The sequence below is a fragment of the Photinus pyralis genome, unplaced genomic scaffold, assembly GCF_008802855.1.
Source record: "Photinus pyralis isolate 1611_PpyrPB1 unplaced genomic scaffold, Ppyr1.3 Ppyr1.4_LG10, whole genome shotgun sequence".
Taxonomy (NCBI): domain Eukaryota; kingdom Metazoa; phylum Arthropoda; class Insecta; order Coleoptera; family Lampyridae; genus Photinus; species Photinus pyralis.
The window spans coordinates 3289986-3351832 of record NW_022170250.1 but is presented as its reverse complement, the minus strand read 5'-3'; the positions used below and the strand labels follow the sequence as shown (position 1 = coordinate 3351832).

Here is a 61847-nt window from a genome sequence, read left to right as displayed (position 1 = left end):
ATACAGAATTCTCGCTGTGTTACGACGACTAGGAGAGGGGTTGCAACTTCCACCCCACCATCCACTAGCGCCCTATTGGCCGCGTCGCCAGACGCCTCTACCGGAAATCGTTTATAAGCAGCGCACCGACAGGGGAACTTCACTTGTGCCTGGGCAAGCCTACCTTACCCTATACAAGCGACTGAGGCTGGTCGCTTGGGCTCAAGTTCCGTCTCCGCACGCCATCACTTCCCGGCTTGACCGTAGTCAAGTCCGGCGCCATCCCACGTGCCAGAAGCGATCTTATATATGTACATATAGCCTCTGTATTATTTGTAAATATTGTGTAATATACGTTTTCAACCTCCGTTTGCCACTTACGTTACCCCGCCTGGTAACAATTGGCGCCCATACGTGTACGTTACCCCGCCTGGTAACAATTGGCGCCCATACGTGTGAGTCAACCAGCAGCATCGCGCTCTGAGGATCTACGCCCACGCTCCCGCGACAGCCGACGCGCAACACCATGAATACGAGGAGCAGGAACACCCCGACGTCCAACTCCGGCGCCGACGAAGGTATCGACACTCAAACAACGGAGATGACCCCGGCAATCAACCCCGGTCTGGACCCGGCAACCCCGTCCAGTGGCGCCCAACACTCTCAACACACCCTCGACATGCTAAAGGCGCTGACCGACGCCCTCCAGAACGCGCAGATAACCGCATCACCGGACCTACCGACCTTCAGCGGCGACCACCTGGAGGACCCAACAGTCTTCTTCAGCACGCTCGAGCAGACAATCCAAACCACCGACCCGGCGGAAAAGTTAAAAACAGCAGCAGCACAACTAAAAGGGGAGGCTGCGAAATGGTGGAACAGTTACGAGGCATTTTCACCGACATACAACGACCTAAAGAACTACACCCGCGAAAAATACGACAGCAGCAAGATTCGCGGGAAGATGCAATCAGAATTCTTCGGCCGAGAACAAGGAGCAGAGTCGCCGCAGCAATTCCTCCAGAGGAAGGCACAGCTAGCAAAACGGCTGAAGATCCCGATCGGCGAGCACCTCGAGCTACTGAGAGACCTGCTGCACCCACGCATTAGAGTAGCCTTTTTAACCACAACACCCACTTCACTCCTCGACTTGGTGCGTCACGCCGAGGAAATCGAAAACTGCAACAACGCGCTACCTCGAAACAACCAACCCAGACCATCGCCACCAACCCCCGCCGACAGACCTCCCAACACACCAAAGTGCCACCACTGCCCGGAATATCACTTCCACCGAGACTGCCCAGTACTGACCCGCCGCCGAGACCAGGGAAACGGGGCAGCGGTCGGGAACAATGCCCGGCCGTCCACCTAATCCAGACTGCGACCCGACCCAACCTACCAACGCTGGCAGTCAAGGTACGCGGAAAAAGCGTAAGAGCTCTCCTCGACTCCGGATCATCCCATAACTTCATCCAGAAGGAGCTCGCGTGGAAAATCCACCATAGCAACCACCAAACAGCCGGCCTAGCGAACCCCCGCCATCAGCTGGAAGTCATCGGCACATCCAGAGTCGAGTACACGCTCAACGACAAGCAAGAATCGGACGACTTCCTGGTGACACCAAACCTTGTCGTGCCCATGATCTTGGGACAGAAGTGGCTCCAAGAACATCGAGCGGTGCTGGATTACGAGAGAGCGTGCATCCACTGGGGAACCCATACAAGGCAGACAACACACTGGGACCAAGCTCCGAACCGCGGCCCAACAACGAGCGACTCCATAAACTTCGCCGGAGTCAAGCACGGGTTCCAACCACCACTCGATCGACGCCTGGCCACACTGCTGGAAACTTTCGGTAGCACACTTGCCGATCCTGCAACGCCCACAACAACAGCATCCACCACACATCGCATCCGAGTCACCAAAACAACGCCCTTCCGACTTCCGCCATATCGACATTCGCCAAACAAAAAGAAGGTCATCGCGGATGAAGTGGAAGCTATGTTAGCAGCGCAGGTGATCGAGCCCAGCACGTCCGAATATTGCTCGCCCATCGTCATAATTCAGAAAAAAGACGGCCGCCCGAGATTCTGCATCGACTACCGTCGTCTAAACGCCATCACAAAAGACGAGAGCACCAACCTGCCAGTCATACAGGAGACCCTCCGAGACCTGGGGACGGCCAAAGTTTTTTCCAGCCTGGATCTCAAATCAGGCTACTGGCAGGTGCCGCTAGAGACGGAATCCCGACATCTCACCGCGTTTTCAACCCCTGATGGAGCGAGTTATCAATTCAAAGTAATGCCGTTCGGGCTCAAGAATGCCCCTGCTACGTTCCAGAAGCTAATGACCCAGGACGTTCTCGCCGGGTATTTACGGAAATTCGTCATGGTATACCTGGATGACATAATAATCTACTCAGACTCCTGGGACGAGCACCTCAAACATCTACACCTCGTGCTGGAACGACTGCAACGCCACAAACTCCGCTTGTCCCTCGAAAAGTGTCGCTTCGGGGTGCAAACGATCCAATACCTGGGCCACAACATCACGGCGAACGGGAACCGCCCGTGCCAGGAACACATCGAAGCAATCCGGACCGCAGACCGGCCCACCTCGAGGAAGAAGCTAAGAAGTTTTCTAGGATTGACCAAATGGCTACGAGAGTACGTGCCCCGGTGTGCCGAATTACAAGCACCGTTGGATAACTTACTAACAAAGAACACCCTACCATATCAACGAACAGGAGTGCTTGGCAGTAGTATGGGCCATTAAACGATACCGGCCATATCTGGAAGATAGACGTTTTACGTTGAAGACAGACAGCCGCGCTCTCCTGTGGCTGGATCGCACAAAAGACGAAAAAAGCAAGCTAACTCGTTGGGCATTACGGCTCCAAGAATTTACATTTGATGTGGTCCACTGTCCGGGGGAAAGAAAACGAGCTTCCAGACCACCTGTCCCGCCACCCATCAGCAGAAGAAGCCGAAGAAGCCACGGCAGAAGACGTAAACCGCATGCTGCCACCCACGACCACACACGAGTCCAAACAAACCAACAGCACCCCGGTAATCGCGGCAGTGGAAGTGGCCAATTTGGCGGACCATGTGAAGGAGTGCCAAAAGACAAACGGAAACGCCATCGTTCTGGTACGCACCTGGCACAGGATACAGCAGGAAGGACCAGCGACACCAGCACAAGCAAGGTTCAACCGGGATTACACGGTGGACAACGGTTACCTCTACCGCAAAGCCCCCCAAGGGAACCTACTCGTAGTCCCCTGCAGCCTTCAACCAGCGGTACTAGAAGCGTACCACAACGCAGCCACAGCTGGACACCCAGGAGCCGAAGAAACGGAACGGGCCATAATGACACATTACCATTGGGCGAAACTGGGAGACACGGTGCGGAATTATGTACGAGCATGTTGGATTTGCGCGGCAGTCAAAAGAGGCCCGGTCCAGGACGCCACCGTACGCCCGCGCAAACCCACACGACCCTGGGAAGCGGTTTCCGTAGACTTGATGGGCCCCTACGACGCCACACCTACAGGCTACCGCCAGATAGTCGTGATCACGGACCTCTTCAGCATGTGGGTGGAGGCATTTCCAGTAAAGGAAGCAGTCGCTCCAACAGTGGTCAGAATCCTGGAACACGAGGTATTCGCACGCTATGGTTTCCCGAGAGCGATCATCTCAGACAACGGACCGCAATTCACATCAGTGACATGGGACGCGGCACTTCGGAAGTGGGGAGCAATTCACTGGACGACGCCCATATGGCATCCGCAGGCGAACCCCGTCGAACGCCGGAACCAAGAAATCAAAATGGGCCTCCGCACTCATCTGGTGGGACAAAGCCCCAGCGCCTGGGCGGCCGTACTACCCATTGTCATGTTCACGTTACGTACGAGGAGAAACGCCGCTACTGGACTCACGCCGAGCCACGCGCTGCTAGGCTACGACCTACCCAGGCCAGGAGAGTGGAAAGCCAGGGATCGACCACCTCCACCGACAGGAGAAGCCCGAGAGGAGGTCGTACAGACGGTGCACAGGAACCAGGCACGATCCCGCAGCCGGTACGCGAACTACGGGCCAGCCCGCACCCAGTACCAAGTAGGCGACGGAGTGATGGAAAGATCCAGGGACCAACACTCCGGGAACTTTCACATGAAGTACACAGGTCCCTACACCATCGAAGCGCTGGCGGGCACAAACGCGTACTGGATAAGGCGAGGAAACGAACTGGTAAAGGTGCACGTACACGATCTACGCCCCGCACCCAACCAACCCACCCCGGCACCAGTACCGGAACTTCCGCCAAGAATCATTTCACCGACGCCACCACGGAACCAACGACAACCCCGTCACCGCCGTTTGCTACAGCGCCTGCACCCCGCCGTCGCAACCCCTTTACAGGGGGGGGATACTGTTACGACGACTAGGAGAGGGGTTGCAACTTCCACCCCACCATCCACTAGCGCCCTATTGGCCGCGTCGCCAGACGCCTCTACCGGAAATCGTTTATAAGCAGCGCACCGACAGGGGAACTTCACTTGTGCCTGGGCAAACCTACCTTACCCTACACAAGCGACTGAGGCTGGTCGCTTGGGCTCAAGTACCGTCTCCGCACGCCATCACTTCCCGGCTTGACCGTAGTCAAGTCCGGCGCCATCCCACGTGCCAGAAGCGATTTTATATATGTACATATAGCCTCTGTATTATTTGTAAATATTGTGTAATATACGTTTTCAACCTCCGTTTGCCACTTACGTTACCCCGCCCGGTAACAGCTGATATTACCACACTCGATAAAATTGATCTAACCTGAAAATCCTTAAAAAGGTCGAGAAGGTCGGTTAGAGCCGTTGAGGTCCTTCAAGATTCTTTACAAACTTGTACAGTATTTAATAGATCCTTCCGTAGATCTTCTAAGCAAAGATAAAAACATCACGCCAGGGTTCGGAAACTCTTTAAAAAGCTTTGGCAGTCATGAAATTCCTCAGAAAGCGTTGATTTAGGCTAAACTACTTTTAAGAAACCAGGAGTTTTAAATGGTCTAATAGAGTCTAAAGAAAGAGCTCGAATTGGCCTTTGGATTCGAAGCACTTCTAGGAGCTGTTCGAGTAGTTACCAAGGAATCGATGAGGTAGACCGTCAACACGTTGGCCGCTTTAGGCTTAGAAAAATGTGGTTTTGAATTTACAAATTTACCAGTATAGGAAATTTTATACGTGTACCGCTTCATAGCAAAAATGAATAGAACTAAAATGCAATAGAATGAAGCGCTTTCAGATAAGAAACGAGTTGCGATCACGTATAACTCTAATTTAAAGTGGCGTATTTACGTGAGTGAACATTTTGGTTCAGTTGCCTCATTGGATCAGCCGTTTAAATAAATTTTACCACAAAAGCGTTGTGGTCCGAAGTACAAAACGTTCATTGCGTTTATACTTGGAGTGGTTTTGTGCACCTATTTTGTTTATAGGGGGCGGCAATAAGATTCTGAATTAAACGGAAACCTGTTAAAAGTACAAAGGGACAATTGACATTACCATACTGCGGAACATTGGTGAATTATTCCAGTGAGTAAACAGAATTTCAACTGTTCAATTAAGAGGAACTTGAAGGCCAGTTTGTTTCTGATTCGAGTCGTCAACCATCTTTCAAAGTTCACTTTCAACGAGTAATGCCGATCCCAACCCAAAAAGTCACCAGGAAAGTTACTAAAAAAGTAGTAATGCCGATCCTAACGCAAAAAGTCACCAGAAAAGTTACTAAAAAAGTAGTAATGCCGATTCTAACGCAAAAAGTCACCAGAAAAGCTACTAAAAAAGTAGTAATGCCGAATCTAACGCAAAAAGTCACCATAAAAGTTACTAAAATAGTAGTAATGCCGATCTTAACGCAAAAAGTCACCAGAAAAGTTATAGTAGTAATGCCGATCTTAACGCAAAAAGTCACCAGAAAAGTTACTAAAAAAGTAGTGATGCCGATCCTAACGCAAAAAGTCACCAGAGAAGTTTCTAAAAAAGTAGTAAAGCCAATCCTAACGCAAAAAGTCACCAGAAAAGTTACTAAAAAAGTAGTAATGCCGATCCTAACTCAAAAAGTCACCAGAAAAGTTACTAAAAAAGTATTACCTAATGCCGATCCTAACGCAAAAAGTCACCAGTAAAAAAGTAGTAATGCCGATCCTAACGAAAAAAGTCACCAGCAAAGTTACTAAAAAAGTAGTAATGCCGATCCTAACGCAAAAAGTCACCAGAAATGTTACTAAAAAAGTAGTAATGCCGCTCCTAACGCAAAAAGTAACCAGAAAAGTTTCTGAAAAAGTAGTAAGGCAGATCCTAACACAAAAAGTCACCAGAAAAGTTACTAAAAAAGTAGTACCTAATGCCGATCCTAATGCAAAAAGTCACCAGAAAAGTTACTAAAAAAGTAGTAATGCCCATCCTAACGCAAACAGTCATCAGAAAAGTTACTAAAAAAGTAGTAAGGCAGATCCTAACGCAAAAAGTCACCATAAAAGTTACTAAAAAAGAAGTAATGCCGATCCTAACGCAAAAAGTCACCAGAAAAGTTTCTAAAAAAAGTAGTAAAGACGATCCTAACGCAAAAGTTACCATAAAAGTTACTAAAAAAGAAGTAATGTCGATCCTAACGCAAAAAGTCACCAGAAAAGTTACTAAAAAAGAAGTAATGCCGATCCTAACGCAAAAAGTCACCAGAAAAATTTCTAAAAAAAGTAGTAAAGACGATCCTAACGCAAAAAGTCACCAGAAAAGTTCCAAAAAAGTAGTAATGTCGAATCTAACGCAAAAAGTCACCATAAAAGTTACTAAAATAGTAGTAATGCCCATCCTAACTCATAAAGTCACCAAAAAAGTTACTAAAAAGGTAGTAATGTCGATCCAAACTCAAAAAATCACCAGAAAAGTTACTAAAAAAGTAGTAAGGCAGATCCTAACGCAAAAAATCACCAGAAAAGTTACTAAAAAAGTAGTAGGGCAGATCTTAACGCAAAAAGTCACAGAAAAGTTTCTAAAAAAGTAGTACTGACGATCCTAATGCAACAAGTCACCAGAAAAGTTACTAACAAATTAGTAAAAAGTTACTAAAAAAGTATTAAGGCAGATTTTAACGCAAAAAGTCACAGAAAAGTTTCTAAAAAAGTAGTAATGACGATCCTAACGCAAAAAGTCACCAGAAAAGTTACTAAAAATGTAGTAAGGCAGATCCTAACGTAAAAAGTTACCAAAAAAATTACTAAAAAAGTAGTAATGTCGATCCAAACACAAAAAGTCACCAGAAAAGTTACTAAAAAGTAGTAAGGCAGATCCTAACGCAAAAAGTCAGCAAAAAAGGTACTAAAAAAGTAGTAATGCCGAATCTAACGCAAAAAGTCACCAGAAAAGTTACTAAAAAAGTAGTAAGGCAGATCATAATGCAAAAGTCGCCAGAAAAGTTACTAAAAAAGTAGTAATGTTGATCCTAACGCAAAAGTCACCATAAAAGTTACTAAAAAAGTAGTAATGTTGATCCTAACGCAAAAAGTCACCAGAAAAGTTACTAAAAAAGTAGTAAGGCAGATCATAATGCAAAAGTCGCCAGAAAAGTTACTAAAAAAGTAGTAATGTTGATCCTAACGCAAAAGTCACCATAAAAGTTACTAAAAAAGTAGTAATGTTGATCCTAACGCAAAAAGTCACCAGAAAAGTTACTAAAAAAGTAGTAAGGCAGATCATAATGCAAAAGTCGCCAGAAAAGTTACTAAAAAAGTAGTAATGTTGATCCTAACGCAAAAGTCACCATAAAAGTTACTAAAAAAGTAGTAATGTTGATCCTAACGCAAAAAGTCACCAGAAAAGTTACTAAAAAAGTAGTAAGGCAGATCATAATGCAAAAGTCGCCAGAAAAGTTACTAAAAAAGTAGTAATGTCGATCCTAACGCAAAAAGTCACCAGAAATGTTACTAAAAAAGCAGTAATGCCGCTCCTAACGCAAAAAGTCACCAGAAAAATTTCTAAAAAAAGTAGTAAAGACGATCCTAACGCAAAAAGTCACCAGAAAAGTTACTAAAATAGTAGTAATGCTCATCCTAACTCATAAAGTCACCAAAAAAGTTACTAAAAAGGTAGTAATGTCGATCCAAACTCAAAAAGTCACCAGAAAAGTTACTAAAAAAGTAGTAAGGCAGATCCTAACGCAAAAAATGACCAGAAAAGTTACTAACAAAAGTAGTAAGGCAGATCTTAACGCAAAAGTCACAGAAAAGTTTCTAAAAAAGTAGTACTGACGATCCTAACGCAACAAGTCACCAGAAAAGTTACTAAAAAAGTAGTAATGCCGATCCTAACGCAAAAAGTCACCAGCAAAGTTACTGTAACTTTTCTGGTGACTTTTTGCGTTAGGATATCGACTCTATATATGGTACTACTTGAATAGATGGAGAGGATTCACAGTGAATTTCTTCTTTTGTTATGGGATTGTTTTTCCAACACTGCAACTACATGTTCAAATCACCTGATCATCACGAGAAATTGATACGCCTATCAGTAGATACATTGGTAGTAATTTTGTTTTCTCCAACATACAATCGGAAATCTACACAAAAAAGTTTATTTTTAACTTTCACCTCGACAAGTAAAAGATAACATCACCCTCCCGACGTCATAGATACGCGATTTTTTCCACTGCGACTCAGTTATTAAGCAGCAACTGGCGTAGCCTGCACTCTTAAAATGTGGATTTTCGTAGTAGCTCTTGTGACGCTTCTAATTCTCGGCTATCTGTATTCCACCAGGAAATTTGACTACTGGAAGAAGAGGAATGTGCCCCATTTTCGACCGGTCCCGTTTTTCGGCACCATCTACCCGGTGCTGATGCACAAGAGGTCAATTTCGCAATACCTCTGCGACGTTTACAACATGACGGATTTCTCTTGCGGCGGCTTCTTCCTCTTCGACAAGCCGGCGCTGGTGGCCAAAGATCCGGACTTAGTCAAGAGCGTTTTGATGAACGACTTCTCGCACTTTGGGGATAGGAACACGGCCGAAAATAAAGAGAACGATTTACTAAGTGCGGTTTCGTTATTTATGCTGAAAAATTCCGAGTGGGAGGAGGCGAGATCGCGTTTCACCTCGACCCTGTCTATGGGGAAGGTGAAGGCCATGTTCCCCTTGGTGGTAGACGCCGCCGACCGCTTCGTTGAGCACGTCAGGAACGTGGAGCTTTCACGGGAAGTGACGGAGTGCCGCGAATTGTCAATTAAGTATTCACTGGAAGCGCTCTCGGCTTACGCCGTTGGAATCCAAGCGAACTCCTTTCAGAACTCCGATTTTTACCAGGCAGCTCGCAACTTACAAAACGCCACCTTCAGCCGCATAGTGCACTCGATTTGTTACTTTTTCGCGCACATGTTCGTAAAGCCATTCAGGATGAAGTTTTTGGAACCCGAATCAGTCAAATTCGTCACCGAAGTTTTTAAGAAGAATGTGAAACTGAGGAGGGAGGTGGAACACACTCGCGTAGGCCTACTGGAGGCACTCATTAAAATGGAAGGGGAATTCAAGAACTACAACATCGGTATTACAGGTTTCTGTCTGCAGTTCTAACAAACCACCATTTCAGATATTCAGGGCTTAGCCATCAGTCTCGAGTACATAACGGCCGGATTCATGTCTAACGCGACAACCCTCTCCTTTAGCCTGTACGATCTGTGCGTCAATCCCAAGCATCAAATCCGCCTCAGAGGAGAGATTCGCTCCGTGATCGCCAAACATGGCGGCTTAACCTACGCGGCTTTGCGCGAGATGGAGTATCTCGACATGTGCCTGAAAGGTAAGAGTCGTCAACGAGCACGGCTAACCCCTTGCAGAGTCTCTCCGTAGACAACCGATTTTGGGCTTCCTCGACCGCCTCTGCACGAAAACCTACCAAATTCCGAACACGGACATTATCATCGACAAGGGGATTCCAGTCTATATTTCCCTTTACGGCTTGCACAACGATCCCAGGTTCTTTCCCAATCCGGAAAAGTACGATCCGGGGCGTTTCGCCCCAGAAAACAGAGACCAATTGGAACGTTTCGCGTATCTGCCGTTTGGCGAAGGAAGGCGCAACTGTGTCGGTGGGTATCCGTGATTTTAGGTCTGTCGAAGGTAAACGTTGTACGGTTTCTAGGTGTCAATTTGGCTAACATGATTGTCAAAATGGGAATAGTGAAGTTGCTGTTGAACTTTGAAATTGTACCGTCGAAAAGTACACCTGACGAGATTACCTTGGAACCCAGTGGCTTTATAACGATCCCTAAGCGGGAAGAGATCAACGTGCGCTTTGTTAAGCTTGCAGAATGAACATCAGGTGATAGTGATTACGCGGGCATCCGTACCCATTAATCTTGCGATTACGCTAATGTAAATAAACAGTTGTTATTTGTAGATTAATATAACTTTTAATTGTTCTTATTTTGAAATTAAATTATTAGTACCAATGATCCGACTTCAATTTCAAGTTTAAAATGGCAGTTACAGTACCCCTTTCTCCTTCGTGACCAGTTATTCTGGAAATACCGAAAACTGAGAACATGATAAATGTACAAAAAAATAGACCTTTTAATCTCCCTCCCGTCCAAGGTACAGAAGATCAAAAGAACGCAGGACACCAAAAGTGGACACTGACTTCAAAGTGCTAAATACACTAAAGATACCGAGGTACTGAAAGTCTCGAAAACTTTGGAGACATCCAAGGTACATAAAACCAAAAACACGAGGTACACTAAAGTACACACTAAAGACACTAAAGACACTAAAGACACTAAAGACACTAAAGACACCAAAGACACCAAAGACACCAAAGACACCAAAGACACCAAAGACACCAAAGACACTAAAGACACTAAAGACACTAAAGACACTAAAGACACTAAAGACACCAAAGACACTAAAGACACTAAAGACACTAAAGACACTAAAGACACTAAAGACACTAAAGACACTAAAGACACTAAAGACACTAAAGACACTAAAGACACTAAAGACACTAAAGACACTAAAGGCACCAAAGACACCAAAGACGCAAAAGACACGAGACACCAAAGAGACCAAGGACAACAAGGACAGCAAGGGCAACAAGGACACCAAAGAGACCAAGGACAGCAAGGGCCACAAGGACAGCAAGAACACCAAGGAAACCAAGGACACCAAGAAAGGCAAGGACAGCAAGGACACCAAGGACAGCAAGGAAACCAAGGACACCAAAGACGGCAAGGACACCAAGGACAGCAAGAGAACCAAGGACACCAAAAACACCAAGGATACCAAGGACAGCAAGGACACCAAGAACATCAAAGACACCAAACACATCAAAGACACGAAAGACACCAAAGACACCAAGACGACGCTGGGGACTCTGAGGATACTGAGGACTGAAGATAATTTCACTCTGAGGACTATGAGGATACTGAGGAAACTGAGGACGCTTAGTACACTGAGGACACTAAGGACTCAAGATTAAGATAATTTCACTCTGAAGACTCTGAGGATACTGAGGACACTTAGGACACAAGATCAAGATAATTTCAAGATAAATTCAAAAAAATTGTAAATGAATTTTAAGACAACTTCATATTAAGTCTAGCAGTGATTTTTATTTATAATTGTTTACAAAGATCAATAATTCTATCAGCTTCTCTAAAGCCGGTAAAAACGGCCCCGCTCACATTGCCGTAGGACACGTCGCTGGTTGCCTCTCCAGCAAATAGCAACCTCGGTTTGCCCAATTCCGATAGTTCCGCTTCCCCTAAGGTTTCCCTGGTCACGCCTTCTCTCACACTTTCAATTGTCTCAACGGCAACACTGGAACCGAAGTGGGGGTTGTTGAAGAAACCAGACCTACAAGCAGAAAAGATCATGATCGGCCTGCCGAACATCGAACTCGCCTTTCACTTTTAGTAGGTCTATCAGCAAAATCTCCACAGAATCGTTGGGTTACGAAGTGTACTCCGTCTAACAATACCTCCTCCTCGATTTGTTCGATCTCCGGTATCAATTCACCCGCGAAGAGCGCGTGCAAAACTTTGGAGTTTTCTGAGTTTATCTGGAATCCCACCAAACTGGTAATCCAGCAGTGACCGTTCTGGAAATCTACCTTAGTAATTGCGTTTGCTGACAGCAACTAACCTTTTGAGGTCCCCTGTTAAAGCCAACGCATTTCAAATCGTCTTCGCCCCACGCAAGAAAAAAGTCATTGTCATCCCACCACTTCTTGGGAAAATGGAGTGGGATCTTCAACACCCCCTCAGCCTTTAACAACTCGATCGCCTTTCTCTTTCTATCAGAGAGTTGTGGCGAAAAGAGCGTGCAATGTTGTCGCTTTAAAGCGCCTAGGGGCGCGGTTACAATTACGTAGTCGGCGACGAAGACGGATCCATTGGAGCAGATCAGCCTGATCTCCTCCTCGCCCTTCCACGAAATGTGCTCGACTTTGGAGTTTAAACGGATTTTGTCCTCGACGTTCAGGCTGTGTTTGCGATTGGGGTAGGATCTCATCAAAACATCTAAAAGTACTCGAAAGCCTCCACGTTTCCAAACCATGCCGAAGGTGGTTGGGGGTGCGGCCAGCCTCTCTCCGCCGCTTCCCAAAGAAAACAAGCCAGTAGTCATTGCGAGGGTTTTTTTCATAAAATCCATGCAGTCTAACGCGAGCAGTCGATCGGGCTCGTCGGAGAAGTGGTCAACGACACAGCTTTGGTAGCTACGACCTGGGTGAAGAATAGATTCTGAGCAGTGTGGGTACTTACTGTTGATGAAAGTGCTGGTGCCACGTGACATCTTTCGGTTTGTCTAGGTCGTGTAAGGCCGAAAGTCTACCGAACAGCGTCCCCACGAACTGCGTTGAAGCTCGTCCGAATTTCGAGTGGAAAAGGGCAGTACCCGTCCTCTTTGCCTCCAATAAACCGAAATCCTTGACGATCTGGTGCGCAAGCGAGTTCGAGGGACAACGCGCCGCTCCCAAATCGATCGCGTCGCCCTCGGGGCGGATCGTGTGGATTCTACCGCCGATCCTATCCTCCGCTTCTAAGACCGTCACGTTACCGATGCCTTTTGCGACGAGACGCGAGGCTGCCGCAATTCCAGCCGCTCCCGCTCCGACGATAATGACACGAGGGTAATGCTGCATAGCACTGGGACTGGAGCGGTTCGTATAAACAGAATGCTTACCGGACGCCTTATCTGACCTTTTCTGCGGTGATAATGCTATATTTAGACTGTGGGAGATAAAGCAGTGATTGTGAATGTTTGTGGATCGAGGACTGTGAAACCCTGAAAAGTTTAAAACTATGAAGATTTCGAAAGCCCGAAAGACTTTAAGGAGCTCGAGGGCGCGGTCATTTCCCAAGACGTAGGGACCAAAGGTCCCGAACACGACGAACACCGCTGAACATTTTGGGGATGAAAGTAGCGACGGGGGTATTTCATACCGTCCCCACCCCAAAAATTCTATGACATGTGTAAGAAAATGAACTACTCCCTACCCTACCCTACCCCAGACCTATCATTCCTACCTGACCTGTTCATCCCTTAGATATTTAATTCTCAACTCTTTCACTGTGAAGAGTCCTTAGAGCTGAAAATTTTGGTGGGGAACGTAGCACCGGGAGGCCGGGTAGTTCAATTTTTCCCTGAGGGTATTACATGTCCCCTGCAGATCCCCCGGTCCTAGCTATCCATCTCTCAAGCCCTTGGAGCTGAACATTTTAGGGATGAACGTAGCGCCGGGGAGCCCGGGGGTATTTCTAACCGTCAACGCCCCAGAAAATTCTATGACAGGTGTAAGAAATGAACATTAACTTATCTTTGGGGGGGGGGGGGTATTCTACTCCCTACCCCCAGACCCATCGTTCCTACCTGTTCATCCCTAAGATATTTAATTTACTCAACTCTTACACTGTGAAAGAGTCCTTAGAGCTGAAAATTTTGGTGAAGAACGTAGCACCGGGAGGCCGGAGAGTTCAATTTTTCCGTGAGGGGTATTATATGCCCCCTCCAGATCCCCCCGGTCCTAGCTATCCATCTCTCAAACCTTTCACTATAATTGTGAAAAAGCCCTTGGAGCTGAACATTTTGGGGAAGAACGTAGCGCCGGGGAGCCTGGGGGTATTCCATACCGTCCCCACCCCAGAAATTCTATGGCAGGTGTAAGAAAATGAATATTAACCTATCATTCTTTAGTGGGGGGTATTCAATGCCTTCCCAGGTTCCTAACTATTCATCTCCAAGATACGTAATTCTCTCATCTCTTATACTATAGGGGACTCTGGGGGTATGGAATACACCTCAGTTCCCCAGAGATTCTATTACATCTGGTGTAAGAAAATTAACATTAACCTTTCATTTCTTCCTGGGGAGTATTCCATTAATTAGCCAGACCTCCTCCAATCTAGCAGGTGTCTAAGATCCTTGATACGGTAAAATTAGACTAAAGTTGTCGTTCGAGATACATGCCGCTAAGTATCTCTATCACTCCCATTGGCGTACGCAGGGAGGGGCAAGGGGGGGCAGCTACCCCCCCCCCCTGACCTGGCCACAGGTTACGTTTTATGTTTCTGTAAGAATTGTCTTTGTTGGCTTTTAATTCAAAACCTTTTCCTTTGAGATTTAAGCAATGAAAGAGGAAGTTATCGTTCACTAATCGCGCGTTAACACAAACCACTGTGCAGTGGTCACCAGTTCCATCTACCGATTTTTCGGTAGATCTACCGATTTGCCTAAAATTCTTCCGATATACCGAAATGGCCTTTATAATATCTACCATCTATTTTCGCCCCGTGTTTTTTTGCATATTTAATACAAAATTGACTGATATAAAAGCGGTAATAACTAATATTTTGAGATATAATAATTTTGAAGACGTTTTTAGTAAATATTACCTTCCAAAAATAAAAATGTATACCTATTATGTGTTTCATTAAACATTTTATTTCCGCCAATTTTATTTTTTGCCCCTCCCTAGACCAAAAGTTGCGTACGCCCATGATCACTCCGGCATGTACCTCTGCAAGGGCGAAAAGGTTAATTACACTCAAAAAAAGGCTGATTCGTACACAAAGAATTGAAGTCGCTAATCAATCCAAATGTGCTCAAGACAAACAAATGAAAATTGATAGCTGGCCAATCTTCAACAAATCAAAATAGGAAGCACTTTTATATACATTGAAAGCAAATTACACAAATTCAAGAATCACTTTACCCTGCATTACAAATTGTAACTGTTTTATATACTCTATATCTGTAACTACTGACAAGTGTAAAGGTTATGCCTACTAACACAATAAAGATTATTATTACTATTATTGATTATTATTATTAAATAGCTGAAGGCAACATAATCTACAATGACAACTAAGTACATTACCTTTCTGTTATACGGAGCACCACCCTACTGATCACCCAAAGCAAAGTGAACTCACAGACAAAAAAATTTATCCACCATTTCCTCCCTATACAGGCTACTATTGTTATAATTGCTGACATCGAAAAATGAATACATTGTTGAATAATAAACCTATTGTTTTTCATGGGAATACTATTGAATTGTGTCTCGATATCTGGCAACGGTAGTTTGAACGGTGTCTCAATATATGGTAACGGAACGACTTGTTTGAAATTTGAAATCAGACATCTCAGTCTCTTCATCAGTCTATTCTTCAGTCTCTTTTTCAGTCCCTTCTTCAGTCTCTTCTTCAATCTCATCTTCAGTCCCTTCTTCAGTCTCTTCTTCAGTCTCTTCTTCAATCTCATCTTCAGTCTCTTCTTCAGTCTCTTCTTCAATCTCTTCTTCAGTCTCTTCTTCGGCCTCTTTTTCAGTCTCTTCTTCAATCTCATTTTCAGTTCTTTTTCAGTGTTTTCTTCCGTCTCTTGTTCAGTCTCCTCTTCAGCCCTTCTTCGGTCTCTTCTGCGGTCTCTTCTGCGGTCTCTTTTGCGGTCTCTTCTTCGGTCTCTTCTTCCGTCTCTTTTTCAGTCTCTTTTTCAGTCTCTTTTCAGTCTCTTTTTCAGTCTCTTCCTCAGTCTCTTCTTCAGTCTCTTCAGTCTCTCCAGTCTCTTCTTCAGTTTCTTCTTCAGTCTCTTCTTCCGTCTCTTGTTCAGTCTCCTCTTCAGTCTCGTCTTCAGTCTCTCCTTCAGCCCTTCTTCGGTCTCTTCTGCGGTCTCTTCTGCGGTCTCTTTTGCGGTCTCTTCTTCGGTCTCTTCTTCCGTCTCTTTTTCAGTCTCTTTTTCAGTCTCTTTTCAGTCTCTTTTTCAGTCTCTTCCTCAGTCTCTTCTTCAGTCTCTTCAGTCTCTCCAGTCTCTTCTTCAGTTTCTTCTTCAGTCTCTTCTTCCGTCTCTTGTTCAGTCTCCTCTTCAGTCTCGTCTTCAGTCTCTCCTTCAGCCCTTCTTCGGTCTCTTCTTCCGTCTTTTCAGTCTCTTTTTCAGTCTCTTCCTCAGTTTTCTTCCTCAGTCTCTTCTTCAGTCTGTTCAGTCTCTTTGTCTTTTCAGTCTCTTCTTCAGTCTCTCTTCTCTCTCTTCTCAGTCTCTCCTTTAGTCTCTTCTTCAGTCTCTCTTCAGCACCTTCTTCGGTTCTCTTTCTTCGGTCTCTTCTTCCGTCTCTTTTTCATTCTCAATTTCAGTCTCTTCTTCAGTCTCTTCTTCAATCTCTTCTTCAGTATCTCCTTCAGTTCTCATCAGTGTTTCTTCGATTCTCCTTTTAGCTTTCTTCAGTCTTCCATCAGTCTCTGCCCGTCCTCTTATTCAGTCTCTTCTTTCAAGCCCTTCATCATCACTCCTCTGCAGTCTTTTCTTCAGTTCTCTTTCTGCAGTCTTTCTTCAGATCTCTTCTTCCAGTCTCTTCTTCAGTGTCTACTTCAGTCTTCCTCTTCAGTCCTTCTTCAGTTCTTCTCAGACTCTTCTTCAGCTTACTTCATCTCCTTCACGTGCATTCAATGCAGTTGTCCCGTCTCTTATTCGTTTACTTCTTCATCTCTTCTTAGTGTTCTTATTCAGTTCTTTTCAGTGCTTTCAGGCTCTCGGTGTTCAGTATTATTGTGTTTCCGTGTTTCCGGTCTATTCATCCTCTTCAGTTTCTTGTCATTTTTTCTGGAGTATTCCAGTGCCCAGAAACTATTCGTCCCCAAAATAATTTTAAACCTTACACTACCATTTTTAAAAATTGTTTTCAGTCTCTCTGGAACGAGATTCCACTTCTTCTTAAAGAATAATAAAATAAATGTCTTTATTGTCAATCAGAGCAAATAGCAAAAGAATATAACATTTCTTTGTTCGTACATACACATGACAAAAGGTTGCAGTTCAGGACAGGCACAACCCCTCCCTCATGCTCTATCCCTTGGACAACTATCAAGAAAATCTTGAAGACTAGCCTTCTGTAATGAGAATGTTGTATCGCCCCCCCCCCCCCCCCCGTATACAAAGAATTTAACTTTTCCCAAAGATTACTGTGAAGTAGGAGCTAGGAGTAATGGAGAAAGAGTAAGAATTATAAGAAGTACAGACAGCGCCAGCGACGACGACGACGACGACGACGACGACGACGACGACAACGACAACGACTTTTTCTTCAATATCTTTTTCAGTTTCTTCTTCAGTCTCTTCTTCAGTCTCTGCTTCAGTATCTGCTTCAGTCTCTGCTTCAGTCTCTGCTTCAGTCTCTTCTTCATTCTCTTCTTCAGTTTTTTCATCAGTCTCTGCTTCACTCTCCTCTTCATTCTCTACTTCAGTCTCTTTTTCAGTCTCTTCTTCAGTCTCTGCTTCAGTCTCTACTTCAGTCTCTTCTTCGGGCTCTTCTTCGGTCTCTGCTTCGGTCTCTGCTTCAGTCTCTGCTTCAGTCTCTTCTTCAGTCTGTTTTTCAGTCTCTTCTTCAGTCGCTTCTTCAGTCGCTTCTTCAGTCTCTGCTTCACTCTGTGCTTCAGTCTCTTCTTCAGTCTCTTCTTCAGTATCTCTTCTTCAGTCTCTTCTTCAGTCTCTTCTTCAGTCTCTTCTTCAGTCTCTTCTTCAGTCTTCTTCTTCAGTCTCTTCTTCAGTCTCTTCTTCAGTCTCTTCTTCTGACTCTTCTTCTTCTTCAGTCTCTTCTTCAGTTCTTCAGTCTCTTCTTCAGTTCTTCAGTCTCTTCTTCTCTTCTTCAGTCTCTTCTTCAGCCTCTTCTTCAGTCTCTTCTTCATTCTCTACTTCAGTCTATTCTTCAGTCTCTTCTTCAATCTCTTCTTCAGTCTGTTCTTCAGTCTCTTCTTCAGTCTCTTCTTCAGTCTGTTTTTCAGTCTCTTCTTCAGCCTCTACTTCAGTCTCTTCTTCAGTCTCTACTTCAGTCTATTCTTCAGTCTCTTTTTCAGCCTCTTCTTCAGTCTCTTCTTCAGTCTCTTCTTCAGTCTCTTCTTCAGTCTCTTCTTCAGTTTCTTCTTCAGTCTCTTCTTCAGTCTCTTCTTCATTCTCTTCTTCAGTATCTTCTTCAGCCTCATCTTCAGTCTCTTCTTCAATTTCTTCTTCATTCTCTACTTCAGTCTCTTCTTCAGTCTCTTCTGCAGTCTCTTCTTCAGTATCTTCTTCAGTCTCATCTTCGGTCTTTTCTTCATTCTCTACTTCAGTCTCTTCTTCAGTCTCTTCTTCATTCTCTACTTCAGTCTCTTCTTCAGTCTCTTCTTCAGTCTCTTCTTCAGTCTCTTCTTCAGTCTCTTCTTCAGTCTTTTCTTCAGTCTCTTCTTCAGCCTCTTCTTCAGCCTCTTCTTCAGTCTCTTCTTCAGTCTCTTTTTCAGTCTCTTCTTCATTCTCTACTTCAGTTTCTTCTTCAGTTTTTCTTCAGTATCTTCTTCAGTCTCATCTTCGCTCTCTTCCTCAGTCTCTTCAGTGCCTTCAATGCGTTCAGTGCCTTCAGTGGCTTCAGTCTATTTAGCATATTCGGTCTCTTCGGTCTTTCCGGTCTCTTTAGTGACTTCGGTTTCTTCGGTCTCTTCGGTCACAGCGACAACAACAACGACAACAACGACGACGACGACGACGACGATGGCGACAATGACGACGACAACGACAACGCGACAACGGGCTTTTTCTTGTAATACCAACAATCCATATTAGGTTTAAAAGAAGGAGGGGTCAACACGATTCTGTATGGGTTATCGTCGCCTCAAAGATTCATTCTAGAAGATCGGGAGGAAACGGCTAGACTAGGGGTCAAAAACTAATGCAAGGGAACGGAGATAGAGGTTAGTGCCTTCCAGTGTATTCCAGTGCTTTCCAGTCTCTTTCCAGTCTCTTCAGTCTCTTTTTCAGTTTCTTATTCAGTCTCTTCTTCAAGCTCTTCTTCAGTCTCTTCTTCAATTTCTTCTTCAGTCTCTTCATCGGCCTCTTCATCAGCCTCTTCTTCAGCCTCTTCTTCAGTATCTTCTTCAGTTTCGTCTTCAGCCTTTTATCATCCTCTTCTTCAGTCTCTTCTTCAGTGCCTTCAATGCGTTCAGTGCCATCAGTGGCTTCAGTGGCTTCAATGTTTTAAGTATCTTAAGTGTCTTCAGTGTCATTAGTGTCATTAGTGCCATTAGTGCCATTAGTGTCATTAGTGTCATTAGTGCCATTAGTGTCATTAGTGTCATTAGTGCCATTAGTGTCATTAGTGTCCTCACTCTCTTCACCTTCTTCACTCTCTGCAGTCTCCTTTCATTTTTTCCTGGGGAGTACTCCATGCCCCCCAGACAGCTATTCATCCCCAAGTATTTAACCCTTACACCATACTTTTCAAAGTGTCTTTCCAGTCTTTGGAAACGAAGATTCCGCTGTCCTTCCTTAAAAACTAATAATAAAAAAAAATAATAAATGTTTTTATTGTCAACAGAGCAAATAGCAAATAATAACATGTCTTTGTTGATACATATACTTGACAAAAGTTGCAAGTTCAGAGACAGGCACAAGCCCCGCTCCTGGTCTTCCACTTGGACCAACTATCAAGGAAGTCTTGAAAACTAAGCGCTTCTTCTGGAAGAGAATGTTGTTCCGGGATCTCTGGGGGGTATACAATAACCCCCCCGTATACGAAGAATTTAACTTTCTTCAAAACTTACTGCGAATTAGGAGGTAGAAGTAATGGAGAAAGAGAAAGAATTATAAGAAGTACAGACAACGACAGCGACAGCGATAGCGATAGCGACAGCGACAGCGATAGCGACAGCGACAGCGACAGCGACAGCGATAGCGACAGCGATAGCGACAGCGATAGCGGCAGAGACAGCGCCAGCGACAGCGACAACGACGACGACGACAGCGACGGCGACGAAGACAACGACGAAGACAACGTGAACGGACTTTTCGTATACTAGTAACACCACTACTGTACCTACCCATATTAGGTTTAAAAGAAGGAAGAGTCAACACGATTCTGTATAGATTATCATCGCGTCGCCTCAAAGACTTCGTTCCAGAAGATCAAGAGAAAACGGCATTTATGATCGGATCGGGATTATGGAATTTTACAGTCATGCCGTTTGGGTTGTGTAACGCACTCGCGATGTTTGAACGTCTCATGGAAAATGTGCTAAAAGGGATTTCGTGAAAGACTTCTTTAGTCTATTTGGAGAACACCATTGTGGTGAGAAAGACCTTTGAAGACCACACGAAGAATCTGCGAGAGGTCTTCGGTCGGCCAAACTAAATCTTTCCTCAAAGAAGCGCCATATTTTCCAGTGTAAGGTTCAATATTTAGGACACGTTGTGCCGAACCGTGGCCTTGCTGTTGATCCTGAGAAGGCTAGAGCCGTTCGAGAATTGATAAATCTCGGATAAGAAGGTCTGCGCACCCGTTACCGACGATTTGTGACGGGTTTTTCCATAATTGCTAAACCTCTGACCCACCTTACTCAAGATGCCAAAATTATGAACCACAGAAGTGTTTGGTGTGACTGTTTGGGTTGTCGATAGAATACTCTTTAGCCCATTGTGTAGCCAGCGACCTTCGAACAACCCGAAAAATTGGCTGGGTGGAAGAACTAGAGAAAATCTACCCAAGTGTGGGCAAAATCCTGATGTGAAACTACAATCCAAGGGGTTCGATTTATCCCAGACCGGTGGACTGCTTCTTCCACAGGAATGGATATTGTTGGAGTTCTAAGGAGGGGGCAGTGTAACGAGTTGACAGTGGGGACAAGCAGTGACATAACCGACTGATCAAAAAGATTTAATGTACAATATTTTCGGATTGAAAAATAAAAACCTTTACTGATCCCCGAAACATTAGCCCTGATAAACTTTCCCTGACACTAATTACAGATTAAGCTTTATTTGCCATCTACAAATATGGCTATTTACATTGCGCGCTCGTTGATCCAATTGGCATATCTTGCTATACTAACGTAGACGTCAGGTTTGTTCGTCGCGCACGGATAGCCCCAGGATAACAGTCCGTAGAGTACGTTGTTGTTGTTGACCAGCGGTCCCCCATTATCTCCGTGACAGCCACCTTTTCCTTCCGGTTTGGTGCAGAGGTTGTTAGCATCGACGTCGTAACCTGTCCAAGCCGTTTGACATTCGCTCACGGAAATTAAGGTGAGTTCGACGTAACGCAAGTAGTTCGAGTACGCAAGCGCAGATGCGGACTCCTTTCCCCAACCGGACAGCGTGCACTTCTGACCGGCGAAGGGCGAGCCGTAGTTCAAATCGATTTTTCCCGCTTTATACGCTTGTGTCACGTCCTCTTTCGTGCGAAGTAGGGCGATGTTGTTCTTCAAAGTGCCACTGTCGTAAGCCTCGTGTCTTAAAATGGCGACTACCGCAACTGTTCTTCCGCTCGGGGCCAACTCGTTGGTACCTACGACCACGAAGATGCTTTCGGGGCTATACCTGGAAAGGATCGACATTTAGCACATCTTCGTTTGCAACTCGAAGATTACCCTTGGACGCATTTTGCGGTGGTGATCACCGAATATCCTTTTACAATAGCGCCACCGCAGAAATGGCCGAGGCTCGAGTTCCGAAGAGACGCCTGATACGGAAACTGGCCAATTTCGGCCATCTTTCCTTGGACGATGCGATGTTGAAGACCTCCACGGTCGGCTGAAACAGCATTACGCTTGGAAAAAGGCTTACCTAGGCGATTACGCACCTTGAACAAGTGCCGTTAGCACGTAGACAATAATTAGAGTCGTTATCTGCATTTTTCCGTCTTTTCCATTGCCCAGATTACTTTTATACCCACGCCATTTAAACAAATTGCAGTATGTGTGCTTTGTGATAATACTGATTGTTTGTCTACTGTCATGTTATCTCGCCCCAAACTTCTGAGGGTCGCCCGTTCTACTTTCGCTTAAATCGCTTGCACATGCTATTTTCTGTCCGTCCGTCGCTCGGCGTTTGCATCGTCTTCAGGATTGTTATGGTCTGCGGGATTTTAAGAGCTCGTTGAGTAACGAAAGCTGAAAAGAGATCGTAAATTCAAAATTGTACACCAAAAACTTGAGAAATGAAACCAGGTAGAGCAAAACAAACTTTGTAGGCTGAAGATCTGAGAAGATAATTGATATGAAACCTAAAAACCAAAGCAGAGAAGGGAATTTTAAGAGGTAGACGTTGGGGACCGTAAAACAGACCGGAACCTGAAACTTAACTCACAATCGTGAGGCTAGGGGTTAAAAACTAAGGCATGAGAAAGGAGAGGACCGGTTAGGGTTTTCAGTGACGTCTAGTGTCTTCCAGTGTTTTCCACTGTCTTCCAGTGTCTTCCAGTGTTTTCCAGTATCTTCCAGTGCCTTCCAGTATCATCCAGTGCCTTCCAGTGTTTTCCAGTGCCTTCCAGTGTCTTCCATTGTCTTCCAGTTTCTTCCAGTATCTTCCTGTGTCTTCCAGTGTCTTTCAGTATCTTCCAGTGCGTTCCAGCGTCTTCCAGTGTCTTCCATTGTTTTCCACTGTCTTCCAGTGCCTTCCAGTGTCTTCAAGTGTTTTCCACAGTCTTCCAGTGATTTCCACTGCCTTACAGTGCCTCGCAGTTTTCACTGTCTTCCAGTGTTTTCACTGTCTTCCAGTGTCTTCCATTATCTTCCAGTACCTTCCAGTGTCTTCCAGTGTCTTCCAGTGTGTTCCAGTGTCTTCCAGTGTCTTTCAGTGTCTTCTAGTATCTTCCAGTGCCTTTCAGTACCTTCCACAATCTTCCAGTGTTTTCCACTGTCTTCCAGTGCCTTCCAGTATCTTCCAGTGCTGTCCAGTGCCTTCCAGTGTCTTCCAGTGTCTTCCAGTATCTTACAATGTATTTCAGTGTCTTCGAGTGCTCTCCACTGCCTTCCAGTGTCTTTCAGTGTTTTCCAGTGTTTTCCAGTGCCTTTCAGTGCCTTCCAGCGTCTTCCAGTGTCTTCCATTGTTTTCCACTGTCTTCCAGGGCCTTCCAGTGTCTTCCAGTGCTTTCCAGTATCCTCCATTGCCTTCCATTACCTTCCATTGACTTCCAGTGTCTTCCAGTATCTTTCAACGTTTTCGACTATTTTCCTATGTCTCCCAGTACCTTCCAGTGTCTTCCAGCGTCTTCCAGTGTCTGCCAGTATCTTCCAGTGTTATCCACTGTCTTCCAGTGTCTTCCAGTGCCTTCCAGTGCCTTCCAGTATCTTCCAGTGTCTTCCAGTATCTTCCAGTGTCTTCGAGTGCTTTCCAGTCCCTTCCAGTGTCTCCCATTGTCTTCCAGTGTTTTCCAGCGTCTTCCAGTGTCTTCCATTGTTTTCCACTGTCTTCCCGTGTCTTCCAGTGTGTTTCAGTGTTTTCCACTGTCTTCCAGTGTCTTTCAATATCTTCCAGTGTCTTCCAGTGTTTTCCATAGTCTTCCAGTGCTTTCCAGTGTCTATCAGTGTTTTCTACTGCCTTCCAGTGCCTTCCAGTGTCTTTCAATATCTTCCAGTGTCTTCCAGTGTTTTCCATAGTCTTCCAGTGCTTTCCAATGTCTATCAGTGTTTTCCACTGTCTTCCAGGGTCTTCCAGTATCTTCCAGTGTCTTCCATTGTTTTCCACAGTCTTCCAGTGTCTTCCACTACCTTCCAGTATCTTCCATTGTCTGCTAGTGTCTTCCAGTGTTTTCCACTGTCTTCCAGTGTCTTCCAGTGTCTTCCAGTGTCTTCCAGTGTCTTCCAGTATCTTCCAGTGTCTTCCAGTATCTTCCAGTGTCTTCCAGTGTCTTTCACTGTCTTCGAGTGCTTTCCACTGCCTTCCAGTGTCTTCCATTGTTTTCCACTGTCTTCCAGTGCCTTCCAGTGTCTTCAAGTGTTTTCCACAGTCTTCCAGTGATTTCCACTGCCTTACAGTGCCTCACAGTGTTTTCACTGTCTTCCAGTGTTTTCACTGTCTTCCAGTGTTTTCACTGTCTTCCAGTGTCTTCCAATGTCTTCCATTATCTTCCAGTACCTTCCAGTGTCTTCCAGTGTCCTTCAGTGTCTTCTAGTATCTTCCAGTGCCTTTCAGTACCTTCCAGAATCTTCCAGTGTTTTCCACTGTCTTCCAGTGCCTTCCAGTATCTTCCAGTGCTGTCCAGTGCCTTTCAGTGTCTTCCAGTGTCTTCCAGTGTCTTCCAGTATCTTCCAATGTAGTTCAGTGTCTTCGAGTGCTCTCCACTGCCTTCCAGTGTCTTTCAGTGTTTTCACTGTCTACCAGTATCTTCCAGTATTTTCCAGTGTTTTCCAGTGCCTTTCAGTACCTTCCAGCGTCTTCCAGTGTCTTCCATTGTTTTCCACTGTCTCCCAGGACCTTCCAGTGTCTTCCAGTGCTTTCCAGTATCCTCCATTGCCTTCCATTGCCTTCCATTGACTTCCAGTGTCTTCCAGTATCTTCCAACGTTTTCGACTATTTTCCTATGTCTCCCAGTACCTTCCAGTGTCTTCCAGCGTCTTCCAGTGTCTGCCAGTATCTTCCAGTGTTATCCACTGTCTTCCAGTGTCTTCCAGTGTCTTCCAGTGCCTTCCAGTGTCTTCCAGTGTCTTCCAGTATCTTCCAGTGTCTTCCAGTGTCTTCGAGTGCTTTCCAGTGCCTTCCAGTGTCTCCCATTGTTTTCCAGTGTTTTCCAGCGTCTTCCAGTGTCTTCCATTGTTTTCCACTGTCTTCCCGTATCTTTCAGTGTGTTTCAGTGTTTTCCACTGTCTTCCAGTGTCTTTCAATATCTTCCAGTGTCTTCCAGTGTTTTCCACAGTCTTCCAGTGCCTTCCAGTGTCTTTCAGGGTTTTCCACTGCCTTCCAGTGCCTTCCAGTGTCGTCCAGTGTCTTCCAGTGTCTGCCAGTGTTTTACAGTGTTTTCCACTGTCTTGCAGGGTCTTCCAGTATCTTCCAGTATCGTCCATTGTCTGCTAGTGTCTTCCAGTGTTTTCCAGTGTCTTCCAGTGTCTTCCAGTGTCTTCCAGTGTCTTCCAGTGTCTTTCACTGTCTACGAGTGCTTTCCACTGCCTTCCAGTGTCTTCCAGTGTCTTCCAGTATCTTCCAGTGTCTTTCAGTTTCTTCGAGTGCTTTCCATTGTCTTCCAGTGTCTTCCTGTGCCTTCCAGTGTCTTTCAGTGTTTTCCACTGCCTTCCAGTGTCGTCCAGTGTCTGCCAGTGTTTTCCAGTGTTTTCCACTGTCTTCCAGTTTCTTCCAGTATCTTCAAGTGTCTTCCAGTGTCTTCCATTGTTTTCCATTGTCTTCCAGTGTCTTTCAATATCTTCCAGTGTCTTCCAGTGTTTTCCACAGTCTTCCAGTATCTTCCAGTGTCTTCCATTGCTTTCCACTGTCTTCCAGTGTTTTCCACAGTCTTCCAGTGCTTTCCAGTGTCTTGAGTGTCTTGAGCGACTTGAGCGTCTTGAGCGCCTTGAGCGTCTTAGGCGTCTTGGGCGTCTTTGGCGTCTTGGGAGTCTTGAGAGTTTTGGGTGTCTTGGGTGTCTTGGATGTCTTGGGTGTCTTGGGTGTCTTGGTCGTCTTGAGCGTCTTGAGCGTCTTGTGAGTCTTGAGCGTCTTGAGAGTGTCTTGGGTGTCTTGGGTGTCTTGGACGTCTTGGGTGTCTTGAGCGTCTTGGGCGTCTTGGGAGTCTTGAGCGTCTTGAGAGTGTCTTGGGTGTCTTGGGCGTCTTGGGTGTCTTGGATGTCTTGGTCGTCTTCGGTGTCTTGGGTGTCTAGGATGTCTGGGGTGTCTTGGGTGTCTTGAGCATCTTGAGCTTCTTGGGCGTCTTTGGAGTCTTGTGCGTCTTGAGAGTGTCTTGGGTGTCTTGGGTGTCTTGGACGTCTTGGGTGTCTTGAGCGTCTTGGGCGTCTTGGGAGTCTTGAGTGTCTTGAGAGTGTCTTGGGTGTCTTGGGTGTCTTGGGTGTCGGGGGTGTCTAGGATGTCTGGGGTGTCTAGGGTGTCTTGAGCATCTTGAGCTTCTTGGGCGTCTTTGGAGTCTTGTGCGTCTTGAGAGTGTCTTGGGTGTCTTGAGCGTCTTGAGCGTCTTGAGCGTCTTGAGCGTCTTGGGCGTCTTGGGAGTCTTGAGCGTCTTGAGAGTGTCTTGGGTGTCTTGGGTGTCTTAGGTGTCTTGGATGTCTTGGATGTCTTGGGTGTCTTGGATGTCTTGGGTGTCTTGGTCGTCTTCGGTGTCTTGGGCGTCTTGGGTGTCGGGGGTGTCTAGGATGTCTGGGGTGTCTAGGGTGTCTAGGGTGTCTTGGGTGTCTTGAGCATCTTGAGCTTCTTGGGCGTCTTTGGAGTCTTGTGCGTCTTGAGAGTGTCTTGGGTGTCTTGGGTGTCTTGAGCGTCGAGCGTCTTTAGCGTCTTGGGCGTCTTGAGAATGTTGTGGGTGTCTTGAGTGTCTTGGGTGTCTTCGTTGTCTTGGGTGTCTTCGTTGTCTTGGGTGTCTTGGGTGTCTTGAGCGTCTTGAGCGTCTAGAGCGTCTTGGTTGTCTTGGTTGTCTTGGGTGTCTTGGGTGTCTTGAGCGTCTTGAGCGCTTTGGGCGTCTTGGGAGTCTTGAGCGTCCTGAGAGTGTCTTGGGTGTCTTGGGTGTCTTGGTCGTCTTCGGTGTCTTGGGTGTCGGGGGTGTCTAGGGTGTCTGGGGTGTCTAGGTTGTCTGGGATGTCTTGAGCATCTTGAGCGTCTTGGGCGTCTTTGGAGTCTTGTGCGTCTTGAGAGTGTCTTGGGTGTCTTGGGTGTCTTGAGCGTCGAGCGTCTTGAGCGTCTTGAGAATGTTGTGGGTGTCTTGAGTGTCTTGGGTGTCTTCGTTGTCTTGGGTGTCTTGGGTGTCTTGGTCGTCTTCGGTGTCTTGGGTGTCGGGGGTGTCTAGGGTGTCTGGGGTGTCTAGGTTGTCTGGGATGTCTTGAGCATCTTGAGCGTCTTGGGCGTCTTTGGAGTCTTGTGCGTCTTGAGAGTGTCTTGGGTGTCTTGGGTGTCTTGAGCGTCGAGCGTCTTGAGCGTCTTGAGAATGTTGTGGGTGTCTTGAGTGTCTTGGGTGTCTTTGGTGTCTTGGGCGTCTTGGGTGTCTTGAGCGTCTTGGGCGTCTTGGGAGTCTTGAGCGTCTTGAGAGTGTCTTGGGTGCCTTGGGTGTCTTGGATGTCTTGAGTGTCTTGAGTGTCTTGCGTGTCTTGTGTGTCTGGGGTATTTAGGGTGTCTTGGGTGTCATGGGTGTCATGGTTGTCATGGCTGTCATGGGTGTCTTGGATGCCTGGAGTGTGTGGAGTGTCTTGAGTGTCTTGGGTGTCTTGGGTGTCTTGGGTGTCTTGGGTGTCTTGGGTGTCTTGGGTGTCTTGGGTGTCTTGGGTGTCTTGGGTGTCTTGGGTGTCTTGGTTGTCTTGAGTATCTTGGATGTTTTGAGTTACTTGAGTGTCTTCAGCTTCCAGTGTCTTCAGTACTCTCAAGATGATCAATCTTCAATTTTCATAGCAGTCGGTTTTCGGTCTCATTTGTACCTTGGTTCTTAACCTTGGGTCGAAATCCTGTACGATAATCTTCTATCCTCAATCTTCGGTATGATCGATCCCTTAAGTCTTCGGTTTTGAATCTAAAAACCTCAAAACTCGAACCTTAAACGAAACTTTTCGCCATTCAATTGACTAAAGTTGGCCGTTTTCGTTAATAAGAAGCCATTTCGTAAAAAAAGACTAGGTAGGATCATTAGTGAGAGTTTTGGATTAATTCGGGTTTGGTCTAAGAGCGCGATCACCCATACAGCTCAAAGTATAATTTTCGAGGTTGATTTGTGTCCGGGTTGCCAGAGCAAGCAGTGTGTGCTCCGGCTGCGCCAGATACAGGAGAGGGCTCCACCGGAGCAGCGGGGCCTAGTTCCGTTGCGTTGCTCTTTCACGGTGTTGATCGCGAGATCGTCCGCGTATCCCTCTGCATACGCTCCGTCCTCGTTCAGAGTGCGGAGGATTCCGTCTAGCAACAGCACTCTACCCTGCGGAGATCTTTTATTAATAGTGAGGATGGATGCTTCTGTAACCTGTAACCTGTTGGAATGGAAGTAGTGGTCTTGGGACCAGTACCCTATTCCTTATGTATGCTTCCACCAGCTTTACCACCGTTTTCAGAAGAAACGATGATGGACCTTTAATACTTCGCCATGTCATATTTGGCACGACCCAGATTAGGTAGCTACACAACTCTTACCATTCTCCAGCTTTCGGGGATATACCCTAAAAGCAGGGAGGCTAAGGTGAGGGGTTGAAGCAACGCCCCCATAAAAATGTTTCAATTTCTGACTAAATCCAAAGGCTTGTTGATATTATTCATCGATTAATAACTGTTTTTCATGATAATTGGGTACTAATTAGTCCCCACAATCACCTAATGATTATGTTTACGAAGGAAGTGGGATTTAGACTGATTAAACAAATATTTGCATATTTGAGATCAACGACACTATTGGAAATCAGAAATTCATGCGGTTTGTCGATAAGGAAAGCTCGACACCAAGGACTACGGGAAATTATCGACATTCGTGATGGATATGGGTTGGTGCAACGTTATTGGACTTCTTGGTGAGTGAGCTTGAGTCATAATCATTAGTTTCTTCAAGCAACCTCACAATTTACCCGTTATAGTGCTAAATAAGTTACCCTTTGTTTATAAATAGGATCTGCACCTTGATTGTAGGACTTACCACCTTTATTGAGAGTTAGATCCCTTAATGGAAATTTGCCAATGGGCAGATTTGATATACATCGTGCTCAAAAATTTTGCACCGCGAAGCCTATCTAAAATTGCGGTAACGTATGGTAGCGGGTAAGCGGCTTTTTTGGTAACCCGGTTTAGGACCTCAAAATCCCCACAAAAACGATAGTATTTAACACCTGACTTTAGAACTATCAAAACGGGGCGCATCCAATCACTTTTTGATGGTTCAATTACCCCGATGTTAAGCGTTTTCGTTACCCCAACATCGATGGTCTAACCGAGATCTTTGGTCTATAGTTAAATCTGACCCTCCCCCCTCCCTTCGATGAACGATTCCCTACAATAACCATTATCAGCATTACTCATATAAAATACTCTTAGAGACCCACCGGTGACACGTTCAATGACGTCTTACCGAAAATTGTAATGAGAGAGTGCTTATCTTGAAGCTAATTAGCTTTCAAAAGTTTTAAGGAGAGGGCTTTTAAGAGTTCGGTATTTTAGCGTTTTACGTAGCGGTTGTCGTCACCCAACCGCGAGTCAAGACACCCTACGGCGAAATTCAGGGAATCTACGGCACTTCCTACAACGGAAAACAGTTTTCCCAGTTTTTGGGAGTGCCCTACGCGGAGCCGCCCATTGGAGATCTAAGATTCGAGGTAACTTTCGTGCCGCCGGCGCCGTGTAAGTATCCAAAGCAATGCAATTTGCAGGTACCACAACCTTTGGAGAAATGGAGTGGAATTTGGAACGCGAACTTCTCAACGCACTGCATCCAAGTGAATCACCAGCCCGAGCCCGAGGGAGGCATCTTGGAAGGTAGAGTTCTCCCGATCGTAACAGTCGTAGATGACGCTCGATTTTAGGCCAAGAAGACTGTCTATACCTCAATATTTTCGTGCCCCACGCGAAAGGTCCACACGATGTTATCGTGCACATTCACGGCGGTGCGTTCAACTTCGGGGGCCTGGACTGCTACGCCGGACCGGGGTATTTGATGGACGCCGACGTCGTTTTGGTTACGATCAACTACCGGCTGGGCCCTTTGGGTTTCCTCAGCGCCGAGGACGAGGTGATTCCGGGAAACGTCGGCATGAAGGATCAATCTGCCGCGTTGAAGTGGATCAAAGAAAACGTGGAGTATTTCGGCGGCAATCCTGAGTCGATTACAATTTCGGGTTTCTCGGCAGGTGGCGCCAGCGTACATTACCACTACCTTTCCCCGCTGTCCAAAGGTTGTTGCGGCAAGCTCGCGCGTTATAATTGACCAATCACGTTGCAGGGTTGTTTCACAGAGGGATATCAGTGAGTGGTACTGCGCTGGCGCCGTGGAGCTTGCAGGAGAATGCGAGGGAGAAGGCGCACAGGTTGGCAGCCGCGCTTGGTTGCCCTACGTCGCCCAGTGAGGAGCTGCTCAAGTGTCTCAAGGACAGGCCGGCCGTGCAAATCGTCGACAGTGTTCGAATGTTTAGACCGTGGCTGTACAATCCATTTTCACCCTTTGGAATAGTCGTGGAGAAGAGTGGGGATGGCGCCTTCTTGAACGAGCACCCTTACGTCTTGTTGAGCCAGGGGAATGTACTCGATCTTCCGTGGCTTACGTCGGTCGCGTCCGCAGAGGGTCTCTACCCGGCTGCAGGTAACCTAATTCTACACTACTTACTTCTCAGCACTTTACACTTCTTAGATTTCCTCCTAAAGGACCATTACCTTGACGATTTGGAGGAGAGATGGGAAGAACTGGCACCTGCAGTTTTGGATTATAACTACACGCTTTCGCCCCATTTGCACTCACGGGTCGCCGAACTGGTGAAGGAGTTCTACTTGAAGGGCGAGGACATCTCGCCTGCGACTTTCGACGACCTTGTGGAAGTGAGTATGGTTCGGATAATGCACTCTCGACATTTACCTTGCAGATGATCGGAGACAGACACTTCTTCGCGTCCGCGGAGAAGGCATCAAAACTGCAAGCGGACAAAAATGAATCTCCCGTCTACTTCTACTACTTCAACTACATGGGGGAGAAAGTCGGGACATTTGCTGCCCTATGGAGCACGTCTGAACACAGATACGGTAAGCACGCTGAAGTACCGCCCCGATGATCATCGCCCTTGTAGGTGTCTCCCACGGTGACGATCTGGCTTTCGTCTTTTCAAGCACCCAACGCAAGCTCTCCAAGATGACATCGCGAGACGAAAAAATGAAAGACATCTTCATCGACATGTGGAAGTCGTTCGCTCACGGCGGGTGAGTTCTCCCTTGAAGTCAACGTCTGCAAAAAATCTTTTAGCGTGCCCAAAGTGGACGATGTCAAATGGGAGCCGGTCTCGGACGAGCAGTTGCACTACCTCCGCATTAACTCGCCCGAAGACATGGAGTTGGAGTCGCCGGAGGATTTTGGCAATCGTGCCTTTTGGGACAAGATACCTTTCCGGGAGGATGAAAATTTTGGCAAAGCCGTCAAAGACGAATTGTAAAATTTGTAAACAAACAACAATCATACTTTTGAAGGATCTATTAAAGAATCCTCTTATCTTACTTCGCAGATCCCATGAAAATTTTTTGAATCTTTTGGATTTATGAAATATTTTCCTCAAAATCCGCTTGAAAAAAACCTTTTGGAAATCATTACATCCTAGCTTAGCTCTCCCGAGCACTGTGTACAACCTTCTGCCCCGACATTGTTATACCACTTCAATGACAATTTCTGAGGGGAGATTCCGCAGTTTTTTTTAGAAAAGGTAAATGATTGAATACGCCCCAGGCTCCCCGGTGCTACCATCGCGCTCAAATTAATCAGCCCCCCCCCCCCGGGAGGGGGGTATATACCCCCACGATTTAATGGATCTTTTCCGTAACCGATTCCTTTGTGCTGAGCGGTATTACGCCAACGGTGCTGCCATCGCCCCCAAGAATTTCGGGCCTAAAAACTTTTTGTGTTAAATCTCTCTTGACCGCACTCCGTAGAAAATAGTCATAGGGCATTTTGAATGAGGGCGTATTTCTTGCAAACGTCTCAATTGCCCTTTGTGAGCGCCCTCTTCCAACAATCCGTTCTTGAGGTATAAGGGAATTTGCCCGATCACGATAAGAGGTCGAGTAGGAGGGCTATGGTTGGTAGAAATTAATTCCTTTCGTTGAGACTTTTTATTAGAGTACCATGAAGGATAAAACTAGTTCTACTCCCCTGCCTTCTCCTCCTCCACCCCGTAATTTGATAAGAGGACGGAAGGAAGGGCAGTAGTTGGTAGAAAACGGTCCCTTGCGTTGAGACCTTTAATTAGAATACAATGAGAGATATAATTAATTTTTAACCCCCCCCCCCCCCCCAAGTCCCGTCGCTCACTGATCTCGAAACACGAGAAAGTTATAGTTTGTACAAACCAATTTATTTCGATGAGACCTTTTACTAGAATACCATGAAGGGTAGAACATGGGTTACCCCCCCCCCCCCATTTCCTAAAGTTTAATTTGGCACCGCTAGAGACATGCGTATCCAAAATCTGAGATCAATTCGTTGTCGCATGTAAAAGTTATACGCGTTTTACTTTCAAAAACAGCATCTCAGGAAATAATTCGTGTGGGGGGGGGGGCTTTTTTAGACAGCGAAATTTGATGACAGTCTGGCACACCTTCAAGGCATAGGCTACCTACTGTAAAAAATTCCAGGACTCTAGGACCATTGTCTTAGAAGTAGTTCGAAACGGCAGAAGTGGATCCGGACGGACGGACGGACAAAACGCAAACAATAGTGCTAAAAAGAGAAGTGCAAAAAAAGGAAGACGAATATAATGAGAATTAGAAGAAGGACGATGAAGCAAGAGGAAGTGAAGAAAGTAAAGGAATGAACGTAGAAAGGAAAATGAAAGATGAAAAACAAAAAAAAGAGAAAAAGAACAGAAGAACACTGATAGAAGGAGAAAGAAGAGAAGAGGGAATTAAAACCAAATTGTCAACAAAGGAAAGTGAGATACATGAAGAAATATGGGTTAGGGAGGAAAAAAGAAGAAAAGAAATGAAATTACAAGACAAAAGCAAAAAAGTAGAGGATGAAACTGAGAAAAGGGTACGAAAGATAATAGAAATAAAAGGAATGAGACGAGGGCAGAGAGCAGCAGGAAAAGAAACAACAGATGAAGAGAAAGGAAGAAAGATGATGATAAAGGCAAAAGAAATAAACCCATAAAGTACAAAAAAAGAGGAAGAGAGGACAGTCGAGGGGTACGAGAAAGAAACATAAGTGGACGTAGTTTGTGAAAAAAAGAGTAGGAAAGTAGGAGAAAGTGAAAAATAAAGTAAAACGGCAAAAATGAAAACGAGAATGGGAAGAAACGGAATGGGGAAGGAAAAGGATGGAAAAGAGATCTAAAATGGAAAATGAAGCTGAAAATGATACAGAAACAGGAGAGTTCAGAGTGAAACGGATGTATGAGATTTAAAGAAGGGGGGGGGGGAGAAAGGGCAGACAGTGCGTGAAAGAAATAGTTAAAACCGAAACAGAAGACTTCAGTTTTCGCAAAAGGGGAAAAGGAAAGTATTGATAAATGTAACCCAAAGAACAGGGAGAGAAAATATAAACTACAGCAGGTGTAGAAGGGAGACCTGCAATGGAAACTGACGCGGACGTAGAACTAATAAAAAGGAAGAGGAGTAGGAAAAGGAGGAAGATAAAATCAAAAAGGAGAAAAGGTAAATGGAATGGGAAGAATCGAAAAAGACGATGAAGGAGAGGCGATAGGCGGACAAAGCTGTCCTCCTTTGAGCTGAAATAAAAACTGAAACGGAAGTGGGTGAAGGAAAAGGAAACAGGAGCGGGTTCATGAAAAGAAAAACGAGTAGAATGAGAAGAAAAAGAAAAAGAAAAGGAAGCGAGAGGGGAAATGAGGAGGAATTTGGAATAGAAGCAGAGGTGAAGAAAGGAAAATAGGAAAATACGTGAAAGAAGCAGTTGAAACGGAAACCTAACACAGGGTTCTTTAAGAGCAAGAGGGGTAGATAAAAAATAGATGAGAGAGAGTCTAAAAGAACATAAAAACGAGAGAAAAAGAATAGGCAAGAAGAGCATGTAGAGCTGAAATAAAACAGGAGCGAAAGTTATAGTAAAAGAACCGGAGAGCCTAGAGTGAAACGGAGGTATGGGAATAGAAAAAGAGCATAAGCGAGAGAGAGAGAAGGGGGGTTCCGAGAAAGAGTACCAAACAAAGAAAGATAAAGCTGAAGAAGACAAAAAAGAGTATAGGTAATCGAAAGAAGTAGAAATCGGTGAAGAAAACTGGGAGAAGAAGGAAACTGAAGCGGAGGTCAGTAAATGAAGAGATGAGGGTGAAGCGCAGAAGAGTACTGGAAGAGAGGTGGCAGAAACGGATGTGAGGATACAGTTCACGAAAACGGCGAGGAAAAGGGAAAATGAAAGAAGGCCGAAAAGACACAAAACCCCATTAGAATGTGTGGAAGTAGGAACGGGCGAGGAAAAGAAAGGAGAAAGGAGTAGAAAGGAGATCTGCAATGGAAACTGAGGCGGACGTAAGGTTCATGAAAAAGAAGGGGAGTAGGAACAGGTGAAAGATAGAAAAGGCAGAAAAGGGAACATAAAAACTGAATCGAAAGTTAGTAAAGAAACATGAGAGGTAAGGGCGACACGGAATAGGAAGATAAGGAAAGATCAAGAGGGGAAGGGCGGAGAATGCATTAAAAAACACTTGAAACGGAAGCACAAGCGGAGGTGTGTTCTCGGAAAGGCCCGTATGGCGCAGTTCAGTTAAAGCTGGACTTATGTTGTATAAAGTTTAGTGGTCGGTTATTTTTAGGAATGTGCATAAGGAATATTGTTTGACATAATTTTAATATTCCTAAAGGAATCGACCACCCGTGAAAGTTATTGACGCAGTTCAGTTAAAGCTGAATTGTGGTAATAAGGGTCCCTGGTTCGAATCCGGGTTCGGGCATGGATATTTGTAAATGTATAGCGGGGTGGGTTGGTAGAGCAGCCTTGGCTGAAACCCCGCCCACTCAAAAATAAAAATTAAAAAAATTAAAAAGCCGAAGAAGGGAAGTGGACTGAAAAGAAACAGAACATGGAGAGGATAATAATGGGGAAAGAAGGTCTGAAAGCGAAACTAAACGACAGAAAGCAGAAAGAGTAACAAAGAGGGTATAGAGAAAGGTAAATATAAGTAGACAATCAGGAGTAATAAAAAACGAAGGAAAGGAAAAGAAGGGTAAAGGGGATTTTAAACGGAAAGTAAAAAAATGAAATTGATAGATGGAGAAAGGTTAACTGGGGAAAATCAAAGGGAGGAAGCGAAATATTATCTGCATCAGAGGAAGAAGGGTGGAAAAAAAGGAAAAGGAAGAGTATATTCAAACAGTTGCAGAACTAAAAACGAGTAGGAGAGTAGAGGAAAATAAGATGGAGGAAGAGGAAACTTAGGAAGAAAAAACAAAATAAGAGAAAATATAAAAACAGTAAGCAAGGGAAAATAGGTGAGAGGGAAAGAAATGATTAAAATAAGCCCAAAGAAAAGGGAGAGGAAATATAAACTAAAGCAGATGTAGAAGGGAGACCTGCAATGGAAACTGGCGCGGAGTTCATAAAAAGGAAGAAGAGTAGGAAAAAAGTCATAATCAAAAAGGAGAAAAGATAAATGGAATGGGAAGAAACGAAAAGGACGATGAAAGTAGAGGAGAAAGGGGGACAGGGAAGCTGTCTTCCTTTGAGCTGAAATAGAAACTGAAGCGGAAGTTAGTAAAGGAAAAGGAGAACTGAGGGTGAAGTATGGAAATACCAGAAAGTGTGGGTGAGAGATACGGTTAAAACAGAAACAGGAGCGGGTTCATGAAAATGAAAATCAGAATGAGAAGGAAAAGAAAATGAAGAGAAATGAGCCAAAGGAGGAAAAAGTTGAAATAGAAGCAGACGTGAGCGGAGAATACATGATATTAGTGGAAAAAGTAAAAAATAAAATCGAAAAAGAAAAAAGGAATTAAAGTGAGAAGAAACAAAGAATAGAAACACGAGAGAAAAAGAAAGAGGCAATGGGGAGCTGAAATAAAGCTGAAGCGGAGGTAAGTAAAAGAACCGGAGAGCCTAGAGTGAAACTGTGGGATGGGAATAGCAAAAGAGCATAAAAAAAGAGAATAAAGAGAGAAGCGAAGAATTCAAGAAAGAGACAGTCGAAACGATGGAAGGTAAAGGTGAAAATAAAAATAAGATAAATAAAATGGGAAGAAACAGAATAAAGGAAAGGGAAAAGAAGGATAAAAATAAGCTTCTCAAGCTCTTCACGTTCTTCAAATGTTTTCCGGCCTGACGGTTCGTCCAAATGTCGTAGGGTTCTGAGAGGTTCTAAACAAGTTCTAAAACGGTTTAATAAGTTTCCAATAGTGTTTTTGGATAAGCTCTATCGATCTAATACATTTTCCTATACCTGGAAAGCCTTATAGATACCATAAGGGATCCTTAGAGCGCGCTACAGGGAAGCCGAGGGCATTCAAATGTTGCAATAACCCGAATAATCTAATTCTGATCATAATAACAAAGCCGGTTACTGATTTATGACCTTTTAAACTGAGTTCAAATGTCAGTTTAGAGAAGAAACTGTGAGTGACCGATTTTATCAAAATTGTTGCTGACCGTTGAACGGATTAGTTGTACCATGAACCTGTGTGTGTGCTATTCGGTTGTATTTCTCCTCGGTAAGTTTTCCTGTGCCCCATTTAGAGGTTCCCTGGGATTTCCCATGTAAGCAACTATATCTTTCCATTTTCTTTGCCTTTCTCTTTTCTGTTTTTCTTCTATTTCTTTTTGAAACCCTTCATTGGCCCCTTTTTCCATTTCAATTGTTTCTTACTGTCTTCTACTATTGCCATACCCTTCTTTACTAACTCCCATCTTCTTATTTTCCCTGTTTTTTGTTTCTTTTTTTTATTTTTTTTTTAGTTTCATTTTCTTTTTATTAACTGTTTTTTTACGAATTTTCTCTCTTCTCATAGTCTTCCTTATATCCATACATCCGTTCCACTTCTCTTTTTTCTGACTTGCACTTTGGTTTCTATTTCAGGTCTACATTCTTTTCTTTGCCCCTTATTTTCCTCTGTTTCGTCTCATTTTAATCCTTCCACTCTTCGTTTCGTGATTTTTTCCTTCCCATTCCCTTCCCTCACCTCATCTTACTTTGTGTATCTGTTCTTCTTTCTCTTACGCCTCTTCCTGTTGTGATTTTTTCTCTTCTACTTTATTTTCCTCTATTCTTCTTTTCCTTTCCTCGTTAGTTTCCCTTTCTAGGCATCACCTACCTGTGGGGTTCATTTCTTTTCACTTGAGTGTCCCCTGCTTCACCCGTGTCTGCATTCTCTTGTTCTGCTTTTCTTCTTTTCTCTTCTGCTCTTATTCTAATCATCTCTTTCCCTTTCACCTATTTTCCCTTGCTTACTGTTTTTATATTTTCTCTTATTTTTCTTTTTCTTCTTAATAAGTTTCCTCTTCCTCCATCTTATTTTCCTCTACTCTCCTACTCCTTTCTAGTTCTGCACCTGCTTGAATATGCTCTTTTCCTTTTTTCCACCCTTCTTCCTCTGACGCACATCATTTTTCAGCTTCCTCCCTTTGATTTTCCCCAGTTTACCTTTCTCTACCTCTGAATTTCATTTTTCTACTTTCCGTTTAAAATCCCCTTTTCCCTTCTTTTCCTTCATTTTGTGTTACTCCTGATTGTCTACTTTGCATTTCTCTATGATCTCTTTGTTACTCTTTCTGCTTTCTTTGGTTTAGTTTCGCTTTCAGATCTTCTTTCCTCATTCTTATCCCCCCATGTTCTGTTTCTTTTCAGTCCACTTCCTCTACCTCCGCTTGTGCTTCCATTTCACGTGTTTTGATGCATTCTTCGCCCTTCCCCTCTTGATCTTTCCTTATCTTACTTTTCCGTGTTGCTCTTAACCCTCATGTTTCCTTACTAACTTTCGATTCAGTTTTTCTGTCCCCTTTTCTATCTCTTTCAATTGTATTTATGCTTTCCTCCTTTTCGACATTATCTCTCACCTGTTCCCACTCCCCTCCTTTTTCATGAACCTTACGCCCGTTTCAGTTTCCATTGCGGATCTCCTTTCTTTTCCTCGCCCGTTCCTACTTCCACACATTCCAATTGTTTTTTTTCTTTTCGGCCTTCTTTCAATTTCCCACGAGTGGCTTTTGAAACCGTTTCTCCTCACTTTAATTCCTTTTTCTCCTTTTCGACTTTACTTTTTACTTTTTCCCACTCATTTTTTCTTTTATGTATTCTACTCTCACTTCTGCTTCTATTTCAACTTCCGCCTCCTTTCCCCTTTCCCCTTTCTCTTCCTTTTCTTTTTCTTCTCATTCTACTTTTTTTTCTTTTCACGAGCCCGCTCCTCTTTCCTTTTTCTTTACCCACCTTTTACTCTGTTTCTTCCCATTTTATTTATCTTATTTTATATTTTCGCCTTTACCTTCCATCGTTTCGACTCTCTCCTTCTTGAATTCTTCGCTTCTTCCTTTTTCTCTTTTTTTTATGCTCTTTTGCTATTCCCATACCTCCGTTTCACTCTAGGCTCTCCAGTTCCTTTACTCACTTCCGCTTCAGCTTTATTTCAGCTCCCCATTGCCTCTTTCTTTTTCTCTCGTGTTTCTATTTTTTAAGACTGTTTCTGTTTCTTCTCACTTTAATTCGTTTTTTTCTTTTTCGGCTTTATTTTTTAATTTTTCCCACTCATTTTTTCTTTTATGTATTCTACTCTCACTTCTGCTTCTATTTCAACTTCCTCCTCCTTTCCCCTCTCTCTTCCTTTTCTTCTCATTCTACTTTTTTTTCTTTCCATGAACCCGTTCCTCTTCCCTTTTCCTTTACCCACCGTCTACTCTGTTTCTTCCCATTTTATTTATCTTATTTTATATTTTCGCCTTTACCTTCCATCGTTTCGACTCTCTCCTTCTTGAATTCTTCGCTTCTTCCTTTTTCTCTTTTTTTTTATGCCTTTTGCTATTCCCATACCTCCGTTTCACTCTAGGCTCTCCAGTTCCTTTACTCACTTCCGTTTCAGCTTTATTTCAGCTCCCCATTGCCTCTTTCTTTTTCTCTCGTTTTTCTATTCTTTGAGACTGTTTCTGTTTCTTCTCATTTTAATTTCTTTTTTCTTTTTCGACTTTATTTTTTACTTTTTCCCACGCATTTTTCTTTTATGTATTTTGCTCTCACTTCTGCTTCTATTTCAACTTCCTCCTCCTTTCCCCTTTCTCTTCCTTTTCTTTTTCTTTTTCTTCTCATTCTGCTTTTTTTTCTTTTCATGGACCCGCTTCTCTTTCCTGTTCCTTTACCCACTTCCGTTTCAGTTTTTATTTCAGCTCTTAATGAGGACAGCTTCTTTGTCCGCCTTTCGCCTATCCTTAATCGTTTATTCGATTCTTCCCATTCCATCAATTTACCTTTTCTCCTTTTTGATTTGATCTTCCTCCTTTCTCTACTCCTCTTTCTTTTTATTAGTCCTAACGTACGCGTCAGTTTCCATTGCAGGTCTCCCTTCTACACCTGTTTTAGTTTAGAATCTCTCTCCCTTCTCTTTGGGTTACATTTATCAATACTTTCCTTTTCCCCTTTTGCGAAACCTACGTCTTCCGTTTCCGTTTCAACTGTTTCTTTCACGCACTGTCTGCCCTTCCTCCTCCCTCTTCTTTAAATCTCATACATCCGTTTCACTCTGAACTCTCCTGTTTCTGTACTATTTGCAGCTTCATTTTCCATTTTAGGTCCCTTTTCTCCATCCATTTCCTTTCCCATTCCGTTTCTTCCCATTCTCGTTTTAATTTTTGCCGTTTGACTTTATTTTTCACTTTCTCCTACCCTCCTACCCTCCTACCCTCCTACTCTTTTTTTCTTTTCACAAACTACGTCCACTTATGTTTCTGTGTCACTTGTTTCTTTCTCGAACCCCTCGCCTGTCCTCTCTTCCTCTTTTTAGCGCATTTTTTAAAAATTAAAACAAGTATGCTATTGTTTGCGTTTTGTCCGTCTGTCCGTCCGTCCGTCCGGGCCCACTTCTTCCGTTTCGAACTACTTCTAGGAGAAAGGTCCTCGAGTCCTGGAATTTGCAGCAGGTTGCCTATACCTTGAAGGTGTGCCAGACGGCCATCAAATTTTATCTGTCTAAAAGTCCCCCCCCCCCCCTACGGTATCTCTCCCTAGAGATGCTGTGTTTGAAAAGTAAAGCGTGTCAAACTTTTACCATACGACCAATACACATGGTTTCTTAGAATTTTGCATACGCATGCTTTTAGTTGGTGTCGAGTGAACTGTCAGAAAGGGGGGGGGGGGGGGTGGGGGGGGTAAACACATGATTCTACCCTTCATGGTATTCTAATGAAAGCGTCTCAACGATAAGGAACTCCGTTTTCTTACCAACTACTGCCCTTCTTTTTAGTCCTTCTTTATCAAAGTACGGGGGTGGAGGGGGGGGGGGGAGTGTGGAAACTAGTTTTATCCTTCATGGTACTTTTCTAATGAAAGCGAGTTCTCAACGAAAGGAATTAATTTCTACCAACCATAACCCTCCTCCTCGGCCTCTTATCGTGATCGGGTATATTCGGTTTAATTTCAGCACTTATTTGTTCCTTTTCGGCATTATGTTCCACCTCTTCCTACTCTTGCTTTCTATGAATCCTACGTTCGCCGCTTCTGTTTCAGTTTCAACTGCTTCTTTCTCTCATTTCTCGCCTGTCTCTTCTTCTCTGTTCTAATTATCCGGCCTTATCTCTGTTTGATCCTTATGCCTCCTTGTCGGCCCTGCCTCCGATAGAGATGCCTACCCGTTTCCTTCTGCTTTATTCATGTCGAGTTGGTTTTGCAGTGCCCCTTCTGGTAGCACCCACCCACTTACCACGAGTGCAAACCCCCTACGGTGAAGTGCAAGGAACTTACGATGTATCCTACAATGGACTGGAGTACTCGCAGTTCATCGGAGTGCCGTACGCTCAACCTCCGATTGGAAAATTACGGTTCGCAGTAAGTTTCCTCATCCCTTAAACTTTTATGTTAATCCTCTTACCCATCAGAAACCACAACCCTTAGAAAAATGGTCCGGAACTTGGAACGCAAACGTTTCGACGCAGTGCCTCCAGGTCAACCACTCGCCCGAACCTGAGGGCGGCAATCTCATGGGCCAAGAAGACTGCTTGTACGTCAACATCTTCACGCCGACCAAAAATCCGACCGGCCGAGAGCTCTTCGACGTCTTCGTCCACTTCCATAGCGGCGGCTTTAACTTCGGATACGGAAATTCTTACGGCCCCAAGTACCTGATGGACATAAGCGGAATTTTGGTGACAGTGAATTATCGCTTGGGAGCTCTTGGTGCGATCGACTTCGGGAGGCAAACTCTAGTGCGTTTTTGCAGGCTTTCTCAGCATGGAAGACGAAGTCCTTCCCGGAAATAACGGAATGAAAGATCAGTCGGCCTCGCTCCGGTGGATCAAGGAGAATATCGCGTATTTCGGTGGAAATCCCGATTCGATAACGGTCACGGGTCTATCGGCTGGAGGTGCAAGCACGCACTACCACTACCTCTCCCCTCTCTCGAAAGGTCTACCGCTCAAGAGTCGCTAAGGCTTTTTCAAAATGAGTTGTAGGTCTATTTCATCGTGGAATTTCGGTGAGCGGCAACGCGTTGGGCGCGTGGACCCTGCAGGAGGATGCCGCGCAAAAGGCGCGAAGGGTGGCGGCCTCGCTTGGTTGCCCGACGGCATCTAGCGTCGAATTGGTCAACTGTCTTAGACAAAGACCGGCCGTCCAAGTAGTGGAGAGCGTTCGAATGTTTAGGCCTTGGCTGTACAATCCGTTTGCGCCTTTCGGGGTGGTCATCGAAAAAACCGGCGCCAATCCGTTCCTCACTGACCACCCGTACGTGTTGTTGTCCCAGGGAAAGGTACAGGACCTCCCCTGGATCACTTCGGTCACCTGTGACGAGGGCCTTTACCCAGGCGCGGGTAAGCTTCCATCATCGGTTACCTCCTGAAACACCATCCTTGCTTTAGACTACGCCGTAAAGGACCACTACCTACCCGACTTGGAACGAAGATGGGAGGAACTCGCATCGGCCATCTTGGATTACAATCACACGCTTCCGGCAGAACTGCACACCAGCACCGCGCGTAAGGTGAAGGAGTACTACCTGAAAGGCAAGCCGATTGGTGCGGGGACGTACAACCAACTGATCCAGGTCACTTGCGCCTCGCTCCTTCCACTCACAAAACCTGTCACTCTTTCAGATGGTCGGTGACAGGCACTTCGTGGTCTCAGCCGACAAATCGGCAAGGCTGCAAGCGAAAGCGAACAAGTCGCCAGTTTACTTCTACTACTTCACCTACATGGGCGAAAAGGTCGTCACCTACGCCGCCTTGTGGAGCCTCTCCGAAAAGAAATACGGTAACCGAACCCGGCCAGCGAGCAACACTCTTAATTCTACTTTCAGGCGTATCTCACGGCGATGACATGGCGTTCGTTCTCTCGATACCTTCCCGGCAAACGTCCGCGATGACCACCCGTGATGAAAGAATGAAGGACATTCTTCTGGGACTGTGGAGATCGTTCGGAAAGACAAGGTTTTTTGTATTTCAATAGAGTTGATGGTAGTTACTAGAGTTTCTTTAGCATTCCAGAGTTGAAGGGCGCCACTTGGAAGCCAGTCTCGCCAAATCCCGGGGATGATTTGCGGTACCTCCACATCAAGTCTCCCGATGAGCTTCGAATGGAAGTAACTGCGGATTTGGGCCATCGTGCGTTTTGGGACACGATTCCTTTCAGGGAAGATGAATATTTTATGAAAAAGGTTAAGACAGAACTGTAAAAGTGTTATGGTTATGTGTAATCCAGCTCAAAATACTTTTTAACCTGCCTTTTGTTACCTTTTTTAAAATAAAATAGAACTTCTTGAAACCGCTTCATCATATTTTTAAAGTTTTTGAAATCCTTTCGATATCTTCCCCAAATTCTCAAACAGAAACTGTCTTGGTATCGTCTCTAAATCCGAATAGAATTTCGGCACAACTCAAACCAATTCTACTAACCAAAGCGTCATAAGGCACGAGGGTGGCCTAAACTGTGCCGAAATCGACTTCAACTCGCTCGGCAATAATTGTGCTCAATCCTAGTTATTCAATTTGATAAATTTCACACCCAAAAGGAGTCGTTGTCGAGCAAACCGAAGAGAAGTTCGGCACAACTCGGCCGAGTTTCTTCTAACCAAAGTGTCAATGCACGAGGGTGGCCTAAACTGTGCCGAACTCGCCTTCGGCTCGCTCGCCAATAATTGTGCTCAATCCTAGTTATTCAATTTGATAAATTTCATACCCAAAAGGAGTCGTTGCCGAGCGAGTCGAAGAGAAGTTTGACACAACTCGGCCCAGTTTCTTCTAACCAAGGTGTCAATGCACGAGGGTGGCTTAAACTGTGCCGAACTCGCCATCGGCTCGCTTGGCAATAATTGTGCTCAAACCTAGTTATTCAATTTGATAAATTTCATACCCAAAAGGAGTCGTTGCCGAGCAAACCGAAGAGAAGTTCGGCACAACTCGGCCGAGTTTCTTCTTTCTAACCAAAGTGGTCAATCCACGAGGATGGCCTAAACTGTGCCGAACTCGAGCCTGTCGGCTCGCTCCGGCAATAATTGTGCTCTAATCCTAGTTATCATTAATGATAAATTTCACACCCAAAAGGAGTCGTGCAGAGCAAAACCGAAGAGAATTCGGCCCAACTCGGCCGAGTTTCTTCTAACCAGAAGATGTCAATGCACGAGGTGGCCTAAACCTGTGCCGAACTCGCCGTTCGCTCGCTCGGCAATAATTGTGCTCATCCTAGTTATTCAATATTGATTAATTTCACACCCAAAAAGGAGGTCGTTTGCCGGAGCAAACCGAAGAGAAGTTCGGCACAACTCGGCCGAGTTTCTTCTAACCAAAGTGTCAATGCACGAGGGTGGCCTAAACTGTGCCGAAATCGACTTCAATTCGCTCGGCAATAATTGTGCTCAATCCTAGTTATTCAATTTGATAAATTTCACACCCAAAAGGAGTCGTTGCCGAGCAAACCGAAGAGAAGTTCGGCACAACTCGGCCCAGTTTCTTCTAACCAAAGTGTCAATGCACGAGGGTGGCCTAAACTGTGCCGAACTCGCCTTCGGCTCGCTCGCCAATAATTGTGCTCAATCCTAGTTATTCAATTTGATAAATTTCACACCCAAAAGGAGTCGTTGCCGATCGAGTCGAAGAGAAGTTTGACACAACTCGGCCCAGTTTCTTCTAACCAAGGTGTCAATGCACGAGGGTGGCTTAAACTGTGCCGAACTCGCCATCGGCTCGCTTGGCAATAATTGTGCTCAAACCTAGTTATTCAATTTGATAAATTTCATACCCAAAAGGAGTCGTTGCCGAGCAAACCGAAGAGAAGTTCGGCACAACTCGGCCGAGTTTCTTCTTCCTAAACCAAAGTGTCAATGCACGAGGGTGGCCTAAACTGTGCCGAACTCCGCCTCGGCTCGCTCGCCATAATTGTTTGCCTCAATCCGTTATTCAATTTGATAAATTTCCAATAGCCCAAAAAGGAGTCGTTGGGGAGCAAACCGAAGAGAAGTTCGGCCCAACTCGCCGATTCTTCTAACCAAGTGTCATCCACGAGGATGGCCTAAAACTGTGCCGAACTCGCCTTCGGCTCGCTCGCAATAATTGTGCTCAATCTAGTTATTACAATTTGAAATAAATTTACACCCAAAAAGGAGTCGTTGCCGAGCAAACCGAAGAGAAGTTCGGCACAACTCGGCCGAGTTTCTTCTAACCAAAGTGTCAATGCACGAGGGTGGCCTAAACTGTGCCGAAATCGACTTCAATTCGCTCGGCAATAATTGTGCTCAATCCTAGTTATTCAATTTGATAAATTTCACACCCAAAAGGAGTCGTTGCCGAGCAAACCGAAGAGAAGTTCGGCACAACTCGGCCGAGTTTCTTCTAACCAAAGTGTCAATGCACGAGGGTGGCCTAAACTGTGCCGAANGCTCAATCCTAGTTATTCAATTTGATAAATTTCACACCCAAAAGGAGTCGTTGCCGATCGAGTCGAAGAGAAGTTTGACACAACTCGGCCCAGTTTCTTCTAACCAAGGTGTCAATGCACGAGGGTGGCTTAAACTGTGCCGAACTCGCCATCGGCTCGCTCGGCAATAATTGTGCTCAATCCTAGTTATTCAATTTGATAAATTTCATACCCAAAAGGAGTCGTTGCCGAGCAAACCGAAGAGAAGTTCGGCCCAACTCGGCCCAGTTTCTTCTAACCAAAGTGTCAATGCACGAGGGTGGCCTAAACTGTGCCGAACTCGCCTTCGGCTCGCTCGCCAATAATTGTCCTCAATCCTAGTTATTCAATTTGATAAATTTCACACCCAAAAGGAGTCGTTGCCGATCGAGTCGAAGAGAAGTTTGACACAACTCGGCCCAGTTTCTTCTAACCAAGGTGTCAATGCACGAGGGTGGCTTAAACTGTGCCGAACTCGCCATCGGCTCGCTCGGCAATAATTGTGCTCAATCCTAGTTATTCAATTTGATAAATTTCACACCCAGAAGGGGTCGTTGCCGAGCGAGCCGAAAAGAAATTCGGCACAACTCGGCCCAGTTTCTTCTAACCAAAGTGTCAATGCACGAGGGTGGCCTAAACTGTGCCGAACTCGCCTTCGGCTCGCTCGCCAATAATTGTGCTCAATCCTAGTTATTCAATTTGATAAATTTCACACCCAAAAGGAGTCGTTGCCGATCGAGTCGAAGAGAAGTTTGACACAACTCGGCCCAGTTTCTTCTAACCAAGGTGTCAATGCACGAGGGTGGCTTAAACTGTGCCGAACTCGCCATCGGCTCGCTTGGCAATAATTGTGCTCAAACCTAGTTATTCAATTTGATAAATTTCATACCCAAAAGGAGTCGTTGCCGAGCAAACCGAAGAGAAGTTCGGCACAACTCGGCCGAGTTTCTTCTAACCAAAGTGTCAATGCACGAGGGTGGCCTAAACTGTGCCGAACTCGCCTTCGGCTCGCTCGGCAATAATTGTGCTCAATCCTAGTTATTCAATTTGATAAATTTCACACCCAAAAGGAGTCGATGCCGAGCAAACCGAAGAGAAGTTCGGCACAACTCGGCCGAGTTTCTTCTAACCAAAGTGTCAATGCACGAGGGTGGCCTAAACTGTGCCGAAATCGACTTCAACTCGCTCGGCAATAATTGTGCTCAATCCTAGTTATTCAATTTGATAAATTTCACACCCAAAAGGAGTCGTTGTCGAGCAAACCGAAGAGAAGTTCGGCACAACTCGGCCGAGTTTCTTCTAACCAAAGTGTCAATGCACGAGGGTGGCCTAAACTGTGCCGAACTCGCCTTCGGCTCGCTCGGCAATAATTGTGCTCAATCCTAGTTTTTCAATTTGATAAATTTCACACCCAAAAGGAGTCGTTGCCGAGCGAGCCGAAAAGAAGTTTGGCACAACTCGGCCCAGTTTCTTCTAACCAAGGTGTCAATGCACGAGGGTGGCTTAAACTGTGCCGAACTCGCCATCGGCTCGCTCGGCAATAATTGTGCTCAAGTCTAGTTATTCAATTTGATAAATTTCACACCCAAAAGGAGTCGTTGCCGAGCGAGCCGAAGAGAATTTCGGCACAACTCGGCCCAGTTTCTATCCAAAGTAACAATGCACGAGGGTGGCCTAAACTGTTCCGAACTCGCCTTTGGTTCACTCGGCAATGATTGTGTTCAAGCTTTGTGCCGTTTTTCACGTTCCTCAAATTCTTCAAACACTTTCAAATTCTGAAATTGAATTTCTCAGTATCTTTTCAGATTATTCCAGTTCAGAGAATTTTGAAAATTCCTCAAAACCATCAGATTCCTTGGATATTTCTGTTACTTATAATTCTTCATATATTCACGTATTGTTCAGACTTTTGACTCGTCAAATTCTTCAGATTATTAGGATTCCGATCCCTTTTTCAAATACTCATTTGCTTTCTTCTTCAAATTCGTAGGAACTTTCCAGTGCTTCAGATACGTCAGATTTTTATGATACATCTTGGAATTCCTCTGATATTTCAGCTTCCCCTTTTTAAAATTCTTACGATTTATCAAATTATGTACATTCTTCGTATCTTATATTCCCAATCTTCCTATTCTACATCTTGGATTTTATTATCGGTTCTTCCAACTCTTTAAATTTATCAGTTTTTTTTTTAATTTTTACAAAACTGCAGATTCTTTGGTTTTTCAGATTTTTCGAAACAACACCATAAAACCTAAAGGTATTTGTGGAATTCTTCAAATTCTTTAAATTTGTCCATTTCTTCGTTTCTTTGATTCTTTTGTTCCTGCATTCTTCAAATTTCCATCAGATTCTTCAACTTTTTTCTAGATTTTTAAGTTTCTACGATTCTTCAAATTCGTCAGGTTAAATTCTTCCATTTCCTCAGATCCATATGATTCATCAGATTCTTCGGCTTCTTTGTATTTTAGTGATTCTGATGTTTCCTTGAATTCTTCTATCTCTTCAAATTCTTCCGACTTTTCAATTCCCAAAGACTACTTTGTCTTTAAATTCTTGAAATTCCACTGTTCTATTCTTTCTTCAAATTATTCGTTCTGTAATCTTCAGAGCTTTTGAAATTCTTTAAATTCTCCAAAATCTTAAATTTGGATTGAAGAAAATCAAAAATTTTTAAAAACTGAAGGTTTTGAATAAAACTTGGCAGAATTCAAACAATAGATGATAATCTATAAACACTTTATTATAAAGTAATAACACATTACAAAAAACTTTTGCTTAATAATAAAAAAAGTAGTCAAGTCCTATCTTAAGATTTACAAAAAATAAATTAAGAAAACCTACAATCAGTCTCACTTTCTCGATTCGATCTTTAAGTATTGAAAAGACAGTATCGAATTGATAAACGAAATAATCGAGATACAGCTAATTTGAAATACTACGCCCAAAGGCAGGTAAATGTTAAGTATCAGGTACAGGCAAGCGAAAAACTGCGTCGCAATTACAAGTACACTCAAATATACGCTTACGACTAGGAAACTCGGGCAAATTCGTAAAACGAAAGTTTTGGTGCGCGCTTGCGCATACGACAGGCTGAGCACGAAGATCGCCTTAAGCAGCGTGATGTATCTGTCGATGAGGGTTTGGGACGACTTCAGCCACAGGATTATCGCCGGTAGGGGTTGGTAATATTGGGCGCAGACGTTGTACAGGTTGAACTGCATTATTCGGTCGATGGAGGCGCTTCTTATGAATCGTCCTCGTTTCTGATCCAAATCCGTCACGCTTTTCGGATGCACACCTTCAACCTGGCTATCGACTAACGTTGACATTGTTTGCTGATGAAACTGCAACAAAAGTTTAATTAATTACCTTTGTTATTGTAAATATCAGAGGTTAATGCATGCATGGGTTTATGTCGAACTCGCCTCTTGCCAACTCAGCATTTTTATGATGAAGATTTATGAAACAGTATAGCAGCTCGAACCACTTCTGGTATGATTTCAAGAAATTCAACATTCAAGAAATAATCCAAAAAAGGTCCTCGGGAAGTAAGTCTTAAAACCCAAGTTTAGAGAAGTGCTTTAGAACTCCCCTAATTCTGTTCTAAAAAATGCCTAAAAGATCTAATAGATCACAGAACGTCCTGGAGAAACTCCAATCTCCCAATCGATTTTTGAATTTCTTCGCCTTTTGGAATTTGGTCCACTTCAATTCAAAATTCAAGAAATAATCCAAAAAAGGTCCTCAGGAAGTGAGTCTTAAAACCTAAGTTTAGAGAAATGCTTTAAAAATCCCCTAATTCTGTTCTAAAAAATGCCTAAAAATCTAATGTATCACAGAACGTCCTGAAGAAACTCGAAGCTCCCAATCGGTTTTTGGATTTCTTAGCCTTTTTGAAATTTGTCCACGTCAATTCAAAATTCAAGAAATAATCCAAAAAAGGTCCTCAGGAAGTGAGTCTTAAAACCTAAGTTTAGAGAAATGCTTTAAAAATCCCCTAATTCTGTTCTAAAAAATGCCTAAAAATCTAATGTATCACAGAACGTCCTGAAGAAACTCGAAGCTCCCAATCGGTTTTTGGATTTCTTAGCCTTTTTGAAATTTGTCCACGTCAATTCAAAATTCAAGAAATAATCCAAAAAAGGTCCTCAGGAAGTGAGTCTTAAAACCTAAGTTTAAAGAAGTGCTTTAGAACTCCCCTAATTCTGTTCTAAAAAATGCCTAAAAATCTAATGGATCACAGAACGTCCTGAAGAAACTCCAAGCTCCCAATCGGGTTTTGGATTTCTTAGCCTTTTTGAAATTTGTCCACGTCAATTCAAAATTCAAGAAATAATCCAAACAAGGTCCTCAGGAAGTGAGTCTTAAAACCTAAGTTTAGAGAAGTGCTTTAAAAATCCCCTAATTTTGTTCTAAAAAATGCCTAAAAGATCTAATGGATCACAGAAAGTCCTGAAGAAACTCCAATCTCACAATCGGTTTTTAGGTTTCTTCGCTTTTTTGAAATTTGTCTACTTCAATTCAAAATTCAAGAAATAATCCGAAAAAGGTCCTCGGGAAGTGAGTCTTAAAACCCAAGTTTAAAGAAGTTCTGAAAAATGCCTAAAAGATCAAATAGATCACAGAAAGTCCTGAAGAAACTCCAATCTCCCAATAAACTTTTGGATTTCTTCGTCTTTTTGAAATTTGTCCACTTCAATTCAAAATTTAAGATATAATCCAAAAAAGGTCATCGGGAAGCGAGTCTTAAAACCCAAGTTTAGAGAAGTGCTTTAGAACTCCCCTAATTCTGTTCTAAAAAATGCCTAAAAGATCTAATAGATCACAGAACGTCCTGAAGGAGCTCCAATCTCCCAATCGATTTTTGGATTTGTTCGCCTTTTTAAAGTTTGCCCACTTAAATTCAAAATTCAAGAAATAATCCAAAAAAGGTCCTCGGGAAGCGAGTCTTAAAACCCAAGTTTAGAGAAGTGCTTTAGAACTCCCCTAAATTTGTTCTGAAAGATGCCTAAAAGATCAAATAGATCACAGAACGCCCTGAAGAAACTCCAATCTCCCAATCGATTTTTGTATATGTTCGCCTTTTTGAAATTTGTCCACTACAATTCAAAATTCAAGAAATAATCCAAAAAAGGTCCTCGGGAAGCGAGTCTTAAAACCCAAGTTTAGAGAAGTGCTTTAGAACTCCCCTAAATTTGTTCTGAAAGATGCCTAAAAGATCAAATAGATCACAGAACGCCCTGAAGAAACTCCAATCTCCCAATCGATTTTTGTATATGTTCGCCTTTTTGAAATTTGTCCACTACAATTCAAAATTCAAGAAATAATCCAAAGATCGTCATCGGGAAGTGAGTCTTAAAACCCAAGTTTACAGAAGTGCTTTAGAACTCCCCTAACTCTGTTCTAAAAAATGCCTAAAAGATCTAATAGATCACAGAACGTCCTGAAGAAACTCCAGTCTCCCAATCGATTTTTGGATTTCCTCACCTTCTTGAAATGAAGGGTCTTGAGTGCCTGAAGAATTAAAAAAATTTATACGATCTTAGTATTCCTTAAAATTGGAAGGATCCAAGGAAATCAAGAATCTCGGAAAAATTCGAAGAACTCAAAAAACCGATCGATTACAAAAATTTGAAAAGGTTCGAGTGATTTGAAGCAATTTTGGGTGATCTCAATTTGCAGGATCTAAATGGGCAGAATCCTGATATTCAGTTTTCAGATTCATCAGATGCTCTTGATGACAACTGAGATTCTTCAGAATCTTCATTTTCTTCTCTGAATCTTCGTACTATTAAAATTTTCAAAATCGTTTATTGTTTCCAATTACATTACATAACATTACATTGCATTACATAATATGAATACTCAAAATGTCTTAGAAAGGAGTTTAAAGAAATTAGAAGAGAGGGCTTAACCTAAAATTGAAAGAACAAAAAGGACCAAAAAATGTTATAAATTAATCAAAAACTCATGTTTGAAAGGGTCTAAAACTAGTTTGAATTAGTGTTTGGATAAATATTCTAATTCCTTAAGGTCCTGGGAATGTTTCAATGAAGAACACTGGACAATAACAATAAACTGATTAGTGCCATTTAATGGTAAATATTATTGTTTTTCTAAAGAAGCGCGTAGTAATTTAAGGAGGTCTAAAGGATTCGATCTAAAATATGTGAAAGCAATTTAACCAAAAATTTACCTTTGAGTATTGCACCAAAGAGATAAGATAACCTCTCGAGCATTAGGCAAATAAAACCCAAAAAAATGTGAAGCAACACCATCACTCCAACAGACAATTTTATCAATTCGGATCTAAAAATGGATTTCCCTCCGCTGAACTTTGGACGGACGGTTGCGACATCCCGTCGTAATAAGTTAATTACAAAATTAATTTGACACTACGTACCTTATTCAAAAATCGATGAAAATTCTCGTCACTCAAAATGATTGGTGAGTTTCTGCTTCTTGCAAAACGGAGCACCTTCGCATAGTTCGTCTAGCACTACTAGCGGCGTTCGAATAAACACACTCGTAAAGGCCCGGCGCTTAATAAACGTGTGTAAAACGTGATAAATATCTTACGTCATTGACCATAAACAAAACAGATCGAATTCACGAGTTTCGAAAGCTACGCTCATTCTCTGCGTGCGCGTCGTGACGGGTTTCGAAGGCACTGATTAGAGCGCTCGGTAACGCGCCGCTTTTATCTCGAGTGCCCTACTTAAAATTGGGCATCGCAGGGAGACGTGCACTCCGCATGTTTCCTAATTGGTGACGAGTAGATTGTTTATTTATAATCCTCTCGAAATTGATTCGATTTTCTTGGGAATGCGAGATAGACGCAAGACGTCGCACGTACACGACGTCCTTTGTACTTTGTTGGATAGGTGACCATTAGAACTCTTGGGTCCACTGATTAGAACTCAATTTTTTTCAGTTATTACTAACTTAGAACTTTTATATACTTTTGAAACACCATTTTAGAACTCTTTAAAGTCCCTTTTAGAACTGCTTAATAAACCACATTTTGGACTAATAACCTGACGTTTTTTTTCAACACTCGTTTGACGATTCCAGGTTCCAGAAAGGGCTAAAAAGGGGCATAATTGGCGTTTAGATCCCGAAGTGTTTATGAAAAGGTCTAAAATGAGAAAGATAAATTCCCTGTCAGGGATTAGAAATCCTCTGATCAATCTTGATTGATGGTTGCGAAAGAGGTATCCAAAATCAAAGACCACGGGTCAATGAAAAACCTAAAATCGAGACACGAGACTCGAGACTCGAGACTTGAAAATAGCGAATCGTCGTGGATCGAGAATCTAAAGTTGAAGAATTCAGTGTCCAGAGTCTAGGGTCTATAGTCTCTGGAGTCTAGAGTCTAGGGTCTTGAGTCTGGAGTCTTGAGGGTGGAGTCTGGAGTCTGGAATCGAGAATCGGAAATCGAGAATCGGAAATCGAGAATCGGAAATCGAGAATCGGAAATCGAGAATCGGAAATCGAGAATCGGAAATCGAGAATCGGAAATCGAGAATCGGAAATCGAGAAACGGAAATCGAGAATCGGAAATTCGAGAATCGGAAATCGAGAATCGGAAATCGAGCATTGATAATCTTGAATCGAGATCGAGAATCAAGAATCGAGAATCGAGAATTGAAAATCGAGAATCGAGAATCGATATTAGAGAATAGAAAAATAAAGAAAATCCAGCAAAATAAAGAAGAATTGGGAACAATGGCAAAGAATTCGTAAGATTACAAAATAAGTTGGGTATTGGAAAAGGATCTCCTGTATGTTCTCCTGATAGTCAGAGAATATTTAGAAATTGTTTTGACAGCCGCGCTTTGCATTATGAGAAGAAATATCACTTTTTCTCTTATAGAAGAACTCGAAACTAAAGTGAAATGCGAAAAGGATCTCTTGTATGTTCTCCTAATAGTCAGAGAATATTTAGAAATAATTCTGACAACGGCTCTGTGCATTAGGAGAAGGAATATCACTTTTTCTCTTATACAAGAACTCGAAACTAAAGTGAAATGCGAAAAGGATCTCTGTATGTTCTCCTGATAGTCAGAGAATATTTAGAAATTATTCTGACAGCCGCTCTTTCCATTAGGAGAAGAAATATCACTTTTTCTCTTATAGAAGAATTCGAAACTAAAGTGAAATGCGAAAAGGATCTCCTGTATGTTCTCCTGATAGTCAGAGAATACTTAGAAATTATTCTGACAGCCGCTCTTTGCATTAGGAGAAGAAATATCACTTTTTCTCTTATACAAGAACTCAAAACAAAAATGAAATGCGAAAAGGATCTCCTGTATGTTCTCCTGATAGTCGGAGGATATTTAGAAATTATTTTGACAGAAAGGGCGAAGGGGAAAGGGGAAAGGGGAATATCAGGAGAACATACAGGAGAGGAAAGAGAAAAGAGGGAAGAGGGAAGAGGGAAGAGGGAAGAGGGAAGAGGGAAGAGGGAAGAGGGAAGAGGGAAGAGGGAAGAGGGAAGAGGGAAGAGGGAAGAGGGAAGAGGGAAGAGGAAGAGGGAAGAGGGAAGAGGGGAGAGGGAAGAGGGAAGAGGGAAGAGGGAAGAGGGAAGAGGGAAGAGGGAAGAGGGAAGAGGGAAGAGGGAAGAGGGAAGAGGGAAGAGGGAAGAGGGAAGGAAGGGGAGAGGGAAGAGGGAAGAGGGAAGAGGGAAGAGGGAAGAGGGAGAGGGAAGAGGGGCTCAAGGGAGGGCAAGAGGGGAAGAGGAAGAGGGAGAGGGAAGAGGGAAGAGAGGGAAGAGGGAAAGCCGCCGGAAGAGGGAAGAAAGGGAAGAGGGAAGAGGGTATAGAAGAGAGGGAAGAGGGAAGAGGGAAGAGGGAAGAGGGAAGAGGGAAGAGGGAAGAGGGAAGAGGGAAGAGAGGGAAGAGGGAAGAGGGAAGAGGGAAGAGGGAAGAGGGAAGAGGGAAGAGGGAAGAGGGAAGAGGGAAGAGGGAAGAGGGAAGAGGGAAGAGGGAAGAGGGAAGAGGGAAGAGGGAAGAGGGAAGAGGGAAGAGGGAAGAGGGAAGAGGGAAGAGGGAAGAGGGAAGAGGGAAGAGGGAAGAGGGAAGAGGGAAGAGGGAAGAGGGAAGAGGGAAGAGGGAAGAGGGAAGAGGGAAGAGGGAAGAGGGAAGAGGGAAGAGGGAAGAGGGAAGAGGGAAGAGGGGGGAGGGAAGAGGGAAAGAGGGAAGAGGGAAGAGGGAAGAGGGAAGAGGGAAGAGGGAAGAGGGAAGAGGGAAGAGGGAAGAGGGAAAAGGGAAGAGGGAAGAGGGAAGAGGGAAGAGGGAAGAGGGAAGAGGGAAGAGGGAAGAGGGAAGAGGGAAGAGGGAAGAGGGAAGAGGGAAGAGGGAAGAGGGAGAGGGAAGAGGGAAGAGGGAAGAGGGAAGAGGGAAGAGGGAAGAGGGAAGAGGGAAGAGGGAAGAGGGAAGAGGGAAGAGGGAAAAGGGAAGAGGGAAGAGGGAAGAGGGAAGAGGGAAGAGGGAAGAGGGAAGAGGGAAGAGGGAAGAGGGAAGAGGGAAGAGGGAAGAGGGAAGAGGGAAGAGGGAGGAGGGAAGAGGGAAGAGGGAAGAGGGAAGAGGGAAGAGGGAAGAGGGAAGAGGGAAGAGGGAAGAGGGAAGAGGGAAGAGGGAAGAGGGAAGAGGGAAGAGTGAAGAGGGAAGAGAGAAGAGAGAAGAACGGCGAAGAAATTGAGAGACAAATCATGCATTTTGCCTTCGTTATCTAAAGACGCAATTTTTGTCGCGTGCCATTTTAATCAGCCCCAGACATCGCGTCTGTCGGTGGACACGTTATTCATCATTTTCTCTGCACTTTGCCCGTTTCCTTATTTTTATACGCGGAAAAAAGTTCCATTACACATATACAGTTCAGATGCTCCTAATTGCCCGTATAACATTGATCTGTCTCATCCGGTCAAAGGGTAGAAAAGAAGCGCTCCCGAAATAGCTTATCTTCATCAGACTGAATAATTACTTCTATAAAAGATATCCGACTGTCTGGTCAATGAAGCATTAGCCGAAAACGTGATAGTAAATATTATGTGTGCTGCTCACGTCGTCGCAAACGGAAGTTATGTAATCGTATTAGTTTCCCAACAAAATTGATACCTTTACCTCCTTTCTTTTCGACTGCCGGTTTCGGTTTCGGTATCGGCTTACAGTCAGAAAATTCATTCACTTGTTTCTTTAATTCACTGGAAAGGCATTGCAAAACGATTGGCAATCCATCTTTAATTGTCTTCAAATATTTTTAAGATTATCTTGAAATTCTATTGACTTATTTTGAAATTTTTCTGAAACTAAATTCAAATTTTTTTGGCGTTTCCTTGAAGTCTTAATGAACGAAATCTCTTAATCTTTTTAGAATTTTCTCTTTCATTTTTTCAAATTTTTCTGAAATTTTTTTTAAATATTTTTTAATTCTTTTTGAAACATTTTTCAAATTCTCTATAAAAGCGCCTTAAAATCGTTTTGAAAATGTTCTAGGAATTTTTCAATTTTCTTGAAATTCTCCTGAAGTTCTCCTGAAATTCTATTGAATTTCTGTTAAAATTTGTTTGCCATTTCCTTTTTTGTTTGAACGCGAGCTTTCTTAAAGTTTTCCTAAAATTGATCTCAGACATTTTTTCAATATTTCCCGAGATTCTGCTGAAATAGCATGGGAAAAAAGTTTAAATATGTTTTTGAAACTTCTTTTAATTTTTCTTGAAGTTTTCTTGAACGCCCTTTAAAATTTGTTGTAAGTTATTTGAAATTCTGTTGGCGTTTTCCTAAATCCTGTTGAATTTTTGTTTATCTTCTCTTCAGATTTTCGTGAAGCTCATGAAATTCTCTTAAAGTTTTCTTAAAAACTTTTTCTGAAATCTGTTTTAAATTTGATCCTGTCGAATTTTTTCGACAATTTTTTGAAGTTTTCTTAAAATTCCCTTGAAGTTCTCTTGACGTTTTCTTGAAGTTTATTTGAAATTTATTTTTCTTTAAATTCTAGTAAAATGCTCTCATGAAATTCTGGAAATTGACGTTGATTTACTAAAGTTAACTTAAAGTTAATTTAAAATTTAGTTGAAATTCATTTGAAGTTTTTTGGTAATTTCTAAGTTTTTTTAACGTCTCTCAAATTCGTTAAAGGTTCCCTTAAAATTCTTTGTAAATATTATTCTCATGAAATTCTCTTAATGTTTTCGTGAAGATGACCAGAGTCTTTAGAAAATTTCTTTAATGTTCTTGAAATTTTCTTGAAATATTTTTGTAACTATTTATAACTTATTTAAAGTTCTCCGAAAACATTATTGAAATGTATTCTCGTATGTTTGTTTTCAGCACCTTCCGATAAGTGCAAGAATTGTGAGATCTGTGAATTTTTGAAATTAGAATCGCTTTTGAAGTTATATTAAAATTTTCTTTAAATTCTTTCAATAATTTGTTTAGCCTTTTTTGAAATTTCTCATTAATGACTTCAGATTGTTTAACATTTCTATTTAAAACGCCTAACATTTTCTTACAATATTTTTTTTAATTCTCTCAACATTTTCTTAAAATTCCCCTGAAATTTTTTTATTCTTTTGAAATTTCCTTGAAATTCTATTTAATATGGTCTTTTTTTGACTATTTTTGACAATCTCTTTAAGTTTTCTTGAGATTCTTTTAAAATTAACTTTATTAAAATTCTCTTGAAACACTCTTGAAGTTCTCCTAAAATTTTTGGAACACTTTTTTTTCAGAATATTTTTGAAATCTTGAAGATTTCTTGAAATGTGAAAATGTCTCTTAAATTTTCATGAAATTGTGCATTTTTTTAAATTTCTTTAAACTGTTTTGAAACGGGGTTTTAAAACTTTTTTTAATTCGCTTAAATATTCTTGAAAATCTCTTACAGTGAACATTCAGTAGAAATAAATCGTTGATTTCTAATTTTCCGTATTTTTGAAAATACGAAAAATGATTTTTAAAAATTTAAAAAAGGCAACTTGTCGACGAAAAAAATCGATAAATTTCTAATTATTCTGTTTTTGGAAAAAAAGAAACCCAATTTGGTTTTTAAAAATTTAAAAAGAAAATCGAAAACGACACGTAATGGAAATTTGCTAAATTAAACTAACATTAATTAATTACGGAGATTTGTAAATTAGAATCAGTGTAAACTTGCGGGAAGGATGACATTTAATTTCAACGCATTTAATAAACGTTAATTTGTAACAATTAATTTCATATTGCTTAATTGTAATTGAAGCAACGACGATTACGTACAGGAAATATAAAGAGGATAATTTTCTAGATTTCAAAGCATTTAAATTACATTAATTAATTAAGAGTGATCATGAGAATTTAAGATAATTAGCAGTGCAAGCTTGAAAGTACTGAACCGTTAAAAAAAATCTAAATTTGAGCACATATAATTACCGTAAATTAGATTGATAAACAGAAAGTTGCTATACCCAACAACGAAATTGCTAAAATTGTGCTACCGGAGATGCGATTTTTGCTTTATTTTAAACATTTGCTGGTTGATTTTTTGTGCTAGTTTTGTGCTATAGGTACTACACCCATACAGAAAGAATGACCAGAATCAAAACGAAACAAGTTGCTATACTCAACTACAAGATTGTTAATGTTGTGCTATTAGAGCTGCTACTATCGCTTCATTTGAAAATCCAACTGTTTGCTTTTCTGTGCTAATCTTATGCTACTACCGTTTTACCAAAAATAGACTAAAAATGGACTACGAAGAATTCACTACTACACATTTTACAACAAAAATACCAGGATTAAGTGATTTGGACTATGAAGCAAGCACGAAATTTTTAATTTTGTGCTATTGCTTTTTGTGCTAGAATCAAGTTTATAGAATCAAATGACTGGGATCAAATGATATGCACAACGGAACAAGTTGATATACTCAACTACGACATTTTATGCTATCAGAGCTGCCACTATCGCTACATTTGAAGAACCCGCTGTATGATTTTTTTTTAATCTTATGCTATTACACATTTTACAAAAAAGTTGCGAAATTGTTAATTAAGACTACTGAAGCTTTGGGTTTTTGTGTCACTACACCTTTACAGACAAGATGACCAGGATCAAGTGATGTGCACACGAAAAGAATTTCTACTACTCAAATACGAAATTGCTAATTGCGCTACTAGATCTTTTACAAATGACTGGAATCAAAACGATACGAGTTGCTAATGTTGTGCTACTGGAGCTGCTGATATTCCTTTATTTGAAAAACCTGTCGTCTGGTGTCTTATGCTACTACTCAAGTTGATATACTCAACTATGAATTGCTAATTTTATGCTATCGGAGTTGCTACTATTGCTTTATCCGAAAAGTCCACTGCTATAGTTTCTTATTATAAAATTGTCAATGTTGTGCTACTGTAGCTGTAAGTTTTTGTGCTAATTTTGTGCTACTATACCTTTTAGAAGAAAATTTTGCTATTACTTAATTGCAAAATTGCTAATTTTGTGTCAATTATGTGCTACTATACTTTTTACTTAGCAAAATGACCAGGATCAAGTCATGTGCACAACGAAACAACTCAACTGCGAAATTGTTAATATTATGCTCCTCAAAACGCTACTTTTGCTATCTGCTCTTTGGTTTTTTGCTAGTTATGTACCACCGTTTACAGAAAAAAAAACTGGAATCAATACGAAACAAGTTGCTATACACTACTACAAGATTGCTATTGTTGTGCAACTGGAGCTGCTACTAGCGCTTCATTTGGAAAACCCGCTGTTTGGTTTTTTGTGCTAATATTGTGCTACTACATAAACATTTTACAAAAGATACCAGGATTAAGTGATGTGCACTATGAACCTAGCATAACATTGTTAGTTTTGTGCTATTACACAACTACGAAATTGCTAAGTTTGTGCTACCGTAGTTTTGTGCTAGTTTTGTGCTACTATACCTTTTACAGAAAAAAATGGTCCGGAGGAAGTGATTTATTTCAAGTTTTCTTAAAGTTCTTTTGAAATTCTTCTATACTCTTTATAGTCTAAAACCCCTAGCTTCTAAGTAGTTTTCATCTCACGGTGTTCCATTTTTGATTTTCAGTAGAAAGCTCTTTTTGAGTACCATTTATACATTTTTTTTAGTTTGCTTTTGTACCATTTCAGTAGATCAATATTTTGATGGATTATTGTGGAGCGCTCTCGATAGATGCTTTATCAAAATTAAACACAGCTGTTTTTTTGTTTATGTTTTTTTGTTCTTTTTACGATTGCGAAAAGAAATCGATAGCGTATATTTACAGCTTTGCGTAAGATAATTGTGTGTGTGCGCAATACACGCCCATCACGGCAAGTTTGGAAAGTGTCCACCAAGGTCATCGGTTTCTTTATTGTTTACAAGGTCACGAGGTTGTTGCTTTGCAGATTGGGCTTGATAAACGCAAGACTTTCCTTTTATCTCACACAAAAGTGCAATTTCGGAACCACCTGAACTTTTGGGTTATAGAGTTGGTTAGCGCTTCACTAGTAATTTACTAGTTTTACTAGCTCACTTTAATAGCTGTCCCCTAAGGTATTGGAATAGTATCGAACATTTCCACCGGGACTATCTATACTAGTTTCGGCAAATTTATAACAGTTACTAGTAATACTAGGTTTACTAGCTCGCTTTACTAGCAGTCCCATCTCTACACTTACTAGACTTAGCATTTCTGACTTCAAGAACCCTGTCTTTGGAGAAAGTCAGGTTTCTGGTTCATCAAACGTTCCTGGAAGGTTTTTTAAAATTCTCGTCTGACTTTTCAAAGGTCGTCTGGAGATCTTCGAGAGCCATTGAAGAACTTATGAATCAATAATAATTTCCTGAAGAATATCTTTGAAGAAGCATTTAAAAAAGGATTCAGTGGAAGATTCTTTAACAAATACCTGACTAGTCCTTGAGTAATCTAAATCAAAAATCATTTGATTATAAATTAATCTTTGAGTGTTTTCCAAGGTTCTAAAAATTCGGTTTTCAAAATTCTTCATTACCACTATCTCGGTATTTCCATTGACTGATTGGTATTGATTGATGTAGAGCATCAAAACAAAAACAACCGCTCGACACTTTGTGTTTTTCTATGGGCGTGTATTGCGCATATAAATCTGCATGGAATTATAAATAAGAGCAGCTTATCGAACTTTCACAATTACGTTTGAACGATAAGTGGAAAAAAAATTATTTTTGGACAATACTGGTTGATAAGCGCGAGAAGTGCTACAAAGTAATCATTTTCATTGCATCAGCTGAATATGAGCTAAGTGTAAAGATTTATTTATCTCTAGGATGACTAAGACCATGTCCCTTGGAAACGGTTCGTAATCTTCGTGTAGATCAAAAAAGATTGCAAGAGCTCTCTGATAACGAATCGCAAAACAGCAACGGAATCTAAAAAAAAGGACCCATGAAATCAAACCAAGAGTTCTGATAACTTTTTCATTATCTACCAGTTTTTCTTCTTGAAGAATACACCCGAAATCTGAACACTAAATCATGGTACCCACAAAAATTAGAAGAGTTCTTCTCATTTTCGAAGAAAAGTCACTTAAAGCCCCTCCTTCAAACAAGTTTTTTTGGAAATTGTTCACATTCTTCTCCATGTGTAACCACACATTTCCAGGATTCCGTTCCTATCCTCTGTCTCCTGCTTTCGGACTTCAGTTGCCCAGTTGCAGATCCCCTTCCCCCTTTTTTGTACTCAAATTTTCGGTTTTTGGTTTCCATTCTCCAATCTAAAACTTTGACAAGAATCTTCCAGTTGTTTGTTTCCTGTACCTACTGTCTGCTACTCAGAAATTTAAAGCGCAACTTTTAGCTGAGGAGAATTTGAAAAAACTGAAAATGGAATGATTTTGAATTTCAAAAATTGAAAGAACTGGAATAATACGACGAAGGTAAAGAACCTTACGACTTGCCATCGTGGGTTCTGCCGCCATCTTGGACGGTATCTTCGCCGCCATCTTGGCCGTCATTTTGGACGCCATCTTGGCCGGCATTTTGATCAGCCATCTTAGAGGCCATCTTTGTCAGTCATTTTGGACGCCATCTTGGCCAGCCATCTTGGAATCGTCAGCTTCTTGTCGACTTATTGTAGACGTCTTTGAGTCCTTAACGTCGCGAGTACAAGCGGACTTTTTCGACGCATAAATTAGAGTTGATCAATAAAAAAAAATTTGAAAGCGAAAACTAACCAGTTTCGACGTGTAACCTCGTACTCGTTTAGCCTTTAATATCTCATATTGCGGAAACGGAAAGCTAGGTTGAATGCAGCCGATATAAATAGAAAGTTCATTGTCGGATCCTTTCCGTCCGAAAAGGGAGTCGTAAACCTGGATTTTGCCATGTAGAATCCATAATTTCAAACAGTTCCAAGATTGGACTACTAGATCAAAAGTTACAGCCCTTTGAATTCGAAATTGGTTTCTAATCCATAACCTTTGATTGAGAGTTCTAATCGAAAAAGTACGAATCGTTTTGGATTCTACGCACCAAAATTAATAAGAAAAAGTGTTTTCCCGAGAAATTTTGGTGCAGTCGATTTTTGGCAGAAAATACACTGCCTTTTTTTGAGGCCCGAGAAAAAAATTGTCTGAGATCGACCGGGAAAAAACTTTTTCTTATAGATTTTGCCCTGTAGAATCCATAATTTCAAACAGTTCCAAGATTGGACTACTAGTTCAAAAGTTACAGCCCTT

General features: G+C 42.9%; 8 protein-coding genes across 9 annotated transcripts; 3 read left to right on the top strand and 5 right to left on the bottom strand.

Moving 5' to 3' along the window:
- The first annotated feature begins 8678 nt into the window (after positions 1 to 8678).
- Positions 8679 to 10474, top strand: LOC116160896 (cytochrome P450 6k1-like). The gene is made up of 4 exons (XM_031474037.1): positions 8679 to 9566; positions 9612 to 9821; positions 9859 to 10110; positions 10164 to 10474. The coding sequence occupies exons 1-4, from the start codon at positions 8723 to 8725 to the stop codon at positions 10334 to 10336; spliced, it is 1479 nt and encodes a 492-aa protein (XP_031329897.1). The 5' UTR covers positions 8679 to 8722; the 3' UTR covers positions 10337 to 10474.
- Positions 10475 to 11586: 1112 nt separating this feature from the next.
- Positions 11587 to 15555, bottom strand: LOC116161984 (spermine oxidase-like). 2 transcript variants are annotated; one of them, XM_031475492.1, is made up of 5 exons: positions 15396 to 15555; positions 12781 to 13303; positions 12161 to 12734; positions 11920 to 12116; positions 11587 to 11872 (listed from the first exon to the last, which is right to left on the bottom strand). In XM_031475492.1, exons 2-5 carry the CDS (start codon positions 13158 to 13160, stop codon positions 11632 to 11634), a joined length of 1392 nt encoding a protein of 463 aa, XP_031331352.1. In that variant the 5' UTR covers positions 13161 to 13303; positions 15396 to 15555; the 3' UTR covers positions 11587 to 11631. The 2 variants fall into 2 exon arrangements, with proteins under 2 accessions (XP_031331352.1, XP_031331353.1); XM_031475493.1 differs by having other exon boundaries at positions 12781 to 13223.
- Positions 15556 to 15680: 125 nt separating this feature from the next.
- On the bottom strand, positions 15681 to 19722 carry LOC116161449 (trichohyalin-like). The gene is given in 8 exon segments (XM_031474794.1): positions 15681 to 15853; positions 15920 to 16164; positions 16208 to 16430; positions 17524 to 17968; positions 17971 to 18130; positions 18210 to 18821; positions 19236 to 19500; positions 19713 to 19722. Coding segments are annotated over 8 exon segments (2133 nt in total).
- Positions 19723 to 21170: 1448 nt separating this feature from the next.
- LOC116162034 (trypsin alpha-3-like) lies at positions 21171 to 22227 on the bottom strand. Its single transcript, XM_031475551.1, has 3 exons — positions 22110 to 22227; positions 21898 to 22060; positions 21171 to 21847 (listed from the first exon to the last, which is right to left on the bottom strand). The coding sequence occupies exons 1-3, from the start codon at positions 22159 to 22161 to the stop codon at positions 21313 to 21315; spliced, it is 750 nt and encodes a 249-aa protein (XP_031331411.1). The 5' UTR covers positions 22162 to 22227; the 3' UTR covers positions 21171 to 21312.
- A 1255-nt stretch (positions 22228 to 23482) lies between these two features.
- On the bottom strand, positions 23483 to 24205 carry LOC116161447 (protein RNA-directed DNA methylation 3-like). Its single transcript, XM_031474791.1, has one exon. It carries the CDS (start codon positions 24203 to 24205, stop codon positions 23483 to 23485), a length of 723 nt encoding a protein of 240 aa, XP_031330651.1.
- A 1452-nt stretch (positions 24206 to 25657) lies between these two features.
- Positions 25658 to 28527, bottom strand: LOC116161446 (zinc finger CCCH domain-containing protein 13-like). The gene is made up of 7 exons (XM_031474790.1): positions 28477 to 28527; positions 28208 to 28400; positions 27881 to 27981; positions 27366 to 27801; positions 27085 to 27322; positions 26685 to 27005; positions 25658 to 26405 (listed from the first exon to the last, which is right to left on the bottom strand). Exons 1-7 carry the CDS (start codon positions 28525 to 28527, stop codon positions 25658 to 25660), a joined length of 2088 nt encoding a protein of 695 aa, XP_031330650.1.
- Positions 28528 to 28804: 277 nt separating this feature from the next.
- LOC116161765 (venom carboxylesterase-6-like) lies at positions 28805 to 31619 on the top strand. Its single transcript, XM_031475228.1, has 9 exons — positions 28805 to 28938; positions 29579 to 29733; positions 29788 to 29893; positions 29941 to 30309; positions 30357 to 30713; positions 30762 to 30946; positions 30991 to 31147; positions 31192 to 31321; positions 31365 to 31619. Exons 1-9 carry the CDS (start codon positions 28902 to 28904, stop codon positions 31549 to 31551), a joined length of 1683 nt encoding a protein of 560 aa, XP_031331088.1. The 5' UTR covers positions 28805 to 28901; the 3' UTR covers positions 31552 to 31619.
- Positions 31620 to 36673: 5054 nt separating this feature from the next.
- Positions 36674 to 42977, top strand: LOC116162493 (venom carboxylesterase-6-like). The gene is made up of 9 exons (XM_031476117.1): positions 36674 to 36769; positions 40931 to 41085; positions 41136 to 41433; positions 41477 to 41662; positions 41709 to 42065; positions 42114 to 42298; positions 42348 to 42504; positions 42551 to 42680; positions 42730 to 42977. The coding sequence occupies exons 1-9, from the start codon at positions 36730 to 36732 to the stop codon at positions 42923 to 42925; spliced, it is 1704 nt and encodes a 567-aa protein (XP_031331977.1). The 5' UTR covers positions 36674 to 36729; the 3' UTR covers positions 42926 to 42977.
- Positions 42978 to 61847: the final 18870 nt, after the last annotated feature.

Excerpts from the sequence above, each read along its gene's own strand:
- LOC116160896 (XM_031474037.1), top strand. The coding sequence starts at position 8,723 with ATGTGGATTTTCGTAGTAGCTCTTGTGACGCTTCTAATTCTCGGCTAT. Across the intron at positions 9,567-9,611 it reads ATTCAAGAACTACAACATCG|ATATTCAGGGCTTAGCCATC; the intron begins GTATTACAGGTT and ends CCACCATTTCAG. Across the intron at positions 10,111-10,163 it reads AGGAAGGCGCAACTGTGTCG|GTGTCAATTTGGCTAACATG; the intron begins GTGGGTATCCGT and ends TACGGTTTCTAG.
- LOC116161984 (XM_031475492.1), bottom strand. The coding sequence starts at position 13,160 with ATGCAGCATTACCCTCGTGTCATTATCGTCGGAGCGGGAGCGGCTGGA. Across the intron at positions 12,735-12,780 it reads CACCAGCACTTTCATCAACA|CTACCAAAGCTGTGTCGTTG; the intron begins GTAAGTACCCAC and ends CCCAGGTCGTAG. Across the intron at positions 12,117-12,160 it reads TTAACAGGGGACCTCAAAAG|AACGGTCACTGCTGGATTAC; the intron begins GTTAGTTGCTGT and ends GTAGATTTCCAG.
- LOC116162034 (XM_031475551.1), bottom strand. The coding sequence starts at position 22,161 with ATGCAGATAACGACTCTAATTATTGTCTACGTGCTAACGGCACTTGTT. Across the intron at positions 22,061-22,109 it reads GCTAACGGCACTTGTTCAAG|CCGACCGTGGAGGTCTTCAA; the intron begins GTGCGTAATCGC and ends ATGCTGTTTCAG. Across the intron at positions 21,848-21,897 it reads ACCGCAAAATGCGTCCAAGG|GTATAGCCCCGAAAGCATCT; the intron begins GTAATCTTCGAG and ends GATCCTTTCCAG.
- LOC116161447 (XM_031474791.1), bottom strand. The coding sequence starts at position 24,205 with ATGGAAGACACTGGAAGGCAGTGGAAAGCACTCGAAGACAGTGAAAGA.
- LOC116161446 (XM_031474790.1), bottom strand. The coding sequence starts at position 28,527 with ATGACATGGCGAAGTATTAAAGGTCCATCATCGTTTCTTCTGAAAACG. Across the intron at positions 27,982-28,207 it reads CTCCGGTGGAGCCCTCTCCT|GTTCGAGTTTTGAGGTTTTT; the intron begins GTATCTGGCGCA and ends GTTTCGTTTAAG. Across the intron at positions 27,323-27,365 it reads ATTCTCAAGACGCTCAAGAC|ACGCACAAGACTCCAAAGAC; the intron begins GCTCGACGCTCA and ends GACACTCTCAAG.
- LOC116161765 (XM_031475228.1), top strand. The coding sequence starts at position 28,902 with ATGGATATGGGTTGGTGCAACGTTATTGGACTTCTTG. Across the intron at positions 30,947-30,990 it reads CTTTCGACGACCTTGTGGAA|ATGATCGGAGACAGACACTT; the intron begins GTGAGTATGGTT and ends TTTACCTTGCAG. Across the intron at positions 31,148-31,191 it reads CACGTCTGAACACAGATACG|GTGTCTCCCACGGTGACGAT; the intron begins GTAAGCACGCTG and ends TCGCCCTTGTAG.
- LOC116162493 (XM_031476117.1), top strand. The coding sequence starts at position 36,730 with ATGAACCTGTGTGTGTGCTATTCGGTTGTATTTCTCCTCG. Across the intron at positions 42,505-42,550 it reads CCTCTCCGAAAAGAAATACG|GCGTATCTCACGGCGATGAC; the intron begins GTAACCGAACCC and ends TTCTACTTTCAG. Across the intron at positions 42,681-42,729 it reads AGATCGTTCGGAAAGACAAG|CATTCCAGAGTTGAAGGGCG; the intron begins GTTTTTTGTATT and ends GAGTTTCTTTAG.